Genomic DNA, 71010 nt, shown 5'->3' with positions numbered 1-71010 from the left:
CCCAATCTGGAAGCCTCAGCTGCATTATGGGGGTGAGAGTCGAGGCCAGACTCTGGCTGCACCTCATACAGTGCCTGACTGTGGCAGCTCAGAGAACTACAGGTGATTTGTCTCACATAACAAAAGGCCAGAGGCAGGCCACCCAGGACTGCTGGAACACAAGGATGGCTTTGATAATCCGTACTCTTTCTATCTTCCCACACCATCATCTGTGCATTCTAGTTTCTTGCACTCTGGTTACAACGTGGCTGCCATACCACCAAGCATCATGTTGTCAGTCAAGGAAGGGGAACGGGATCAGAGACAAGACAGAAACAGAATTCTCCAGCCAAGCCTATCTTTTATGATTTAGGAAGAAGAGCCCTCCCCAGCAGACTTCCCTTGGCATCTCATTAGCCAGAACTGGATCTCATATCCCCACCTCCTCCCCCGTCTAGTCCAATCACTCTCCAAGGGAACAGGTTGCCATGAGCCATTTAAACCAATCATGATTTAACTCCTGGGCCTAGAAGATGGCCCAGGGTCTCTGCTTCCTGAAGATTCTCCGGGTGCTGACTGCACAAGTCACAGTGTTAACAGGGAAGGAGAAGGGATGGCTCTTAGGAGTATAATGAACAGCGCCTGCCACGCCCAGTCCACACCCTTGGCTGCCTCTTACTCTCATGAAAGATACCTGGGTCCCACCTGGAAAAAGACTAATTTGCTGGGTATGTACACAGACAGCTTTGGAGGGTTTTGGAAATTTGGTTCCTTCCTAATCTTCTCTGGGTTTTGTCCACTCCAAGCTCCTTTGTGGCGGGAGTTTGTGTTCTGCCCTTTGGACCTGGGTCTGTTGATCTGTGTGTGCGTGGGGAGGGATAACACTGGGATCACTTGTATTGGGAGCTCCAGAGCCAGCTGCGGCCCCTGCTTGGTGCAGACAATGTACTGAGTAAAAGGAGAGTGTACCTCCCACAGGGAGGTGTAGACCAGAGTGCTAAAGACCAGGGGGAAGCAAAATAGGAGCCTTGTCACCTTATTCCTACATCTCACACTCGTGCTTTGTAAAATCTTTGACAGTCAGATTGATCTAGGCTATTATAACAGTGTTGTTCCCTTCCCACCCAACTTGCAACTATGGCAGAACGGGGCACATCAGTCCCCCCATATCAGTCTATGGCATTCATGGGACAGTTCTAATTGCTGTCTCCATTCTATTCAACTGAGGGCATATTCACTTGCTGGGAAGGGCAGCTGTCAGGGGCGGGTGGGAGGCAGGTGGCACTGGGATGGTTGCTGCAGAGCCACAGTACCCACCAGCTCACTGCCCCTGGGCACTCACAGGACCCCACTGGCCACCTCTGGGCTCCTGGCTGCTTCTCTCACTCCAGATTTCTAACACTTCCTAAGACTTTCTCCAGAGGCTCCTCCATGAGGACTGGAAGCATGCTGGGAGGTTTCTGAGTGCTGTGGTCCTACCTCAGGCTCTCCAGGGGCAAATCAGACCACATCTCCCTGTCCTTGAGACCACAGGGGCCTCTCATATCCTTGAGAATAAAACTTGAAGTAGGGTGACCTGTTATTCCAACATTATTATTAGTAGCACCCTTTTCGGTTTCAATTGTGTCCTAGTCTGGATGATAAATTATGTGGTCCTCTTATCAAGCAGTTGGCTCTGCAAGTCCCCAGCCCTGCCTCTGCCTCAGGGCTCCTCTGCTCACTCCAACTCATGCACCTCGCTGCAGCCAGGTGGAGCAATTCCCTAAAGGGGCCAAGCTATTGCCTGCCTCCTGAACTTTGTGCCTGCCTTATCTCATTTGGAACACTCTGCCCCGCTCCTTCCCCTACCTAGTTCTACTCAGCTCTTAGGTCTCATTTCATTGTTCCTTTTTCAGAGGGGTCTTCCTTTATCTCTCTGCCCTAAACCTTAATAAGACCATACAAAAACTGTTCTTTTTCATTATTGCCACAGTCATCAGTTTGATAACCATTCATTTGTTTCTCTATCTCTGTTTCCCCTATTAGATTTTAAGCAGAGACTCCTACACCTCTAAAACCTAGCAGAGGCAGTTGCCTAATAAGTGTTTCATAAATGAGTGAATGAAGCACACTGTTTCTCCTAAATTCATACCCCACCCCCAAGATACCAAGTTCACTGCAGGGAAATGTAATTCTGGCACAATCTGAGCTTCCCAGCAACATAACACATCCCTCTGAGCTTCCCATCACAGGAAGAGTTCAAACAAAGGCCATCGTGGATTAAGAGACACTATGCCATAAGGTCTTCCCTGCACCTGGTTCTCATCCTACCTCGGGTAGGAATCAGACAGATTGCCTCCAACCACACACCATCATATACAAAGTCACAGTGAACATGGACCTGCCCCCTTTTGGACATGTGAGGAAACTTCCCTGGAATATAGATTTCCAGGTAGCTGAACTTATTGGTCATTAGGAATATATACACTCAACAGACTTAATTGGATTAAATTTCCTCCCCTGCTTTTTTTTTTTTACTGCAGTAATTCTAAAATTCTTGGGTTGATTATCCATCTTGACAAGCGGGACCTTGAACCAAATTTAATTTGATTAAAGAAATGCACCTTCCTTCTATTCTAACTCATGGTAAATTTGGTCCCTATTCTATAGATAGCTTTATGTGCTATTGTCCACCCTTGGAAAAAAGAGCTCAGAATGAGCTGGATGCTATGGAGGGGGCCTGGACAATGTCAACCGTTGCCCATTCCCTGGAACAGATAAAAGGAACAAGAGAGGGAAAGGAGAAAGTTCTGGTAAAGTCTGGATCTCCTGAAAGTATTATTTTGGCATTGGCTCTCCTGGAGGCCCATGGAAAAATCCATTGTGCATTACTAGTTCATAGTATCCAAGACCTGGGCTGAGCTGATAGCAACAACCAAATCCCTCCTATGACCAAGGAGACCAGCGCTCAAACCAGGAATCACTGAAGGGTCAGCCTGGGGCCTATGGGATTGCTAAGGAAGGGAAAGGAGTGGCAGACCCCAGGGTCAGCTCCAGTCAACTCAAAATACACAAGACTGTCTGCTCCCACCTTGTTGTCCAAACCAGAACTACAAGAGGCAAATGTCTACTTGGCTCATCTGCAGCCCGTCCATGGGCCAGCTCAGGCCTAGTGGACTCTAGCATGGGACATCTAGAAATTTGGCAGTATGACTATATGAGCAGCCTGGACTTCCCCCTGAGCAGACAGAAGAATGGACCCTGTTCTTGGTGCAGCCACAGACAGCTTCCCAGACTTCAGTCGACTGCATTCAGACATGCAGACACATGTGCAGACAGACCTGCAAACAGACATTTGCAGATAGATGCGTACCCGGGGATATCAGATACGTAGCTATAGGCACAGAGAAGCACATCTTTTCATACAAACTGACCCGTCTTCTTCCAGAAAAGCCCATAAGGCACCTCAGTCTCCTCTAGAACTGCTGGCCTCACAGTTTAATGGCACTATGGCTGAAAATAAAATAGCACTGAGTGCCTTTCACTTCTAGAAAAGACATAATAACAGGGACTGGATTTACTCTCCCACCCAAAGCAACTAAAACACAGTACAAAGTATATGAGACACCTTTTGAGACACTGAACCTAAAGCAACAGAGACAGGAAATCAACGAGGTGAGCCATACAATTTTCCCCACTTGCTGCCCTGAAGTTTCCAGGATGCAGCAAAGGAAGAAGGAAACCCAGGCAGAGATTAGCTAAGGAGACAAGTTAAGGGGAAGGAACCAAGAGGGTCTCTGAGGAAACCATTCTACTTGGCATTTGCAGGGTAGAATCCTAGAGAGGAGTGTTGCACAGAGAGACAACTGCAGAGTGTTGTCCCCTCAAATACCTAGCAAAGTACAGACTTGTGCATGGTGTATGAGGATGCTACTCAAGGCCAGGGAAAGAATGACCAGAAAAGATTAGAGGGCCAAGAATATTTGCTGTTTCCACCAACCAAGCTGGAAACCTCCAGTTTTCACTTGGCTGGCACAATACTTAGAAGGGTCTCACTTCAATAGTGGGGCAAAGTCAGCCTTAGACTAACACCACCCTAGGGCTACCTAATAAGAAAGACCAAAAAAGATCAAACTGTTTCAAGTAACTTGATGGCATCCAGAACAAAACTCAAAAATATTTATAACAATACAGCATACCCAACTATGTAAAATTCAAAATGTCTAGCATCTGTTAAAAATTACCACCAATGCAAAGAAGTAAGAAAGTGCAACCCATATGGAGGAGAAAGATTAATAAGTAAAAACCTAGAACTCAGACAGATACTAGAATTAGCAGATAAGTACATTAAACCAGTTATTACAAGTGCGCTGATATTTTCAAAAGCTAGAGGAAGAGCAAATGTGATAGAGACATAAAAGACATTAAAAAATCCATATCAACTTCTAGAGAAACATAATTGAATATACCATTAGTGAACTATAGAACAACTCAAGCAGCCTAATATATAATACATAATACATGTAATATATACATATATATAAGATGTTGTCTAGAGACAGGTACACACACACACAAATATATGACTAGAATTCCCAAAAGAAAAGAGAAATAATAGCCAAAATTTTTCATCAAACTGCTAAAGCTCACTCAAGAAGAAATAAATATCCTGAATATTCCTATTACAGAAATTGAGTTTGTTGTTATAAACCTTCCCAGGCCCAGTTGACTTCACTGGTGAATTCTAGCAAACATTTAAGTAAGAAATAACACCAATTCCATATACTCTTCCTTGAAACTGACAGGCTAGACTAGCATCACTCTTACAAAATTAGACAAGACATTATAAAAGGAAGGAAGGAAGGAAGGAAGGAAGGAAGGAAGGAAGGAAGGAAGGAAGGAAAAGAGAAAGAAAGAAAGAAAGAAAGAAAGAAAGAAAGAAAGAAAGAAAGAAAGAAAGGAAGGAAGAAAGGAAGGAAGGAAGGAAGGAAGAAAACCATTGACCAATATCCATCATGAACTTTAACCAAAAATTTTTTGTAAATTTTAGAATTGAATCCAACAATATATTAAAAGACATATACATTATGACCAGGTAGGGTATTTCCCAAACATCCAAGGTTGATTTAACATCCAAAAATCAATTAATGAATGAAGGAGATGAAATCCAGTTGATTATCTCAATAGATGCAGAAAAAGAATTTGACAACATTAAGATGAAAATTCACAAGAAATTGGAAGTAGAAGAAAGTGTCCCTGACCTGATAAAAGGCACTACAGAGAGTTCACAGCTAACATCATATTTAATGGTGAGAGACTGAATGCTTTTCCGTTAAGATCAGGGACACAGTGATGATGTCTGCTCTTGACACTCCTTTTCAACGTTGTACTAGAGTTCCTAGACAATTCAATAAGGCAAGAAAAGATTTTTTTCAATTTTCTGAACACACGTTTACTCAACACAAAATAATGCCTCCAAACTTGACTGGGGTGTCTGACAATGTTCAGGACCAAACCCACCTTTAAATTGGAATTCGGTTGCTGGCCCAGCCCTGGCCTTGGCTTTCTTGGCAGCACCAGGGAGCACAGCCATCCTTCAGTGTGAGTCTTGCACTCTCCAGGCCTTTGGACATTGGCCTGCCAGTCTCAGGGCAGCTGGGGTGGAAAGTGGCAGGTATGATCTTAAGGAGCAGGTGGAGGTATCACAAAGATACTAGATGCCCTTTTGGTAAGTTACTAGTAGAAATGTCACCAGGCAAACTGTTCATTCATGTAGCCTCATGATTTGATAGACTGCATGGCTTCATGACATAGAGATTAGGCACATTCTCGTCAGCCAACTTGGGATGTTAGGCACGTACCTATCCTTCTTGGCCACTATCACTCCTTCCTTAAAAAAAAAAAAGTTCATAAATGGCAATCCAGCTCTTCCTGGACATCCACATCACCACAGCTATTGCATCAAAGGCCAGAGATGGAAAGCAATGCAAGAAAAGATTTTTAAGAAGTCATCCAGATTGGAAAAGAAGAACCATATCATCTTCATTGGCATTTGACATGATCAGCTATATAGAAAACCCACTGGCCTCTATAAAAACCTACTAAAATTATAAGCGAGTTTAGCGCAATTATTATAGGATGCAAGATCAATTTCCCAAAATCAATTGTATTTTGATATACTAGCAATGAACAATTAGAAATGTAAAAGAAAATTTAAATTTCATTCTAATAGAAATTAGAATGACTATCATCAAAAAGACAAGAGGTAAGTGTTGGCAAAGATGTGTAGAGAAGGGAACACTGTGCACTGTTGGTAGGAATGTAAATTGGTGCAGACACTATGGACAATAGTATAAAGGTTCCTCACAAAATTAATAATAGAACTAACATATTATCCAGCAATCTCACTTCTGGGTTTTTATCCAAAGGAAAACAGGATAAAAAAGAGATAGCTACACTCCCATATACACTGCAGCATTATTCATAACAGCCAAAATATGGAAACATCCTAGACGTCCATCAATAGATAAATGAATTAAGAAAGTGTGATATAGACATACAAACTCACACACAATGGAATATTATTTAGCCATGAGAAAGAAATCCTGCCATCTGCAACAACATAGAACTTGAGGGAATTCTGCTAAGTAGAATAAGCCAAACAGAGAAAGACAAACACTGTATGGTATCACTTATATGTGAATCTGAAAAAAAAGTCAAACTCATAACATGCAGAGTAGAAAAAGCGGCTGCCAGAGGCTGGGAAGTAGCAGAAATAGGGAGCAGTTGGTAAAAGGGTACAAACTTTCAACTATAAGGTGAATAAGGTCTGAGGATCTAATGTACAATAACATGGTGACTGTAGTTGATAATACTATATCGTATCATTGAAATTTGGTAAGAGAGTAGAACTTAAATATTCTCACCAAAAAAGAAAACCCAGATGTATATGTGAGTTGACATACGAATTAATTAACTACATGTGGGGAATCCTTTCACAATGTATATGTATATCGAGTCTCCACAGTCTATACTTGAGATATCTTATAATTGTATTTGTCAATTATGTCTCAGTTGAGCTTAATTTTTGTTAAAAAGTCCTTTACAATACCATCAAAAATATGAACTATTTAAGGATAAAGCTGACTAAAGATGTGTAAGATTAGTACACTGAGGACTATGAACCATTACTGAGAGAAACTAAAGAAAGCCTAAATACATGGAAAGACATACCATGTTCATAGACATACCAGGAGATGGCTAGGATGTCACTTCTCAAATTGATGCACAGCATAGACACAATCCTAATCAAAATCCTAGCAGGCTTTTGTCACAGCAATTGACAAGCTGATTCTAAAATTCTCATAGAAATATGAAAGACTTAGAATAAATACAACTTTGAAACACAACAGAGTTGGAGGTCTAGCACTACCTCATTTCAAGACCTCTATAAAGCTACAGTTAACAAGACAGTGTGGTACTGGCACTAAGATACACAAATAGATCAATGCAACAGAAAGAAACACACTCGATATGGATAATTAATTTTCAACAAAGATGCAAAGACAATTCAGTAGAGGAAGGGTAGCCTTTTCAAAAAATTATGCCAAAACAATTGAATATGTATATGTAATAAAGTTCAAGCCATACCTACCATACGCAAAAATTTACATCAAAATGGATCATAGACTTTACATGTAAAACCTAAATCTATAAAACTTATAGAAATCTTTGTGACCTTGAATTACGCAAAAATGTCTTGGATATGACATCAAAAGCTTGACAGATAAACTGATTCATTATACTTCATAAAATTAAAATTTTCTGCTCTTGAAAAAATTTTGTTAAGATAATGAAAAGATAAGCCATACATTGGAAGAAATATGTGTAAATCTCATGTCTGAGAAAGCACTTGTATTAAGAATACACAGGAGCATTTGAGATCTTGCTCCCCAGCAGATGTTGTCAGTTTGATTCAAATAAATGTTTTTGTACCATTTTTTAATTTAAATGTATATATTTATCTCTAAAAATCAATAATAAGAAAACAAACAATCCAATTAAAATAATCAGCAAAAGATGTGGGCACTTTCCTAAGGAAAATATACAAAGGCAAATAATAGTCGATAGGGAAATACAAATTTAAACCACAATGAGATATGACTATGCACCTATCAGAATAAATAATTCAAATTAAAAAGACTGTGCCAAGTATTGGTGAAAACATAAAGAAATGAGATACACTGCTGCTAAGAATGTAAAATGGCACAATTGCTTTGGACAACAGTTTGACAGTCTCTTTGGAAAAGTAAACATACACGTAATATATAATCCAGCCCACTCCCAGATATTTGCCCAAGAGAAATAGGCATATTTCACAGGTCCGTATGAAGACTTGCCAACGAATGTTTGTAGCAGCTTTATTTGCAATAGCTAAAAACTAGAAACAACCCAAATGTCCATCAACAAATGAATAGACAAACAAGTGCTATGTTAAAAAAAAGTGCCAAAGTGACGTTGCTTCACCCATATAGCAGCATTATCCAATAGTCAACAGCCAAAAGGTGGAAGCAGCCCAAGTGTCCATGGATGGATGAATGAATAAACAATATGTGGTATGTATATACACGCAATGGAATGTTATTCAGTCTTTAAAAGGAAAAAAATTCGGACACGTGCTCAAACATGTTGAACATTGAAGACACTATGTTAAGTGAAATAAGCCAGTCACAAAAATACCGTATGACTCCAGTTATATGTGACAGCTAAAGTAGTCAAATTCATAGGGGCAGAAGGTAAAAGGGTGGTCGCCCGGAACTGGGGGCGGGGAACAGGAAGTTATTGTTTAATGGGTACAGTGTTTCAAGTCTGCAACATAAGAGAGAGAGATCTGTGGATGCATGGTCATGGTAGATACACAGCAATGTGAAGGTACTCATTTAATGCTACTGAACTGTACACTTTAAAATGGTTAAGATGGTAAATTTTAAGTCATGTGTATTTTACCACAAAATTTAAAATTTTTTAAACTTTTTTTAAGTACCAAAGGAAAGAGATTCCTTACACTTTGAAAGAATCTGAGACAGCTTCCTGGAGGAGGTGTCATTGAGTGAGGTCCAAGGAGAGTAAGACCTACGTAGAGAACAGGACTGGCCATTCCAGGCAGAGCACAGCTCGGGCAAAGTCAGGGAGGCTGGAGTGGCTGGAGAGTGTGGGGTCAGAAAGCCAGCAGCAGGGCGCCCAGGGTTAGGGGTATTAGGCTGAAAAGTAAACTGGGCCCACCCTGCGAGGGCTCCCAGTCCCAGTCCCAGTTAGAGAAGAGAGACATTTGTAAACATCAGCCCTGAGGGAGCCAGACCCACAACACCACGGCTCCGTCGGGAGGGCCACTGGGGAAGGGAGAGAACTGGGGTCGGCTCTGGACAGTCGTTAAAAAATAAACACGTCCCTGGACATTCAGGAAATGCTTGGCGAGGCTGTGTTCAGGCGGGCTGTTTGCTTATTTGTGACTTCCCTGCTTTCCATCACTCTGTCAGGGGCCACCCTGCCCCCATCCTGACCCGGGCACCTGGCCAGGCCTGGCTGGCCTCAGTCATTGGTTTCAGAAGAAACCTGCCCCAGGGAGGGAAAGGGAGGTAGGAGGGGTAACTGGAGTGCACATGGAAGGTCAGTGAGTGAGTGTGTGTGACAGAGCACATTTGCACGCAAACAGGTCTGGCAGCATTGTGAGTGGCAGAACATGTGTATGCACAGGTATGTTTGCACATGCACTCATGGCTCTGTGTGTGCATGTGAATGTTCGTGCATGTGGGTGTGTGTGTGTGTATCACACCAGAGTAGATGTGGGCCTGGGTAAAGCGGTAGTCTCTGGGTCCAGATGGACAGGGTTGAAATCCAACTTGGGCAACTTAGCCTCTCTGTGCCTCAGTTTTTACTTCTGTTAATGGGGATTATATTACCTACCTCACAGGTTTGTGGTAAGGGTTGAAATAAATTCATGAATAAAAAGCACTTTATCAAATGGTACCAGTACACAGTAAGTGCCTAATAAGTGCTATCAGTCATTCATAAGTTTAGCCGTGTGCGTGCATGTATGGTCACACGTGAGTATGAATGAGTGTGTGTCTGTGGGCTGTGAATGTGAAAATGTGAGCAGCTTTGCAGTCGATAATCATGAGAGTTCTTCAGGGCACATGTGCGGGGATTTGGGGAAGCGCAGCCGTCAGCAGCCAGGTGCCAGTCCACAGGGCGCCTGCCCTGCCTGGCACCCAGCCCGCAAGAGCCCAGGCACGGCCTCCCCATGGAGGCTGGCAAGGCCTTTGGGCAGCTTCCTTCTCCGCAGCCCTCTGTCCTGGGCTGGCCTCTTCCTGTCTGCTGCGGGCTGCTCAAGCCTCTTGTTGTCTTTCCATTTCCTTCAGCTGCAGAAGCGTGGTTATTTTTTCCTATCGAAGGCCGTTGACCCCAAAAAGGAATCAAGCAAGGGTCAGATATAAAAATCAACTTAATCCAGGGACTATTTTTCCTTAAAAAAATAACAAAGGCACTCAATAACTCTGCTTTTTAAATCAAGAATGGTATGTGGTGCCAGTTCTTAAATTTCATATTATGTGAAATTGTTTCATAAGGGATAAAACACTTTACAGATGTGAGGAATTCTTCTCTTTTATAGGCACAGCACATCCCACCAGGATGTGGGAGGACCTAGTAAAGGGAGGAAAGAGAGACCAAGAAGAAAACCTGTGATCGTGATGCTGAGCAGTTCATGGGGGATGCAAACTTCAATCCAGCCTTCAGTGTTGATATGGACTAACCATGGCTCTCTGATCTTGCACTCCTGTAACTCTCAAAACTTTACAGCTTCAATTCTAAACAGAAACAGAGGCCTCTGAAATCAGACTGTCCTGGATTCAAGTTCCGGCTCTGCCGTCACCAGCAGTGCTGCTGGGCTAAGCACCCCGTCCCTGGAATTGTGCCTACTTACCAGCTACGTGAACTGATTTGTAGTGGATGAATGGTGACTCCAAAAGGATGTGTCTGTGTCCTAGTCTCAGAACCTGTGAGTATTAGCTTATATGGCAAAAGGTATAAGTAAAGGTTCTTAAGAGAAGCAGCTTATCCTGTATCATCCAGACAGACCCTATATCCAATGACAAATGTCCTTAGAAGAGAGAAGTGGAGAGAAATTTGAGACAAAGAAAAGAAGACATAGACACACAAAGGAGAAGTTGATATTAAGATGGAAGCCACGGTTGGAGAGGGCATAATAACAGTTCCTTCTTTCCTCCTAGATTTTTTTAAGGATTAAATGACAAAATGAATGTACAGTTAGTTGTGGAACTCAAGATCCTGCTTTAAGATATGGAGTGGCTATATTAACCTCTCAGCACTCAATACTGGGTACACATGACATGCAAAATACAGAACGAGCATCACAGTGAGAATTTGAGCTTTATACCTGCCTTCATAGGCCTCAAAGCCTGATTCTCTGCCTTCCTTACCTCCTCACTTCTAACAACATTCTAGAACAACTCAATTCCCTGTTTTTATTTCTCCACAAATGTCTACTCTCCTCTTCTTTCTTTCAGCAGCAGCAACTGCTGAGTGTCAGCTAGACACACTGCTCTCCAACTAGACACTTTATTTCCCAGACTCCCTTGCAGCTAGGTGTGGCCTTCTAAATTGTAACCAATACAATGTGATAGGAAGTAAAGCATGTCCTCAGAAGGAAGCTGTTTGCCCTTCCCCTTCTCTTCCTCTTCCTGAGATCCGCAAGGTGGGTTGGTGGAATCTATTTCAGCCAGGCAGATAAGGACAACACTCCAGAATTATAGAACTATTAGCCATGTGTGCCTACTTAAATTAATTAAAATTAAGTAAAATTAAAAATGCAGTCCCTCAGTCACTCTAGCCACATTTCAAGTGCTCAGTAGATACTGAACATAGAGAGCATATCCATCTTCACCAGCAGTTCCATTGGACAGCACTGTCCTGGAGGATGTGAAGCAACAGAACAGAAGGAACCTGGGTCCTTGACCAACTTTGAGAAGCAGAGTCATTTTACAGCCTCCCTGCCTTGAGTGCCTATCATCTTATATTTTTATAAGAGAAGAATAAGCCCTCTATCTTTATCCATTTGTTAACCCCTCTTTCATTTAAGTTACCAGGGTAATTTTTGTTGCTTGTAACTAAGAATGTTGACTTATAAAAAATTAATAATACAGAAAAGGTAATGAGGGGTTGCTAGTATGGTCTGATGGAGCAGGGAGGGCTTTCTTGAGGAAGTGTTATTTATGCTGAGACCTTTGCCACTCGCTCTGCCCATAGCAACAGGGCAGCGTTGACTTCTTCAGGCCTTGCAATGCGCAGGCCAAAGTGGTGTAAGAGAGGGATGTCCCTCCCCAAAACAGACATAGATTTATTCACCCACAGGAAATGGTCGGTCCTAGTTCTGAGGCAGGAAGCATACAAGGTGACCATGTCATAGCATCTAGCAAGGACTTCCAAAGACCACTAAGGGAGTGTCAGAAGGGCTCAGGAGCCAACTGGATTGTTCCCACTAGTCAAAGTGGTAACAAATTGGGCACCAATAAGGAAACTAACTGCATCCCTTCATGGCAGGCATAATTAATTAGAGCATCACCCAATATGCCAAGGTTGCAGATTCATCCCTGTCAGGGCACATACAAGAATCAACCAGTGAATGCATGAGTAGCCAGTGGAACAACAAACAACAAAGTGGTCCCTCTCTATCTCTCTCTCTCCTTCTCTCCTTGCTCCCCTTTCCTCTCACTCTCTCTAAAATCAATAAAAGAAATTTTAGAAAAGAAAACTAACTGCAAGGTATTAAAATATAATAAATGTGTTTAAATCTATGAGTTCATAATGATACTAAAAGCAAACAACGCAATACCCAGGAGGATGATAGGAAACTAACTTGTTCTTTTAAAGTTTGGTAAATAAAAAGATGAATCCAGTCTCATCCTGCCTTTCCTATATGAACCGTCACACTGGGTAACCAAATAGTAGATGAGGAGAAGTTTCTCTATGCTGGCAAATGAAGATCCAATGGTACTTTTTGCAGCCCGTTATGGATTTGTGGAGCTCGGCACTGAGTATTGATGTTCCCTAATAGCCCCAAAAGAGAGACAATCAAGACATTATGTGTCTCACAATGGAAGATACACCACCATCACTGTGGTAGCCTTGCCAAAAGCAGAAACAAAAAACCTGAACTTGGTCAAATACAACTTGAAATACAACTTTCAACTTATTGGAAACTCAGAGTCCAGAGGAGCTTGCTAAATGTACGATTAGAAAATTCAGGCTGTGAGAAGTTCTTCTGAACAACAATCCAGTTTCTTCAAAAAATAAACTTTAAGAAAAGAAATAAGGTAAAAGCTTATGAATTGAAAAAGGCTTAAAAAATGCTCAACATCACTAATCACCAGAGACATGCAAATTAAAACCACAATGAGATATCACATCATACCTGTCAGAATGGCTGTCATCAATAAATCAATGAGCAACAAGTATTGGTGAGGATGAGAAGAAAAGGGACCCCTGGTGTACTGGTCATGGAAATGCAGACCGGTGCTGCCAGTGTGGAAAGCAGTATGGAGTTACCTCAAAAAATTAAAAATGGAACTGCCTTATGACCCATCCATTCCACTCCTGGGAATTTATTCTAAGAAACCCAAAACATTAATTCAAAAGAATATATGCATCCCTATGTTCGTTGCACTGTTATTTACAATAGCCAAGATCTAGAATTAGCTCAAGTGCCCATCAGTAAATGAGTGGATAAAAATGGGGTACATTGGACCTGGAGATTATTATGCTCCATACAATAAGCCAGCCAGAGAAAGACAAATACTATATGGTCTTATATGTGGAATCTAATGAACAAAATAAACTGACAAACAAAATAGAAACAGAGGTATGGACACATGGAACAAACTGACAGCTGTCAGAGGGGAGGGAGACTGGATGATAGAAGATGAAGGGATTAAGCAAAAAATGTATATATAGTATATATATATATATAACATATATATACACACATATGTATGTGTATAAAAACACATAGACACAGACAACAGTATGGTGGTAACCAGAGGGGCAAGGGGTGGGGGTAGGCAGACGTGGGCAAAGGGGGTAAATAGGGACACAGAGAGACTTTGCTGGGGTTGATGGCACATGATGCAGTGTGCAGATGATGTTTTATTGAGTTGTAAACTTGAAGCCTCTATGGTTTTGTGAACCAATGTCACTCCAATAAATTCAATTTAAAAAAAAAGAAAAACACTTAGAGATATGTCAACTCATCACAGTGCGTGAGCCTTATTTTGATCCTGACACAGACAATTTTTCTAAGTATGGCATTAATGAAATATTTGGAAATTTGCATAATGACTGGATATATCATTATCTTAAGGAATTTTTATTCATTCTCTTAGGTGTAATGGTATTTTCAGATGAAATGATGAGATGTGGCTTTGCTTCAATCAACCACTCTGCCCCATACAATGTAACAGGTGCACCAAAACAAAGAAACATGTCCCAAATGAAAGAACAGATCAAAACCCCAGAAAAAGAACTAAGTGACAATGAAATAGCCAAACTACCAGGTGCAGAGTTCAAAACACTGGTAATCAGTATGCTCACAGAAATGATCAAGTACAGATGCAAAATAAAGAAAGAAATGAAGACTATACAAAGTGAAATTAAAAAAATATGCAGGGAACCAACAGTGAAGGGAAGGAAATCAGGACTCAACAATTCCTAAACCAAATGATATGGAACAGAAGGAAGAAATAAACATTCAACTGGAACAGAATAAACAAATAAGAATTCAAAAAAAGAATAAGGAAAGGCTTAGAAATCTCTGGGACAACTTTAAATGTTCCAACATCAGAATCATAGGGCCAGAGGGAGAAGAGGAAGACCAAGAAATTCAAAACTAATTTGAAATAGTAATGAAGGGAAACTTCCCCAATCTGGTGAAGGAAATATACATGCAAGTCCAGGAAGTTCAGAGAGTCCCAAAGAAGTTGGACCCAAGGAGGACCATACCAAGACACATTAAAATTAAAATGTCAAAGGTTAAAGATAAGGAGAGAATTTTAAAAGCAGTAAGAGAAAAGGAGACAGTTACCTACAAAGGAGTTCCCATAAGATTATCAGCTGATTTCTCAAAAGAAATCTTGCAGGCAAGAAGGGGAAGCAAAGGAGTATTCCAAGTCATGAAAGGCAAGGACCTACACCAAGGTTACTGTATCTGGCAAAGCTGTCATTTAGAATAGAAGGGCAGATAAAGTGCTTCCCAGATAAGGTCAAGTTAAAGGAGTTCATCGTTACCAAGCTCTTATTGTATGAAATGTTAAAGGGACTTATCTAAGAAAAAAAAGATAAAAAATATGAACAGTAAAATGACAACAAACTTGCAACTATCAACAACTGAACCTAAAAATAAAATAAAATAAAAACTAAAACAAACTAAGCAAACAATCAGAACAGAAAGAGAATCACTGAAATGGAGATCACATGGAAGGTTACCAGCAGGGAGGGGGAACATGAAGAATGGGGAGAAAAATACAAGGAATAAGAAGCATAAATGGTAGGTACAAAATAGACAGGGGAAGGTTAAGACTAGTATAGGAAATGGAGAAGCCAAAGAACTTATATGTATGATTCATGGACATAAACTAAGGGAGAGAAGTGTGCAGGACAGAGGAGGAGAAAAGGGAGGAAAAAATGGGACAACTGTAATAGTATAATCAATAAAATATACTAAAATAAATAAATAAATATTTGAAATTTTGTTTGAAAAATTTTAAAGATTTTTTAATTTATATTCAGAGAGAGTGGAAAGGAGAGAGAAACATCACGTGCAAGAGAAACAGACCAGTTGTCTCTGGCTACCCAGACATGTGCCCTGACCAGGAATCGAACCAGCAAACCTTCACTTTGTGGGATGTGCAACCAAGTGAGCCATGCCAGTGAGGCTGACACTTTCTTAAAGAATCCTTTGGTATTACCCTGGCCAGTGCGGGTCAGTTGGTACGGGTGTCATCCCATAACTGAAGGGTTGCAGGTTCCATTTCCAATCAGGACACACACCTAGGTTGCAGGTCCAGTTCCAGGAAAGTATCATCCCCGGTACAGACATGTACAGGGGACAGCCAAGTTTGTCTCACACATCAAGGTTTCTCTCTCTCCTTTCCTCTCTTCCTTTCTCTCTAAGAACAATGAAAAAAAATGTCCTCAGAAGAGGATAAAAAAAATTTTTTAAATAAAAAATGCTTTGGTATCTTTATCTGTTTGAAATTTTCTGAAAATATTTTTTTTGATTCATCACACAGGAAATCCCAAGGCACAAACCAAGATGACTGGACCAGGATTCCCTTCCCTGCCCTACCCAGAGCCACACCCCCTTCTACCAGCTGACACTCCTGCCCCATGCCTGTCCACCGACCTCGAGGGCCGTCCCTGCTACTGAGTCTTTTTGTTGTTTAATAACTACTTTATTGTGATGTAATTCACATATTACACAGTTCGCTCATTTAAAATGTACAATTCAATGGTCTTCGGTAGAAGCACCAATGTGTGCAACCATCACCACAGTCAATTTTAGAACCTTGTCACTGGTCCTTCTCACATACACACTCGAAATTTAATACCTTCAGCTCTTATACGAACGGAACTGGAATCTCTGTGGTCTTGCTCCTCTCTCTCCTAGAAGGCCTTTGCAAATTTTATAGCAGTTTTCCTGCAATGATAAAAGTTCCACGTATCATTTACTCTACACAAAGTGACACCTCACTGGCCACCTGCCACTGAATAAAGAATGACAGCCTCCCAGGCCCAGACCCAGCATGAGCAGAGCCTCCAAGGGGTCAAGCTGTGAGCGCACATGGGATCACCAGGAATCCTTCAGTGCATCAGAGGTGAAAGAGGAAGCTGGAGATGGAGAAACCCAGGAGGGGCTGAAGAGACTGGACTTGAGTGGTCCCCTACCACGTAGGGGCTGCAGGCGCCCAGGCCCAGAGGGAAGGGAGCCACTTCCCTCTGCCCAATTCCCAGGCAGGAAACCCCCAGGCCATCCCCACCCCTTTCCTGTCCCACTGCCCTACTTCTGAAGCCTGCAAATCATGCAAGTCGCCGAGCCCGGGCACTCACACTGTTCAGAAAAGTAGTTTTCTTTATTCGAAGACAAGAGATGTTTGCACTGCGGGCAGGCCCGCCAGGAGCCCTTTCCCCTTCCCGTCCTCCCTTCCCAGGGAATCAATCTTCTTAAACCTTATCCTCCCTGAGACCATCTGGATGAAAACCATTCAGGAAACTCAGCCGGGTACTAAGCCCAGAGCTTTCATCCATCTCGCCCTGTCAGAGCCCAGCACTCCAGCCTTAAAGCATCCTTACAGCTGGGGCCACCTCAGGCCTCCAGCCACAGCAGCCAGTCCTGCCTGCGCTCAGTGCTGCACATTCCAGACACCTCACCCTACCTCTGCACCCGTGGCCCCACTCCCCCGGGTCACCCAGCTGTAATATTCAGAGAAGTAGGATGGCAGAGTAAGAAGAATTCATAACACCCAGGGTTGGAACATTTCTCTGCTGTGTGACCTTGGCCAAGTGACTTGACATCTCCGAGCCTCAGTGCCCTCTTCAGTAAAATTGTGGCTGATAAAACTCACCTTGGGAACTGTAGTGAGGACTAAATGAGATAAGGTACTTCAAAATCACTTTCCTCCTCATTCATTCTGCTCCAGGCGTCTTGCTGTTCCTTGGACTCCTCAGCCCTCCTCCCACCTGAGAGCCTTTGTACCTGCTGTTCCCTGTACTGGAAACTCCTTCCCTGGATGCCCACATGTATAGCTCGCTTCTCTCAGGTCTCAGCTCAGGAGGTTACCTTGGCCTCAAGCTCAGAGAGGCCTTCCTTGACCAGCCCACCTAAAATAGACACCACCACCACCATTCCTCTCTAGCCTCTATGTGCTTTAATTTTCTTCGAAGCCCTTAATCCACCCAGCACATCAGAGAGTGACATGTTCATTGACTGTCTGTCTTCCCCACTGGAATGTAAGTTCAGTGAGGGCAGGGACCACGTCCCCTGCTGTGTCCCCAGTGCTGGGACACTCCCGGGCATTCGACAAATATTTAACTAGTGGAACCATCAACGGCTGACTGCACAAATGAGTCGCCTTGCACAGAACCTGACCTATCATTGGCGCTCAGTAAATCAGAGTTATTATTCTTACTACTTTGAACATGTTGGGAGAGGCATGAGAGGCCTGGATGCCTGAGAAAAGGTGGGGCCAAGGAGAAAATGTCAGAACACCCATAGCCTGTTCTGAGACCAAACCCCACAGGCCATGGCATTTGGCCATGGCAGGGATTTGCCATCAGAGAACTCTCCAGCCTAAGGAACTTGAGCTCCACCCGTTGCAAGCCCTGCCTCCACTGATCTCTCGGAGCTGGGTCAAGGCAGGAAGGAGATTGAGACGGGCCTGGTCCTGAGGCTGGGCAGAGCCTCCCACCCACACCTAGATGGACACCCAGCTTGCTTTAGTAGTGGGGTTAATGAGAGGCTCTCTGTCCCTATGCGGAGCCCGAGCATCAAAAGAGATGGTCACCAGGACAGAATTTGTGGGGCACCCTGCAGGTCATATATGGAATTAGGCCAGTCCCAGCCTAAAGAACCAGGGAACAGGGTCATGAGTCTAGCCTAAACGGTGCCTCCAGGAGCCTGGGGTTTCCCAATCCAGAACAGGCTGGGCCCCAGAGTTATGAAGGAAAGAACAAATCTGTGTGGAAACGCCAGCTCCATCTCTCTAGCTGTGTGACCTCAGGCAACTCACTTAACCTCTCTGAACCTCAGTGTTCCTTTTGTCAGGTGGAAATAATGATATCTACCTCAAGATGCAGACAGGATGATTATTGAGAATAGTAATGTTACCATTTATAAAAATTTTTCTACATTCTAGGGGTGTTATCTTATGTCCTTGAATCCTCAAAACTTCCCTAACATTGGGTATTTCTCTTCTTACTTTACAGAGGAAGTAACTGAGGTTCAGAGAGGGCAGAGACCAGCCCCAAACCACACAGCTAATTAGAATCAGAGCAAAATTCAGACTCAAGTCTGCTATTATTAAGTCCCACTTTAACCACCGTCTAGAGAATGCACTTAAACCCCCAGCACCTGTCCAGGTTCCCAAACAAAGTGAATTTTCTTCTCCTTCCTTCAGCTTCAGGTCTGCGGGCAGGCGAGCCCAGCTATGGAGCCCAGCAGGGACGGGGAGGCAGGTGGTCCTCAGGCCGGGTTGAGGCTGCAGCAACAGCCCCCAGGCCACCCCAGCAAGGGACAAGCATCCTGAGCTGGCTTCCTGCTTCCAGCAGGTTGTGAGAACTTTCCTCAATACCTCCTCCTCAGCCCGCACTGGCTGGGGTCATCCTCACAGAGGAAGTTCAGCCAGGTCAGGCCCGCTCTTTCCCACAGCCCTGGAGTGACCCTCCACAGCTTGTCCACTTACCCCTGGGCTAAGAACCCCCAAAGACCCCCCGCCTGGCAGGGTTATGCTGCCATTGGTGTTGCAGTCTCAATAGGGGACAGCCTAATTCATATATGACCCACACCCATAAATCAGGGAGGGTGGGGGGACATTCATAAATCCATATCAAACAGCCCCCAAATTATGACAGATGACATGGCAGTCATAAAATTGCACAAGCAAAACTCACCAAGTCATTAATTTCATGGCCGTAGAAAATAAACAGACACATTTTTTCGCGGCCCTAATAAATTTTTAAAAACTCAAAGAATGGTCCATCTGCTTCAAATAATTTTTAATTTCCTATTCTGTCTCATTCCCATTAGCTATTCCACTGAGATATTTGCTAAATTCTTTCATTTACCTCCTCCCATCTGTATTCAATTACCCTATTCCCAAATAGAGTGAGTTTTTGTTTCTCCTAAGCGCTGTACAAAATACCCCTGCCTGTACCTTAAAGCAAATGTTATGTGTGTTTTATTATCTGTTAGACCGTATGAGTCATTCTAACTCGATTGCCTGTGCGGAAAGGCTTGGAGAGCAATCTGATTTTGATGTTTTCTGGCTTGGGTGGAAAACACCTGCCCGATTCTCAAAGCTAATCTATTAGCGTGGTAAATGCTGTAGCAGATGTTCCTGAGTGAGCGAGGGGCCGTGCTGGGCTGTGACCGGCCCAGAGTGTCAGGCGCACAGTGGAAATGCTCAGAGATCAGAGGCCAGCGGTGCCGCTGGGGGCTGAGCTCTCACGAAGTCACATTTTCCATCTGCCCCCAGGCTCAGGCTGCCTGGTGACTCCTCGCTGCGTCTCTGGGCTCTCAGCAGTCACTCAAGATGGAAGGACATTTCGAGGTCACCTGGTCCACCCCACTGTACTCCTGTTTTTTACAGAAGAGAGACTGAGGCCCAGAGAAGAGGTATGTCTTGCCCACAGCCACACAGCAAACTCAAAAGGGAAAACATCCTTAGAAGCTACAGATCCTCCTACACAGTAGACCCTGCGATGAGCTGAGATTCCCTTTGGGGAGCTGAAGTGGGGAGAGGAGGCGGATTCTGTGAGCACACCTTTTCCTCCAGTGCCTTCTACAGGGAAAGCAAGCTCACTTAGAGGCTGTTCAATCTAAGATCCATCATAGGCCATCATTCCTCATCCTCCAGGAGCTGGGCCAGACCGGTGGAAAAATGGGGAACTGGAAAGTGGACTGAGGAGCCAAGGCCTGTTCCAGAGTGGGTTAGTTTCAACACTGTATACACATTGGAAGATGCAAAGCCCTGGGAACATGGACTTCCAGGCCAAGCTGCAGAGCTGGGAAAGAATTAGGGTCCCCAAAGCCACCCATGTTAGGGTCCACATAGCTGCCCTGTGTGTGCCCACATCCTCTCGGCCTTCATCATTTCCATGATGCTGATGGATTCTTACTATGCATACCTGCAACACCACCTGGGAGCTTTGTGTGGCCTGGAATCATAGTAGACCCTCAGGACAGGACAGGGGTACTAGGGATTTGATGCCCCCCAGAGCATCCGTGAAACAGTGTCTGATGGGAGTTGGTGAATAAATATACCAACATCCCCCCCTGTTGGATGGGACAATTCTGAGACATGCTGTACACTAGTTGTTCTCAACTAGGTACGATCTTTTTCCCCAGGGGACATTTGGCAACGTCCAGATATTTTGGTTGGATGGTTACTATTGGCATCTTATGGTTAGAGGCTAGGGTGCTGCTAACATCCTATAATGCTCAGGACAGCTCCAACAAACAGTAATTATCTAGTCCAAAGTGTCGGTGGGGCCAAGGTTCTATACCCTCTCCCTGAGGTCCCCAGATGCCCGCAGCAATGACCTGCTCACTTAGACACACTCTCCTGACTTCTTTCCCCTCCCTGGCCCACGTCCCCACACTCTTCCCAGCACTTCCCAGGACCATCTCCCACATAACTACTTTTACTCAAATCCTCATTCAAGGTGGGCTTCCTGGGAGACCCAACCAAAAATCACCCATTACTACAGTCACGGTGACAACCTTGGAAGGGTCTCAGAGACTTGGGTTCCTATTTTAGCCACCTACACTCTCACCACACACAGTCAGTCCCAGGGATGCCCATACTGATGTGGCCATATGAGGAAACACACATGAGGCCACATGAGGAAACACACATGAAGCCAAACCAGCTCACTCACCGAGAAATGTGATGTAAGACTTGAGTACAGATTCAGTGTAATCCCTAACAGAATCCCAGCTGACTTCTTTGTAGAAATTGACAAGTTGATTCTGAAATTCATATGGAATTACGAGGGACCAGAAGTACCCAAAACACTCTTGAAAAAGAAGAGAATAGGAGGACTCACACTTTCTGATTTCAAAACCTGCAACAAAGTGACAGTAACCAAGGTAGTGTGGTACTAGCACAGAAATAGATATATAGATCAATGGACTAGAATTGAGAGTCCAGAAATATCCATATATCTATGGTCAAGTGACTTTCAACAAGGACATCAAGACCATTCAATGGAGAAAGGATAGTCTTTTCAACAAATGATAGCAGGACAACTGGTCATCTATATGCAGAAGAAATTTGGACCCTTACCTCACACCGTATACAAAAATTAACTGAAAATGAATCAAAGACATAAATGTAAGGGCTAAAACTATAAAACTCTCAGAAGAAAACATAAGGGTGAATCTATATGATCTTGAACTTGGCAGAGTATTCTTACATATGATTCCAAAAATATGAGCAGTAAAAGAAAAAGTAGGTAAAATGGACTTCATCAAAATTGAAAACTGTTGTGCTTCTAAGGACACTATCAATAAATTGAAAATACACCCCACAGATTGGGGAAAAGTCATATATCTTGTAAGGGACTTATATTATTAAGTATCCATGAATTCAGAACTATTTTCTCTTAGTGAATTTAAATTTTATATATTGACTTTCTGTATCTCTAATGCCTATTTATCTTACAGTGTATTTTGTCTTCTATTAACATAACTATGCCAATTTTCTTTTTGTTAGTGTTGTTCTTGTATTCTTTCACTGTTTTCCTTACAATTTGTGTTTTAGATATGCCTCATGTCGGCAGCACTTGACTATTTTTTTATCCAATCTGATAGTCTATATATTTTAACTGGAGAGATCAGTCTTTACATTTATAGACATTAAAAATATATCTGGCTTTATTTCTATAATCTTATTTTGTATTGTAATTTGTCCTTCTTCTTAAGTGTTTCTGCTTGTCCTCTGTTGCATTGTTTTGAATTGATTGAGATTTTTTACTCACCACATTTTTTAACTCATCTATCAGTGTGGAGGATAGGCATTCTATTTCTTAGTCTTTTATTGGTGACTCAGCATTTTGAAATGATTACCTGACTTAACATAGTCTAAAGTTAGTCAATATCTTACCCTTATCCTGAACAATGCACAGTACTTTGAATTAAGGACCAGCCTTTTAGCTCCATCTCTCATTTAACCCTCATGGAACAGACATTGTTTTAGACAGTGAGCGTGTTTGTTTAGATTTACCTATCATTTCTTCTTATATCGTGGACTTTCATCCTGAGATCATTTTTCTTCTCAAGTTCATCCTTCAGAAATTCTTTTAAGAGGGGTCTGTTATTTCTAAAGTCTCTCTATTTTAGCACAAATAAAAATGCTTATTTCCACCCTTATTCTTTTTCTTGCAATTTTATTGAAATATAATTCACATACCATAAAGTTTACCCTTTGAAAGTATACAGTTCGGTCCTGGCTGGTGTGGCTCAGTGGATTGAGTGCTGGCCTGTGAACCAAAGGGTCGCCGGTTTGATTCCCAGTCAGGGCACATGCCTGGGGTGCAGGCCAGTTCCCCAGTCAGAGGCACATGAGAGGCAATGACACATCGATGTTTCTCTCCCTCTCTTTCTCCTTCCCTTCCCTTCTCTCTAAAAGTAAATAAATAAAATCTTAAAAAAAAAAAACAAAGAAAGTATACAGTTCAGTGGCTTTAGTATACTCAGGATTTTACAAACATCACCACTAATTCCAGAACATCTCATCACCCCCAAAAAGAAATCCCATGCCCATTAGCTATCACTTCACATTCTCCCCACCCTCAACCCAGCCTCTGACAGCCACGAATCTACCTTCCATCTCTATGGATTTGCCTATTCGGGACATTTCATGTGAGAGAAATCGTACATTTTGTGGCCTTTTTGTCTGGCTTCTTTTCTTAGCATGTTTTCACTGTGCATCCATGTTGAAATATGTGTCACAACTTCATCCCTTTTCATGGCAAGTAAAACTCTATTGTATGGATATACCACTTTTTAAATTCATTTATAAACTAATTGACATTTATATTTTAAGAAATTATTTCAGTATTATTAGGGACTGGTTCAAAAACCCTTTAAAATTGTTCTTCTGTCTTTCATTGTTACTATTGATACTATTATAACTGATAAGTCATTAGTCTAATTTATTCTAATTAGAGGAGTTGAGAACAACAAAAGTATTTTTTCTAATACTTCTTAGATCTTTTACTTATCTTTGGTGTTCTTCAATTTGGATATGATGTATCTATTCAATATGCATAGACTTCTCTTTATTTATCCTGTTTGGGATTCATTGACATTCCTTTTTTAATTTTTTTTAACTTTTAAATTACAGTTGACATTCAATATTATATTAGTTTCAGTGTGTAGCATGGACATTTATATCACTTACAAAGTGATCCCCCCAGAAATCTCGTACCAGCCTGGCACCATATATAGTTATCATAATATGATTGACTGCATTCCCTATGCTGTACTTTATATCCCTGTGATGAAACTCTTAAATCTGAGAACTCATGTCTTTTAATGATCATGGGAAGTTGTCAGCTACTTATCTCTTTCAATATTGACTCTTTCCCATCAATCCTATAATCACTTTCCCAAAATCTGATTAGAAATATATTAGAGCTTTTCATTCCATTGTCTGTAGCTTATTTCCATGTTTCCCATTTTTCTTTCTGTGCTGGATTATGTGTAATTCCTTCAAATGTACCTTCTGGTTTACAAATTCCCTCTCCAGCTGTGTCTGTTCTATTTAACTATTCCATTGAGTTTTTCATCTCATATGTGATACACTTAAATTTCTAGAACCTCTGTTTGGTTCTTTTTCAAATCTGCCTGGTCATTTTTGCAATGCCTTGCTTTTTTCTTGTGCCGCAGAAGCTCGAATTATGGCCGATGTAGCCGCCTGGCGCGAGGGGGATGTCCTCAGTCGTGCAGTAGTTTCACTAGTCGTCTACTTTCTTGGACTGATGTTTCCAATTTGTTCCTGGCCTCTCGTAATTCTCGTGTGTTTTTATAGGCTCTTCTAGTAACTGCAGAGAATTTCAAAAATATTTTTCAGCATCATTATATGTCTTTTAGCTGATTTCTTTGTAAACCTTCAGCCATATGGATTTCAAATTCTTTATCCAACATCCATGCTTTCAGAAAACAACTGCCAACTACCTACTACACACCAATAACTGTCCTGGGGTCTTGTGGGAGAACAAATCAGAGCCTGTGTCTGCCCTCGGGGGCTGCTTATAGTTTCTGGAGAAGCCAGAAAGCCCACAGTTAACCAGTATGCGCTGAAGGGGTAAGAGCTGGGAAGCAAGTCCATGCTGAGATGTATGAAGACCAGAAACACCAACAATCAAGTTGATTCTCTTTATGAGATATTTTATGAGATATGAACTAACTATTCAACATTTAGTGAAGGAGGGGATACCTTACAAAGCAAAACACAAGCTCTTCTCTTGCATTAGAAGGCATTAGGGAAGTTGTCTGTTATTCGAGCACATGTTGTAATTGCAACATATATCTTTTGCACAGAGGATCTAGCCCCCACCCCAAACCCAAGCTACTTAAAAAAGCAGTTATTCCAACCACATACAGTAGCCTCTTGAAGGGCTGTTCTGGTAAATTTTTCCATTTCCTTACATTTTCACTGATGTCTCAGTTGCTTGCCTGGCCATCCCTTAACTTTAGTGTCCTGAGCAACTTATTGCTGCATAACAAATCACTCCAAAACAGTGGCTTAAAATGAACTACATGTTATGGCTTGAATCGTGTCCCCTCAAAAGAGATGTTGAAATCCTAACCTTCACCACTCAAACTGTGGCCTTACTTGAGAAACAGGGTCATTGCAGATGTAATTAGTTAGGATAAGATCATTCTGGGATAGGGCGGGCCCCTGATCAAATGTGACTGGTGCCCTTATAAGACAGAGAGACCCAGGAAGAACACAGTGCAAAGAGGGAGTCCGAGACTGGAGTGATGCATCTATGGGCCGAGGAATACAAAGCATTGCTACAAAAACGCCAGGAGAGAGGCATCGAACAGGTTCTCTCTCCAGGGCCTTCAGAAGCAACCAACCCCACCAGCACCTTGACTGTAGGCTCTAGCCTCCAGAACTGCGAGAGAATAGATTTGTTGTTTTACCCACTTTGTGGCCATTTGTCACCTAGGCAGTCCTAGGGAACTCATACGTGATCATTTATTTTGCTCACGAGTCTGGAGGTTGTCTGGAATCCAGGCCGTTCTCACTCTGGGTGTGTCGTGCCTGCCTTGTAGGCGTTAGGTGGCTGGGGCTGGGTTCATCTCAAAGGCCCCCTCCTGCACTTGCCTGACATCTGGGCTGAGAAGCCTGAATGAGCTGCAGCTGGAGGGCCCTCTGGGCATCTGTCTCCCTCCACGTGGTCTCTGCACCTGGCAACCTCAGGGGAGATGGACCTCTTACAGGGCAGCTGGCTGCTCCCAGAGCAAGGGTCCAAGAGAGAATCTGGGAGAAACCATTTGGCCCTTTTCTAACTAGCCTCGGAACATCACTTTCACTACATTCTGTTCCCAGAGCCTACCCAGGTTCAAGGTGAGGAGCCATACAGGTTCCACCTCCTGATGAGAGGAGTGCCGGAGAATTCACGGACATGTTTTAAAACCTCCAGCCAGCTCCGTTAGTGGGGACATCTGGCCTGGAGGATGAGGGGAGGCTCCCTGGAGACAGCAGTGTCTGCCTGCCTGAACCCTGGAGCAGGGGGGTTAGCCGTGAACAGGGTCTGTGGCGGGGAGAAGAGCCACGCCCCTCCCGCCCTCCCACCGGAGGCTGGAATACACCCTCGTCAGTCCCAGTCCTCAGGACATCCTCCAGGACTGCTGGTCCCCAGACTCACTCCGCTGAGACAGGCCCCGGAGATCCAGACTCCGCCCAGAGACCACCCAAGCCAAAGGTCATCCCTAGGGGCTGCTTCCTGGCCACCACCCAAAAGGGTAGAGAAGATCAGGTGTCTTGTGTGCCTGACAGAGACCCATCTTTCTGCCCTTAGTTCTTTCTCCCCATCTTTCTGAGGCCATTTCTGTCCCTGCCTCCCCCACGAATGTAGGGCAGAAGAAGTCCCCTCAGAGAGGGCTCCCATGTACAGAATAACCACCCCTGAGGTTTGGGGGCTCAGTCCCAGGGTCTGGAGCAGTTACTCTTCCCCAGCTAACAATTCTCTGCCTTCTGATGAATATTTAAAAACAGTATGGTGATTGCCAGAGGGAAAAAGGGCTGGGGAAGGTAGGGGAAGGGACGGGGAGATAAATGGTGATGGAAGGAGACCTGACTTGGGTAGTGAACACACAATACGATATACGGATGATGTGTTATAGAATTGTACACCTGAGACCCATACAATTTTATTAACCAATGTCACCCCAATGAATTTAATTAATTAATAAATAAATAAATCTTCTCCCCGCCCCTCTCTGTTGATGAGGAGACTTGCATTTCTCGTTATGCTCTTAGCCTGTGGAGGCCACTTTTCTGCCCAGGGAAACATCCAGTTGTCCGATCACCTGGAAGTACCTAGGCAGGGACACTGTGGGGCGCGCACACACACATACGCACCTACGGCGCTCAACTTCTCCGACAGGCCTCTGATCTCCAGAGGGGACCCACGGTCACCTCAGCCTTTCCTACAGCCCTGCCTCCGCCCTCAGAGCAGCAACCAAGGCCATCTGACGGGGTGCCTGTTCGCCAAGCCCCTGCTGCGGCTCAGCGCGGAGCCCCCTGTCCTTGGAGGGGGCGCTCCAGTGCATGCCACCGCCGCTGAGCAAGCCCAAGCTGGGGGGGCGGGAGGTACTAGTTTGTGTCTGAGATTCAGTGTCAGTTTGTCTCAACATTGCTCTCCAGAGCCTGAGGTCCTTCTCCACTCCCTTCCTCTCACCCTTACTCTATCTCTACCGCGTTGTTCCTCTCCTTCCCTCCGTCTGTCTACTTTGTGTCTCAGATCTTTTGCTGTCACACTCCCCACCCCCGCCAACACACACGCACAAGGGTCAAGGGCTGGGTAGAGGGTCCGGCCTCCCCCTCAGTCTTCAGTACCAGGATCTGGCTGAATTCATTGGAAAACTCCATGAAGGAATGAACTGTAGCTCCTGGCAGCCTCCTGCCCTCCTCCCCCCAGTAACAGACCTTTCCCAGGTCTCTAAGCTGAGACCTAAGGTGAGGCGGATGGGCGAGAGAATGACCAAAGACCGCAATGGCTAAGGAGGGGGACTATTCCCAGTGGCCAGACTGAAATAGAGCACATGCAGCAGAGGAGACAGGACTTAAATTCTTACCCATAATCAAAATCCCTCCCAACCTGAAAGCTCCACACCAAAAAGGTGCTGCCATGTGCCAGCTGTGTGACGTGAGATGTGTCACTGAACTTCTCTGAGCCTATAATAATCCCTATTTTAAAAGATTGTTAAGATTCAACAAGATAGAGACTGTTGATTTCTTTTTAATGCTTTGGGCTGCAAATAACAGAAAAGGCAACCAAGATTTGCTTGAGCAATAAAGATAATTATTTCAAACACTAAGATTCTAGCAGCAGCATTTTCAGGTTTCGTGCAATGATTCAGAAATGCCATTGAAAACCAGTTTCCTTCCATATAACTACTTCACCCTCCTTAGTTTGTTATTTACATCTCATGCTGTTTCATCATGGTTGAGTGACAGCTGGCACAACTCTGGATGTCGTGGACCACATTCCAAAGAAGCAGAAGGGATATATTAATAATAAACACACCGTCGGGTGATGAACTTCACTGTAGGTGATTCAAGGATCCCACCTTGAGAGCGTCTGCCCTGCAGCATGATTACCTAACAGGAAACTTACCCTCACCTCAGATGCCTTTACATTAAAAAAAAAAAAAAAAAAAAACCCTTCAGAGAAAACCCATTGGTAGGATTCCATGCACATGAGGGGCTGGGCATGGGCAGGAGAAGGCTTCCTGGCACCTGAGGTCCTACCGCAGACCTTCAGAGCTGGAAGGGACCTGAGAGAACCTCCCCTTAACCCTACCACATGTTGGGGAAACGGAGGCCCAGTGAAGAGAAGTGGTTTCTTCACAGTCACACAGCAGAGCCAGGGCTAAGTATTCCTGGCTCTGAGACCCTCTTGCTGTTCTGAGGTGAGTCCTCAGATAAAAGGTCTTGGCCCAGGAAATGCAGGTTTCTTCGGTGGGTCCCCAGGAGCAGAGCCTGCGCCAGGGACTCCTGTTCAGATGATGGACGGCGGAGGCTTTGAGGAAAAGGGAAGTGAGGGGCGCAGGACAGGAAAAAGGTAAAAGCTACATCAGAATGTGGCCTCCTCTGGGCTCCAGCTGCAGCCTGGTCCCGCAGGAGGCTCCAAAGCACAAACAGCATCACAGAGTTAGTCCTTCCTGGAGGCCTGGGGTCACCTTTCGTGCCACCACATCAGTGAGTGGTCGGCCACGGTCCCCCAGGTATGTGTGTGGGTGCTGTGAGGCCTGCTGGGTGGGGGCAGCTCTTGCTTGGCTGATGCTGCTGCTCCAGAAAAGGGGCAGCTAAGGGTCCATGGCAGCTGCGGGTCCTCCAGCAGCTGGGGCTGGAAAACAAGCAGGTCAGAAGGCAAACAAGCCATCTCCTTCCCAGAAGCTCCAGTCCCCTGGCATTTTCAGCCACAGAACAGTGTCCAGGCAGATAGGCCTGTGCTCTCTGCACCCGCAGTTTCCTTGTTCGTAAAATGGGCACGCAGGCCCAAAGGACCGCCGAGTTCCCTCCCAGCTCTGCATTGCAGAGCTTCTGTGAATCCACTTCCACCCCCTCCCGACGTTCCAACCAGGCAGGCCCCCACCCGCCAACTCCCCACTTGTCCCAGCGGCTGGAGAGCCATCGGGAACAGCAGATTTGACTTGGGGTGGGAAACACACAACACAGTACTCAGGTGATGTGTTATAGAATTGTACATCTGGGCTCTGTATAGTTTTATTAACCAGGGTCTCCCCAATAAATTCAATTAAAAACTACATCTTGAAATTTGAAGAAAAAAAAAAAGAACCATTGAGAACAAAGTGGGGTCTCTACTCAGGAGGCCTGAGATGGGCAGAAGCAGGTTTCTGGGTTTGCGGACGTCCCCGGCCTGCTGAGCAGACCTGGGGAGTCAGTATTTCTTGAAATGTAAGTACTGAGACCACACTGGGTTGCCACTAAATTCATTATCCCATTACACAGGCCTGAATTATTCAGCGCTCTGGAGGCTGCCTCAGGAACACACCCAGCACAGTTGATGCCAGAATTAGCGGGATGGATGGATCAGGCCCGGGGCATGGCTGGTGCCCAGATGATGGATCTCGGCCCAGAGTGGCTGCCAGGGCTTGAAGGCATGAGAGGGTCCAGCACCTGGGCCCTGGGCATTCCCGGGACCTGGGGAAAGGCTTGTGTATATATGCACAGACTCCCTAAGTGCCCCCCCCCAAGAAATTGGCAAAGTGTATTTTTGGAGGCCCACCTGCTCCAAACAAACCCAGGGACGGAAGATCGAGGCTCTACCTCTACCTGGCTATGTGACCTCCAGCAAGTCATTCACCTTTCTGAGCCTGTGTCTTTATCCGTAAAATGCAGCAATGATGCTGAACATTCCTGGTATCCATTCTCCCTCTAAGCATATAATGATAGAACTGAGTTTTCATTGAGTACATAATCCTCCAGAATAATGACTATTTCTAGGTTGAAGTGTGCCCATGTGACTAAGTGCTACTCAAAATGATGCAGGTAGAAGTACCCCATAAAACTTTGAAGATATGTCCTTAAAGGATGAGGCTGAGTCCTATCTTTTCCTTTCCTTTTTCTGAAAACTGGGTTAAAGGTGTGATGGCTGGAGCTCAAGCAGCCATCTTGCTCAGTGAGGAGAAGCCACATGTTGGGGATGGTGGCACAACAGAGTAGAAGCCTGTTGACTCTGGAGCCTCCTTACCACCTCCAGGTTGTATCTGTATAAAATAGAGGCCCTGTCCTGTGTGGCTCAGTTGGTTGGGCCTTGTCCCACAAGCTGAAAAGTTACCCCACAAGCCAAAATGTCACAGTTTGATTCCCTATCAGGGCACATGCCTGGGTTGCAGGTTCAGTCACCAGGTGATGTATCATAGGAGAGGCAATGGATCGATGCTTCTCTCTCACTTCCAGGTTCCTCACCCTCTCTTCCCCTCCCCTAAAAATAAATAAATAAAATCTTTAAAAACTAAAATAGAAATTAACTTCTCTCTTGATTAAGTCATTGTCTTTTGGGTTTTTCTGTCATAGCCAACCCCCTCCCCCTACTTTGTTGGGCAAGCCTGAAGGTGAAATAAGGCATTACAGGAAAACACTCATCTCAACAGGTATTTCCTCTAGTATACTTCAGTGGTTAAGAACTGCAAGCCCTGAAACCAGAGCATTTGAGTTCAAATCCCAACACTCCCATTTAATAAACTGTGCAACTTCGGGCAAGTTGCTTGACCTCTCTGTGCTTTCAGTTTCCTCATCTGTAACATGGGGATAAATATGAGAATTAACTGAGTCACTATGAAGCTACAAGAAGTGTTATATAAGTATCAGCAGTTAGTACCCCATTTTTACACATTTAGTGGGAGTCCCAGTGGATCTCAGGGTCCCGGGTCTCCATACATCTTCCGAAAGCTTCATCTCTGCCTGGATTTTTCCCTCAGGGTGGCTGTGCTCTCCTCCAGGCAGCTCGGTCATGACATGAACAGCTTTGCCTCAGCGGGGAAGCCCCCAACCTGAACCAAAGAGGGATGGGCAGCAGAGACTGGGCTCCTGGTTTGGGGTCAGGAGGGGGACTGCTCTCTGGGTTCCCCGGGAAGTTCTTCCTCAGAAAGAGAAAGAGAAATAAAAGCACCTGACTGTGTGCCCCAGGCAGGTATCACTGGGCCTGTGGGGAGTGGATTAAATCAGAGGTCGCAGTTCATGTGCCAGCAGCACAAAGACCAATATGGGATATGAGTGGAATGTGTTGTGCTGGAGGCAGCAGGGAGTGGTGGGGACTTCGGCAAAGCACAGGACCCATGTGGGGACGGACACAGGCACATGCAGTGTCAGCAGCCTTGCCACGCAGCCAAATGGGTCGGGCTTGGTGAAATCTTCTGCTTTCTCAACAGAAATGAAAATCAAGTCTAAATTCTTTGTGAAATTTTCCAGTTGTTTAGTATTGGCCCCATTCAAACAAACAAAACACCGATCAAGAAAAACAAAGTATGCCCTCAGGCCAGCCCAAGGGCTGCAGACATAAACAAGCGCTGAGAGGTCTCTCGTGCAAGCAGTCTGAATCCCGAGTCCCAGGCTGCATTTCCTGCTGTCTCTGGGGGAAAGGGGCGTGTGCTGAGACTGAGTGCGGCTTGGAGGAAAGAAAGGGCTGGGGGTTTCTCCTTTGCTCGCAGGCAGGTGCTCTAGGCTGGAAGAGGGAAGGTGAGCCGGACCCCTCAACTCCCTCTCCTGTCCGTTTTCAGGATGGCAGTGAGGGTGGGCGGAGGCAGGGGGCTGCCGTGCAACCTCAGGCAACACTCCAACTCCCAGAGCTTCAGGTTCTTCCTCTGAGGCTGAACTGATTGGAAAATCTTCAGCCTCTGCCTGTGGCGGCCTGTGCTCGCCGCGATGGTGCCCAATGGAGTCTCTGCGCCCATACCTTTGGAGACAGCCTGGGGCCCTGGGGACCTGCGTGTAGATTGGACTGCTGCTCCTGACTCTGCACTCTGCCACCAGTAATAGGATTACGCATCCATACCCTTGGTCATGTGACCTCGCGGGGCCACCCCATGGAGGGGATAAAGCACAGGCCTTTACTCGGGACTTGGGGCTTGGCCAAGTGATGCTGTGGCACTGGAACATCAGCAGACCTGACTGAGACAGAGGCTTTGAAAGCACTTACAGGGTGGGCTTCTTGCTCCAGTGTTATCCACTGGGAAAGGACATGCCCAGGAGGAAAGATCTGAACCCACCACTGAAGCAGAAGAGCCCCAGCTGACCCTCTGGACCAGGAGCAAGAAAATGAATTGATTATTCTAGAAGCCAGTGAAATCTGGGGCTGTTTCATAGCATTGCCACAGCACAAACCGACGACTGTGCCAGGAGGACGTGGGCTTCCCTGACCCTGTCCCCAGCAGGATGCACAGGAACCCCCGACCCATCTGGTCATCCACTGTCCCAGAGGCCTCTGTGCCCCTGGCTCTGAGGCAAATAGAGGGACCCCCTGGAGTGGGGAGATGCCCCAGGCTGTGGCCACACAGAATCGGAGCCAATCCCGAGTCACGGCTGTGACTTTGAATGAGTCCTTCCTCTGTCTGAAAGCCATCTGTGGAGCGATCGTGCCTGCTTCGTCGACGAGAGGCCACAGGTCTGCAGCAGCACAAAGGTGGGTCCCCAGTGCTGGCATTTGGGCTCATCTAGTAGGGGAGGTATGGGCCTGCCAGGAGTCTTTGGGATGGAGGCATCTCTTGCAAGAAAGCTCACTCTTGATGAAAATGAAGCCTCATCTCTGGAGGGCACGATTTCAAGTTCACTGTGGAATCTGTCACTGTGTCCTGAAGGAAAAAAGCAAACAGGTTTATCTCAGCACCAACTCTAAGCCTATGGGCCCAGGCCATACTGCCTGGGGGCTGGTATCAGGAATGCTTTGAGCTTTAAGTAAAAGAATATATAGCAAATCATTGCTTAAACAGAAAGGGCTCCTTTTTCTCATGTAACGAGTAGTCTGGAGCCAGACAGTTGCTGGTGGTGGCTCAATGGCTAGATAATGCCTTCAAGCAGCAGCACTGCATCCCAGCATCCCCAGTGTTTGGTTTGTTAAACCATAACTTCATTGCCCAATGGCCATAAGACGGCAGCTATGGTTCCAACTGCTTCATCTTTATGTAACCCCATACAAGCTTAAAAGAGGCTAAGCAATAACAGAGGAGTTTCTTAGTATCAGGGAGGAAAATTTCCTGAGAAGCCAGAAATGAGCTGCAGAGAGGATGAGAGCACCTTGAAAAAATATGCCCGAGATGGCTGCGACAGCCTGAGATGGATCACAGTTCACCCCCAGGGCTGGGCACACTTTCTCGGATAGCATCAGGCTCCCAGTGCCAAGGCAGAAGGAGGAGGAGGAGCGCTTCAGAGGCAGACAGTAGGGCAGACCCGTCCCACAGGGGAGCTGCACCAGGCAGGACCCTTAACTGCAAACCATAGAAGCTGCTCAGTAGCAAACAGCAGATTTTACTTTGTTGCAAACAATACCCCACTCTGTTGTAAACAGCAGCCTCTGGGAGGACCAGAGCATCAGGTTTGGATGCTCCACAAGCAGGAACTTCACAACCAGAAGCCTGCCCAGTCCCACCACGGGACTGTTCTCGTTGGAACACAGCCGCCACACAGCCCACCTCTGGCTGGAGGCTTCAATACAACCATCCCGGCAGCAACGGGCACCGCCACCTCGTCACACTTACTCGCTGCGCACCTTTCTCCTTCACGCAGCCGCTAACTCACACTGCCTACATTTGCATTCCCGAGTCTTCTACATCCGATGGGTGGAAGCTAGGTCCCGTGTCTTCCGCAGGGTATACATGTTTGCTGTCTTTGAGAAAAGGAAGGACTCACAACATAGGCCAGTGTCTTAAAAGTGAAGAACATTTTAAGCTGCAGGGGGACTTTCTCTACCAGGTCTCAGAAGGGCCCCATGAAGTCCTGACCATTTGAAGGCTTCTGAGGGTCAGCCAGGGTATCTGGAAGAAGCGTTCCCGTCCACCCTGACAAGAAATAAGGAGGGAAACAGGGGACACCATGAAAAACACACCTAAGTTACTCACTGGGGAGTCTCAGAAACACCTGGACTGAGCCAGATAAGGTGAATTACAGGTGAATTGTTGGTACGTGGAAGATGCTTCCCCAGAGAACTAAACGAATTTCCAGAGGACCTTGGGGCTCTGGACTAGAGCCCAGCGGTGAGATGACACACTCGTATGGAAGCTGAGTTAGAGACAAGTTCACCTCCTGGCTCGGCCACTTATGCATCACTCGACCTCTGGGAGCCTTGGTTTGCCCACCTGGGAAACGGAGACGATGCCGGTTACTAGACATGGGTGCTCTGAGGAACCTTCCACCTCCCCTTCAGTTCAGGCGCAGCAGGGAATCCTGTGCGTTTAGGTATCTGACCCCACGGTGCTTGTCAGGGAGCGGGAATGGGACCCAGGCAGGGGTATTTTAACCCATGTAACCACTCTGAGAGCTTGGAGGCTGTGGCAGGCAGACTTTTGCCTCTTCCCATGATCTCTACCACCCAGGTCACTCCCAAGGGAGGACTTCACAGGTGTAACTAACCAGCCCACCTTAAAATAGGGACATTATCCCATATTATCCGGGTGGGCCTAGCATAATCACATGAGCCCTTAAAGGCAGGAGAGGAAGGCATCAAAAAGATTCAAGGGGCCTTTGCTGGCCTTGAGCACGAAGGGGCTTCGTGAGAAGTAGCTGAACTTGCTGACAGCTAGAGAGCTTGGAGGAAGGCCTGAAGCACCAGGGCAGAACTGCGCTCCAGGCAGCACCTGGACTTTATCCTGGGGAGACCCTAAGCAGAGTCTGGCCACGTCTTCATGCCAGACTTTTGACCTACAGATGCATGAGATAATAAATGGGTGACAAGCCACAGCGGTAGAACATTAACACAGAAGGATCATCCCCATTTTCTGGTTGAGGAACTCTGAGCCCACACAGCCACAGAGTGAGTGGTGGGGCCACTGTGTGAATCCAAGTCCGTGCGGTCCCTGAGCCCATGCTGTCGCCTCCCGTTTGGCCCGCCCAGGGGAGGAAACTGAGGCACTAAGCCTGGGTATGGCCTGCCAGCTCTGCGGCTTCTCGGCAGAGGTGGGAGCAGGTGTGGACCCTCTGTCCTCCTGAACTCCTCTCAGGAGTCCCAGGAGCCCTGATTCATGGTCTGTCTGCCTCCATCCACTCAGCTCGAAATGCCTCCCTAGAGCCCTGGAATCAGGGAATTGCCTCCCAGAGTCACAGGTGAAAAGACGCCATCCTCCCCGGAGAGCTCGGCAGACCTCTCCCAGAAGTGGTCAAACTCAGGCTACAGCTTCTCTGTGGGGGGAAGGGGCCTTAAAGAAGGCAAGTCCTGGAGAGGGACCCGAAGGTGCCTCAGCCCACAGCTGCTGGGGCAGAGCCCACTGGGTGAGAAGGGAACCGAAGGGCGCAAAGGTAGAAAGAGGATTCCTGGGGCAGAGATGAGGTGGGTGGGGGCAATCGGCCAACCACGGAGACCCTTCTGACCCTACCAGTCTTTACTTCCATGTCCTAACTTCTCTGATCCATGCCCTGTATCAGAGAAAACGGTTGTTTCACTGGCCAGATCAGATTCAGTTCAACTGACACAGTACTTTAAAAAATTTTCTCATTAAAAGCCAGATTTCCAACCTCTCTTGAAAAAAATCATAAATTCTGGCCACACTACACCCGTCTTCTCACATGGCAGCATGAATTGGAGTCAGATGGCTGCCATGCCTTCTGATGGTGCATGAGCTTTGGAGCACCATAGTCCCCACTGCTCCCTATTGCCCTCCACTCACCGACCTGCCCAGTCCCTGAAGACACCCAAGTTTCCATCCCTTAGGCCCAACTTGACTCTATGACATTTCCCCTCTGCCCCTGACTCGGCCAGTCCTGAGGGAGCTTGGGGGAGGCGCCTAGCCTCTGTGATGTCAGCAGGTCGGGGGTAAGTAGAAGTTGAGGGCATTAGGATAGACACTCAGGTGTCTCTTCCAGACTCATTTGTTTGTGGACAACTGCTCCCAGTGACCTGGTGTGGCTAAGGATTGGTCGGGGGTCATATTCCTGACTTTCTGGTGTGAACCTAAGGGAATGTACAGGCACCCATTCATTTCCTCATGATCCTGCAGGGTCCCCGATGCCTAATGGAGCAGCTGTATTTGGCCAAAAGAACAACTGAGAGAGGCAGAAATGGTCCTCCCTCCTCCCCTGAGGCAGCTACCCACATCCGCACGGCCCTCTGGGGAGGCCCAGTTCCCCTCACCTCTGGAGGCCCCTCTGAGGAAAAGAACCAAAACCTATTTTGTCTTCAGACCCCTGGTCTTCTAGGAAAAGGCCCCATAACGGATTCGGAGGCAACACTTTGCTGCCTTCATTGTGAGCTGAGACGCTGGCACTGCAGTGGAAGAGACAAGAAATCAGGAGTAAATGGGGGAGGGAGGTGGAAAAATTAAATTTTGCGTGATCAGCAAGGTTTCAAACAATCGCTCGCCAACTGAAGTGGGTGCCACGTCTATAAGTCATTCTGTTTTATAGACCATTAGGATCTCCAGAGAGAACCTGCATGGAGACCACTGCTTTTTGTTGAAATTAAAATGTCAGAGAAAAAGAAATAGAACAAAACAGGGAATCTGCAATTAATTACCAGGCCATAAAAATTCAATAATCAGGAGGCAGAGCGGCCTCGGGCCCAGAGGTATCGGAGCCAGCGTAACAAGAATGGAATACATTAATCTTTTCAAATTAGTTTTTTAATCTGACAGGGATATATGGTGACATGCCTCCCCTCCCGCCGGTCTCCCCACCTCCGCCTGCTCCGGACTGCAGCCAGGCTGGAGAGGGAGGTTCTGCCGGTGAGAAGGGGGCCTGCCCACACCTGGACCCCCAGACAGGGGAGGGAATGAGGTCTGCAGCCTCAGCTGAGCCCAGGGCGCGCCTGCGGGCTGGCCTGCTGGAGGGGCGCAGCAGTGTGGTGCCAGGAAAACACTGCTTGAGTATGGTTCCAGCTGGGGCCCATTGAGTCAGAACAGCTCTCTGGTGTGTCCCAACTTTGGACAGGGGGGTCAGAGGGTTTAAGAAAACAGGAACAGGGTCTGGGCAGTGAGCATGGAGAAGTGGTCTCTCTGAGCTTTGGTTTCCTCCTCTGGAAAATGAGGATAATATCACAGTCTCACAGAGACGCCTGGTGTTCAATAAAAGGCCCCCTACTGCTACCATTTTTACTATCTAGACAGGCTGTTCAGACAGCAAGGAGCCGGAGGCACCGCCAGCACATAACTCAGAGAGCATTTATTTAGCACCTACTGTGTGCTGAGCTGTGGGGGAGGAGAGACCAGCAGCTTCGGTCCTAATCCTGGGGAATTAGACTCACAGTCAGGTCACAGAAACTTTTACAGAGCCAAGTAGGATGCAGAACAGCAGTGGGGAAGGGGCTTCTCTTCTGAGCAGGATGCTCGCCGGGTGACAGAGAACTGGGAGGAGCTGGACAGCAGGCTCCGCCCCTGTTCCTCTCGTCTGGGGAACGACCGCTGATTGGACAGAGAACCAGCTCCAACCCTGTGTCAACGTGGAGGCTGTGCCCTCAGCTCCTGGAGCAGGGTCCTGGAACCGGGCCTACTACAGCGTTGCCTCCCCCAGACTCAGGAGTCCGGCCTGGCCATGCAGGTCAGTCCCGAGTTCCAAGTTTCTCTCCAGCTCAACCTGGTCTTCAGCCTCAGCCTCGCCGCTCTCACTTACCACCTCTCCCTCCGACAAGCCTGCCTCTGGGCCTTGGTAGCGCCGAACCCTGCCTAGGGAGACCCCAGGGGAGCTCTAGCCAGTGTGGTTACTAAATGGGCTCTGTCCCCTGGGGACAGCAGTGGAGCAGTAGCCAGGTGACCTTCTGCCCTTACCACCTGGACTCCTTTCTAAATGTGATCGTTGTGATCCACTAAGTGCTGGGCCTTGTGTAAATCCTTCACCTGGATTTTCTCATTTCCTCCCCTGGGTGGTGGGGACTATTAACCCATTTTACAGAAGGCAAAATTGTGAAGCTGGGGCAGCTCACAGGTTCTTGTGTGTCCTGTGGTCTCCAAACACAGCTTCCCTAAGAATACAAGCAGGACAGTTTCTTCCACCGCTCCCTGAGGCACACAGTAGGTGTTCAACCAGTGCTAACTCAACAGTGTCCCTAGAGAACATTCTGCAAGTGACCTCACCTGCCCTCCAATCTTTTTCCTCCCCGAGATGTCATCATTCCAACCTATAATCTTAACAGCAGCTGGCATTTATGAAGCACCTACTCTGTGCCAAGCTGTGGGATCTGGTGCCATTTGCAGTTAAGACTGTGGTCCCTGTTCCCACAAAGGAAACTGAGGCTGAGAGACATGATGAGCCTAAGATCTCACGGTTGTCTGTTTGGCACCCTGGATTTTAACTAAGGACATCTCAGCACCCCGTCAACCTGACCTGCCTCAGAGCTCCCTAGCTGTGTACGCCCAAACAAGTTTCTTCACTCTTTCAACCTGATACCCTTGTTCACTTCCCCCAAAGGCCTCCTCTGATTCTCAGTCCCTCAGGAACTTCCACTCCTATCACTTTGTACTCGGTACCGTTCTGTTACACTTTCGGCCCTCTCACCCTCCCACATATGCCCCGGGGGGTCTCAGCAGAAATGGTAGTGATGAGAAAGAAGCTTATTAAATTTTTCTCCCTGACCCAGGTCCCCAGACCCTAGATGCAAGTCTTGGTCCCTGCCGGGCGAAGTTCCGAGTGCAGCCACCAGATGGCACCCTGCTGGCCCCGGCAGGACTTGCAGTAAGGCCGTGCGGCCGCCAGATGATGCTCCATACCGCATCCTGTGGGCAGTGCCGGGACCAGGTGGAACAAGAAAGGCCTGAGGGTCCGAGTGCAGTCCCGGTAGCCCCAGCGCTAGTGATCTTTGCACCGCCGCCTTCTGCCAACGCCATGATCCAGCCCCTGCCCCGGCTCTCTGCGCCCGCGGCGCTGGCCCTGGGATCAGCCGCTCTGGGCGCCGCCTTCGCTACCGGCCTTTTCCTGGGTGAGTAGGGACCCGCCTGCAGCTCCCTCGCAGAGGCCCCGCAGGCAGGGCTGGCGTGGGAGCACAGCCCTTGGAATACCCGAGGCTGGCGGCAGCTAAGGCTCACCCATGGCTCCCGCGAGTCCCAGGCCCTGACTCATTATCCCTCCCGGCAGGGAGATGGTGCCCTCCATGGCAATCTCGGCGAGAGAAGCGCCTGCTGCCCCCCGAAGACAGCCCCCTGTGGCAGTATCTGCTGAGCCGCTCCTTGCGGGAGCATCCGGCGTTACGGAGCCTGCGGCTGGTCAGCAGGGCCGAGGGCGGGACCAGGAACCCAGCTCCGGCCCTGCAGACCCCACGTGTTCGCATGACCTTGGGTTGGGCTGGGACCTCGGTTTCCGCGCTCTTCAGCCTGGGCGCGGTGGGCGTTCCCTGGGAGGGCGTTTCTCTGGGCCACGCCCACCGAGGAGGTCCTGAACTTGGGGGCTGGCTAGCTTACTGGCAGTGCTGCAGCAACTTTCTCCCTTCCCACACACACAGCTGACTCTGGAGCAGCCGCAGGGGGATTCAATGATGACCTGTGAGCAGGCCCAGCTTTTGGCCAACCTGGCGCGACTCATTAAGGCCAAGAAGGCGCTGGACCTGGGTAAGGCACGTGGCCGTGATCAGTGGATGTCTGTCACCAGCCATCTCCCCACTGTGGCCTGAGTCTATCCGTGTCCGTCCCCAGGCACTTTCACAGGCTACTCAGCCTTAGCGTTGGCCCTGGCACTGCCCCCCACTGGGCACGTGGTGACCTGTGAGGTGAACCCGGAGCCCCCGGAGCTGGGTCGGCCCCTGTGGCGGCAGGTGAGTGTCCCTCATCAGGGTCTCGGAACCCAGCCACTCCGCTCCCAGCTCTGGGAGAAGGGACGTGCTGGTTCTGACCCCAGTCCTTCCTCAGGCTGAAGAGGAGCACAAGATCGACCTTCGGTTGAAGCCTGCCCTGGATACCCTGGGTGAGCACAGTGTGGAAGGGGCCTTGGCACCATATCCCAAATGGGGCCATCGGGTGTAAGCTAGTAACCAGGTCTTACGGATGGGCTTGGGGCGATGACAGCCCCCCACTGCCCAGCCTCAGGGTATGCAGCCACATGCAAGGTGGCAGGGCTGGCGTCCTCGAGGCCGGAGTCCCTGAGTGGTCACAGCACCTAGACTGGCCTGGGCAGGGGCTTCCAGCCACCAGGCCTGCGGACTCAGCCACATCTGCCCATCCCTCCCCCGCAAGATGAGCTCCTTGATGCAGGCGAGGCTGGCACCTTTGACATGGCTGTGGTGGACGCCGACAAGGAGAACTGCACCGCCTACTACGAGCGGTGTCTGCAGCTGCTGCGGCCCGGAGGCGTCCTTGCTGTCCTCAGTGTAAGGGATAGCCTAGGGGGAGAGAAGATGCTCTCGGGCTGGGAATCCTCCCCCCTTGGCTCCTCCCCATGCCCCACCCTGGTACCCCAAAGCCCCAAGCAGTATTCATGTCAGCTCCTCCCTCGAGGTATTCAAGCAGAGTTCTCACGCCCCTGCCCCTGGAGGGCCCACCCCCGTGATGCCCTGCCCCTCCTCCACAGGTCCTGTGGCGAGGAAAAGTGTTGCAACCCCAACCAGGAGATCTGGAAACCGAGTGCGTGCGAAACCTGAACGAGCGCATCCTGCGGGATGCCCGAGTCCACATCAGCCTCTTGCCCCTGGGCGACGGCCTCACCTTAGCTTTCAAAATCTAAGACTGGCCCCTAGTGACTGTTTCGATGGAGAGGGGACCTGGGAACGCCAGCAATCTCTCCGGAGTTTTAAACCTGTCAATAAAGTGGGTCCTGGACAATCTTATGAGCTTCCATACAGCACTGAAGTGGGGCAGGGAGGGGAGGCCCGGCACAGGCAACTTCTTGAGCGAAAGTGAGCCTTAAGGTTACATGTTCATCTCCTCCCTGGCAGTCTTGATGGCCACCTGGCACCAGGGCTGTGGCCCAACCCCAGGAGCCACCAGCTGGAGGCAGGATTTAGTTTTAATTGGCCTGGCCACATGCAATTGGACAGAAAACCCAACTCCGCAGGTTTGCCCCTACTCCAGTCTCTAAGGGCCAGACGCTGGGTAGAGCCCAGCCTGGTCTCCCTCCTGCATCTCTTCCTAGGAGGCACAAGTGGATGAAGTTCAGTCTCCGTGCAGCTGGCACTAGTGAGGAAGCCGTATCTGGGATCTGACAACCGGCTTTGTAGGGGAGTAAAGTTATGCCAGTTCAGCGGCCACTTAACCGTGTTTTCTCGTAACTGCCAGCTCAGCCATTTGACTTCGACACGAGGACCTCAAGGTCCACCTAAGTATACTTCCTGTCTACCCCCTTAAGTCCTGAAGGTGAGGGGCTGGATGGCAAGGAGGGACTGGGTGGGAGCACAGGCCAGACGTGTGAAGCAGACCAGCCTGTGAGTAGGAATTGGTACGGCAATTTTTAACAAGTGCTCCAGACGGAAGTTAGACCTTCCAACACCAACATCTATGAGTGGAGGTGGGGAGGCAGCCAGGTGCTCTTATTTTAAACCTCCACAAATCCTCCACGATTTCCATGTCTCAGGCAGAAACACCATCAGCCTATAATATACAACCAGGTTTGGCTACTACCTGGTTAGTGGTGACGTACCTGGAGGCTGCCAGAAGCAGAGCCACATGAACCCACAGGTGGCAACTGACACACGTCACCCTACAGGTCCTGGGTATACCTTGTATTGGGTTGGCCAAAGTTCACTTTGTTGTTTTCCCACACAACGGCTCTCGTAGTGTTTAGTCATCTTTAACTTCATTCAGAACGATTTTGTTAGGACTATGACAGCTGTCATCAGCATGCATTCAAAAAAATCAGAATTTTTGTGCAGCCATTTTAACATTGAAGATGGAAGAAAATATACATTTTTAGCATATTACGCTTTATTTCAAGAAAGGTAAAAACACAACTGAAGCACAAAAACGATCTGTGCACTATACGGAGAAGATGCTGTGACTTATCAAACATGTCAAATGTGGTTTGCAGTTTCTTGTTACTGACATTCTGGCCAAATACAGTAATTCTTTGCTTGTTGGGCTGTCGTGTGCATTGAAAAACATTTAGCAGCAACCCTGGCCTCTGCCCACTAGAAGCCAATGGCAGGAGATAGCTGGTATACTCAATATTCAAATCAATAAAAGTTATTGGTGTAAATGAAAAATGTATGTTTTAGGCCCTGGCTGGTGTAGCTCAGTGTACTGAGCACTGACCTGCGAACCAAAGGGACCAAAGGGCCGCTGCTTCGATTCCCAGGCAGGGCACATGCCTGGGTGGTGGTCCAGGTACCCCCCACTTGGTGGGAACATGAGAGGCAACCAACACATTGTTTCTCTTCCTCCCTTCCTCTCTAGAAATAATAAAATCCTTAAAAACAAAAAAAGAAAAATGTGTCTTTTTATGAAAACAACTAAGTGGACTTTTTGGCCAAACCAGTATTTTATACAACACTTGGACACCTGGCTGTAAACCTACCCTTCTCTCCCACTCATAAAAAGCACACTGGGACGCGTAGCAGTGGACAGGTACAATTCTCTCGGGGTGGATTCTTGACACTGACCGACAGTTAACTCACGTGTGCCACATTTCACAACATATGCGTCTACCCCAGTCCGGAGCCAGGGTACCAGACTAGGTGCACTCCTGCCACAGCAGGAGCGCCACCTGCTAACTTGGGGGCGGCAGGCCATCCCTGGGACTGCAGCTGTTTGGAGGCTCAGTAACCAGGATTCCCCCACCAGAGCACCACCAGTTTGAGTTTGCTGGTTCACTTCATACTTCTCGTGTCCCCAATGCACAGGAAGCACTTTCACAGGCATCTTTTCCTTTTTTTTCCTATTGGTTCACATTCCACGTTCTGCCATGAAGTCATGTGTGTCTGAGTCACAGGGACCGTTCCAGCCAGTCCCTCAGGGCAAAAAGTGAGACCAGGAGCCCCTGTGCCCCCCAGGGCACCTGTGTGGAGAACTTACTTAGGCTTCTAACTTCTCATCACATTCTTCCTGACCAGGACATTTTCAACAAGATACCACTTTCTGGGTAAGGAGTCTCATCGTACTACATTTTAATCTGTTCTCCATCAGGCTTCGAAATGTACTTCAGGCCCACATTACGAATTTGTTGAACACATTTCCCTCTCCTCTAACCTCTGTTCCCATCCTTCAAACTGATTCTTCCATCAAAGCAGCTTGTTCTTTTCTACTTTTCCAACCAAAATTACCTATTAATTTCTATCAATAAGCCCAAGTCCAGATGAAGGTCAATGGCTACAGACTGGAGGCACCGCCTCTGGTCCCAAACTCAGGCCCAGCTCTTCAGTCAGGACAACTAACGACCTCTCACTGGGCCCAAATGCTCCTCTCACAGTCCCTGTGGGTCCGGGACTGTCCAGCCCCTATTTCACTTCCCCACACGGGGTCTCACCCCCCCTAACTCGTTCCTTCCCCACAGCCTCCGCTCGCAGGGGTGTGGCATGTGCACGTAAGTGTTCAGCACCATCCTTCACTTGTTCTCCAACCCTTCCTGGGGTGCACAGCGACCCAACGTCAATTTTGCACAAACTTACAAGCTGAAGATGTAAAGCCATATATCCTCTTATTTTATTGTAGTCTAAAAGGCTCACAAAGTTACTCTAAGAACACAGAGGAGTTTGTGGCACAGGTTTTGGTAAAGAGCAAAATGCTCACTGGAAAAAAATTATTAGCTACATATCCAGAGAGATTTGACCCCAGCTAGCAAATTTTTAATTGTGCAAATACTTGGAGTCATTAATTATGTATACTTGTTTTATTCATAATTTGTCATGTTTTAGGGTACCAAAAGTGATTCTAATGGTTGCTATTTAACAAAAGAAATTTTAACCTCATCTTAAATCCACTGATCCATTTCATTCAATGGCAGTGCTCAGTGTGAAAAGGAACATAAAAACAAACATGCACACGACTGCACAGTTTTCATAAAGGTCTATTTCATTATTGGTGGGTAGCTCATTGAACAGTTAAATACATTTAAATAATGTATAGGAGGCTGCACGACAGCAGCCCTGGTAACTAGACAGACAACCAATTCAACTAGAAACCAGCTAACAAGTAACTGTAAATATTTAAAACACAGCTCTTGTTTAGCTCATCCTTTTTGATCACCTTCTTGGAGGGAAAAAAGCCTGCTGGTCACACTGGAAATATATTAAGGCCAAATCTTCTGATATCCATTCCCAGAGGTTTCTTTCAGCTGGATTAAGCCTCCAACTCCAGGGCAAGCCCGAGTTTGTGGCCTCCAGCATTGATACTCTTCCCATCTACCAGCGCAGACAGTGTGAGCTTCACACCTGTAAATGAAAGCAGACAGCCATGACGTGCATGCAACACCACGGAGGCTCCGCCGTCGTCTTTAGCAACTCCAGAGCTTGCCTGTCACTGTTCCTCGGCCTGTCAGATGACCTACTGGTGCCAGCCACCAGAGGGCACTTGGGAGTATCTGAGATACCAGAGAGAATTCTGTTGGCATCAGTAACAGCACAAAAATGGAAGTTGAAAGAGCTCTAGAAAATACAATAGTGTTCAACATACTATCAGACTAAAAGACAATCATAACCAAATTCTGGAAAGGAAAAACTGAAACCTTTTTGGGACGAGTGGGGAAATCTGAACACACTACAGTACAAACTAGGCATTATCAATGTGTATTTTCCTAGCTGTGACAATGCTTACTGTACTTATGAAGAAAAATGTCTTACTCTTAGCATATCCATGCTAAGGCTGATGTGTTCATATGTCTGTAAAACTTACATTTAAATAATTCCTCATGGCATGTGAAAACAAAGGATTATATACGGAGACATGAAAAGGTAAAATAAATTTGGTGTTATAATTGGTGAATGTGAGGAAGGGCATACAGATGTTCATGGTACCATTCTTTTCTTTAGGTTTCAAAATGGTCAAAATGTCTGGGTGAAAATCCCTATTCGGAGGCGGCAAAAGTTCCAAATGCCTTGGAACCTTACTATCCAAATGGTGGTTCAAACACCAGGGACACTGCCATCACCTAAGAGCTTGTTAGAAAGATAGAATTCCCCATCCCAGACATAAAAACAGAATTTGCATTTAGTAAGATTTCCCAGGTGATTCAGGCACACACTGAAGTCTGATAATCTGGTAGGTACTGCTCTAGAAAACACAGTAAGGCTCGCAAGGCTCAAAATAATATGAAGTAAATGAGATTACAGACGCCAAAACAACAAAGCCATGAGTGAACTCTGAAGAAGTACAAATTACTGTAAGACATTTCAGGGACTAGTGAGGACACCGAACAGAGAATGAATAATACTAAACGCCACGGCCTCACTGTCCGTGTCCTCAGGTGAGGACAGCACTGAGCTGCACAGAACAGGAGACTGTTCTCAGCAGAGACATGCGCAAGCATGTGGGGAAGCGTCATGACAGCTGCAACTTCCAAACAGCCCAGCAAATAAAAAAGGGGGAAAAAAAGAAATATAAAATTTTGGTCAAAAGTAAACGTGTTCATTGTACTTACTTCATCAATCAGCAGAACTGTTCATTGTTCATCAATTTTGTATGCTTAAAAGGTGTGCAAAACAAGAAAACTGATTTTTAAAACACCATTAAAAAAAATCCTACTTTATCAAGAATACTTACCAGGCCTCAGAGTCTGAGTGTAGCCCACTCCAATTAAACTAGAGTTGTTGACTTTTGCCTAAAACAAAATGCAAAAACTATTAAGAAAATTTTTGACAGGAGACAAAGCCCCTACATGTTTCCCTATCATGCAATTATGAAGTGTTCAGCCTTTTTATTCACACAATAAAAACATAATATTGTTATTAAGCCAAACAAAAACCAGGTGCCACTTAATTCTTTGTTTTTAATTGGCTGATTTTAGAGAGGGAAGGAAAGAGCGATTTGTTATTCCACTTATTTATGCATTCAGTGGTTGATTCTCGCGTGGGCCCTGACCGGGGATCAAACCCACAACCCTGGCATCAGGATGATGCTCTAACAAACTGTTAGAGCTACCCAACCAGGGCTTAACTCTTATCCATTAAACTCAAAATCAAATTGTCAGTACAACAAAATACTCGTGACATCTACCGGAATGTGCCTAAAAGACCGCCATGTAGTCCACGTGGCACGAGAGCCTAAGCACTCTAAGAAACCATCCACGTTGAGTCTGATAAAGCACAACAAAAACACACCAGAATGCTGCTAATGGAAGTCCACCGGGCTCACCAGCTATATGACATATGCAGCCGCAAAGTGTACGATGTGAAGTTTAAGTTCATGACTCGGACACATACTACTTTCAGGGGTCATCCTAAATAATCAAAACCATCAATGTTCAAAATCTCCAACTGGCAAGTACTTCCTCTAAGAATAAGACTGACTAAATCCCTTCTCTATCATTCATGCCTCTGGGTTTTGGCTGTATACAACCAGACTATGCTTGAGAAGACGTTCCAGTGGAGCATCATTGCCAATCCATTACCTTGCATGATTCTATTCTTTTTAGTCACAGACCTTCAGGGGCAGAAAGGAGAAAAAGACACAGTAAGGAGTAGCTCCACTCTCTCCCACTACTAACGTGCCATCTCCAGGGCCTAGGCTGCTCTTCACTCTTCAGCGTTCTGAGTACTGCTATGGTAAAAGGTAACAAAACAGCCTTTGACTTCAAAACAGACTTGGAAAGCATCTGATGTCTACGCTCTTTTTTTAAAAAGATTTTATTTATTTATCTTTAGAGGGGAAAGGAAGGAGAGAAGGAGAGAAATATCAATGTATGGTTGCCTCTCATGAGTCCCCTGCTGGGAACTGGCCTGCAACCCAGGCATGTGCCCTGACTGGGAATCTAACCATGGTTGTTTGGTTCACAGGCCCGTGATCAATCCACTGAGCTACACCAGCCAGGGCTGATGTCTACACTCTTGTACAAAGTGTAACATCAAAATAGCCCAATCCAGAGAAAAAAATGATGTAACTATATAGGCAAAAGTTACATAAACTGCACTTATATTCAGTTGGCACCACAGCCAAGCCTTCATGAGTCACCAATGACCGTGTGACTTATTTGTCTCAGAAATGCACCACCAGTGACCACCTTGTGCCCAACAAATCTAAGAGCCTCGGGTAAACACAAGTTCCTACTACTTTAGAGGTAAAGCATGAAATTGTGATGCGGCATTAAGCACTACTTAGGTGATGCCTGAATCAGGCATCAGCAGCATCTTAAGTGGGAAATGACAGACAAATTCCCAAATAATCCCCAGGAATCACTCGATGGCACAGAGGTCCCAAGTTCCCTTCTCATTTTAGAATATAAGAGCTGCATCTTCTACTGGCTTTAAATCTGGGATGGTGCCATAAACATCCACCGGAAGAGAGTAACAATGTAGCAGGGTGAATCCTGCGGTTTTTTATTGCTTTGGTGCGATTAGAAACAAAGAAGGGAAAAATAAATGAATCACTGCCTTCCCAATGGGAATAGCATTCTGGGTGCTTCTCATTCTCTCATTACAACTCTGGTAAGTTAAAACAAAAATAGGAACTAAAACTTAACTGCCTAAATAATCAAAACATTGTCCTCGGGAATGAAGATTACTTCATGTAACAAATAATTCTCATGAAGGTTTAACTTTCTTCCATCCCCATACACTGGGCACAGGCAGTCCGTGACCTGTAAACAACTGACACACAGAAACAGATGCTGGCTCATCTGCCTGAAACTGGAGCCAGCCCCTCTACACCCTGAGATACCACACACTCCCTCCTACCCAGCCCACTGTGACCGAAGGGAGAAAGAGCCTAAGGACAGGGTGGCCACCCCACCCAGCTAACCCAGCGGGGGTGTTCCCTGGGATGCAAGACTTCCAAGGCTAGAGCTAAATAGGCCCAGGCAAAACAAGATGAGCCGTGAGCTAGCTGCTCACCCTAGACAGGAAGGAAATCAAAAGGCATGCAGTCCAGTCCTGGCTCTACTCCTCCCTACCCTCCCTGCCTCCTTAGTAGTGGTGAGGTCCTTTCTCCAAGTTTTTGGTTTCTTCAACTGCAGAATGGCACATATACCACTGAGCACAGAGCTCAAATCTGAAGATATTTTATAAACCACAAAAATACAAAGTCAAGTATCAGCTGAATTACTCCTCAGCAGGAATGAGAACTGCCCAGGACCCAAATCACTGTCTTCCTTAAGCTTAGACAGGCTTAGGGCTCAGGGTTACTATCTACACACTCTTGGGGCTAAAATCCTATGGCCTGGACACCAAACTTCTAACTCTGTCTCCATTTTTTAAAAAAGCAGTATTCAGAATTCTAACCCACTCTGTGTATAAACCAGAGACAGTATGAACTACAGTTCACATTCTCAACATAATGTACCCAAAGAGTAATTATAATTACCACAACCAAAAAACCCATTTATTCTAAGCCCACAGTTGTACTCACAGAAATGGAAGCAGTGGGATCCAACTGATACTTAGCAGCAATGCCAAAGCGAGTGCAGTTGGTACCTGATGTCCAAGCAAGGTTTACTGAAGTGTCAAGATCTTCACATACTTTCTGATAAATTGAGCCTCCAAATTCTGTCCCATCGTTGCTACATTTTAAATAAATCAAGAACAATGTAATATGTCTAAGGCAGTAGACTGACATTGTAGTAGCATCACATTTAACCAAAAGCTACTGCTCACATGGGTCTCTAATGTTCCACTGAATATTCTCATTTTAAAAGGTCTTTTCCCAACCATTGTCCAAACACAAGGACTGGTCCGACCATGCTACATCCATCCAGTGGAATTACGAGCCACTAACAATCATGCTGTAGAATGAACATATAACACTAGAGGAAAATGATCAAAATGAATGGAGAAAAGTGCTATAAAAACAGCCTTTTCAGTATGTATTTTATGTATATACATATATAAAAAGGTAAAACACCAAAACATTAACAATTAACAAAGATTATACACCTATGTGGTAGGATTATCAAAAAATTTTTATTTTTTCTTTGTTCTTCTATTATTTACCAATGCATTTTTTCTTTTATAAGAGGAAAAATTCTTTTTCAGTCCTTTTGACATATATTTTGGGTTAAAAGCATCATATATTCTAGGAAACCCTTTCAAACAAGGACCTCAAACACAACACACCAGTAAGTCAAATAAATACACTGGTGGGAATCTGACCAAGTCTTAGCCTATTCTAAAACACAAAGCACACCAAGCCTCGTATGAAATGAACACTTATTCTCTCGGTACAAAAAGTCCGACGACCATTTTTAACTATTCACTTTTGATGGGCACCGCGGAAATGCTCAAGGATGATCTTTTTCTGTTAAGAGAAATCCTTTAGGTTTACCCTACATTAGGAAATGACAGGAGACATCAGTATCAGCCTGAGGTGCTCCATCATAACACCCCACAAAGGAAACACTCACACATTAGTGTGTAGCTGGAAGTCCCCAGTCCTGTAGCCCACTGCAAAGTTATTCCTTGTCAGCTTTGACTTGGCACTGTCAAAGGTCATCTGGTATCCAGCAAGCCAGCCCTCATAACCAAAGACGGCCGAGCCATGGATCGCAGGTCCAGCAAAATCAAAGTCAACATCGCAACCAAGGTTTATACATTCCCTCTTGTAAGAAGACTTGATTTTACCACTTTTCTTTCTGGAAAAAGAACAAACTGACTTACAACTGATATGAGTGGGAAAAGATTTACATAACTTCTGCACAGAGGGCACACAACAGACTTAGATGAACCGCAGTATAGCTAGAATAAAAAGTAGCAGATGGGGATAAATGGTAATAAAAAAATACAATAAAAAATAAATAATAATAAGTTTTTTAAAGTACCAGTCATTAAGAGGTGAAAAACAAATATATATTTACATTTATGCATATAAATAAATATATTTACTTAGTTTCTGAAATCTGTACTTCTCCCAAACTAAAAGACAAGGGCACACGAGTAACTAGACTGCCACAGGAAGGCTGCTTGCATAACAGGCAGTGTCACAAAAGCGTATTGGAAACATGTGAATTACCCAAGTTAGTGCCACCACGAAGAGAGGCAAGTATCTGAAGGCAAGCCAATGACAAACAGCAACCATAGTGCTCATACTTCAAAGGCACAAACAGAGGTTTGCCACTAGGTATCTGGGTGAGCTAGGAACAGTCAAGATGCATCTTTCCTTTGGGGAGGTGAGCACACAACACAGTGCAGATGATGTGCCACGGACTGTGCCCCTGAAGTCTGTATAATTTGGTTAACCAGTGTCACCCCAATACATCAATAACAAGGAAAATAAGTGTAAATAAGTAAATAAATAAATAAGCATGCTTTCCTAAATATACAGAAGAGAAATGCTTTTAAATTTAAAGCAGATACAAATATCCATGCTTACCCAGTGTTTGGTGAAAAAGTGGTATCAAATGTTAGTTTCAAACCCTGACAAATCTGTTAAAAGAAAAAGAATGTTTTCAGCTTTATTTCCTTTTTGAAAGACAAAAATAAGGTAATTAATACTAAAGCACATTTTCAAAACGCTACCTGGTCTTCGATTGCGATTTCTGTTCCCAGAGTGTTATCAGTGTTCCATTTCTCTGTGAAAGTCAGCCCATACTCACACCATTTATATTTGGTCTCCAAGGTCCCAGTAACTTTACCAGTGTCTGTATTAGATGAACCAGATGTTGAGAATTCCTATTAAGACAATAAATAACTTCATGAACTTTCTCACAGACACTTAGGACTCTAACTTACACACACACACACAAAAAAACCAAAGCACACAACCCACTGAAACACTTGGTTACCTTCACTTAATCCTCTTTCTCTCCAGCTTGCCGAATATTCCTGCCCTCTACTACTCAGTGTATACAAGAGTGAAAAATTAGCCTGTAAATTATTAGCTGCCACCTTACAGCTGACATTTCCAACTAATCACAAGTTAATCTGTATGTAATTCTCAAGTGAACAACAAACTGTACACCTTTCAAGGAAACTTATGAGGTGATATATTTGGGATTCAAAAAGCACCGGAAGTTAGGGAAAGAGTGAATGCCTGGCTCTGCATCCAGTCCATCAGTGTATCTGATATTGAATAAAACACTAAATAATAAATAAGTCACTATGGTTATCAGATATAAGATCATTACAATCAAAGTTTGTAACACATCCTCTATTTATTATGAAATGTTTCCTGAAAGTCCTTAAAGGGAAAGTATCCCACTGCAGGAATCCATGCCAAGAACAAATAATTGCTTTTCTAAATTCTTAGGTAGTCCCAACATTCTGTTTCTGTGAGACAAAAAGGATCTTCACCAGGTTTCATGCCTTTCCAACCATCTTCCAGTCTCATCAAAAAAAAAAGGGGGGGAAAAGTAGGGGGAGGAAATTATAGGAGATTTACTCTACAACTGGTTTATCATGCATAATATAAACTATAGTATATGTAACAGATATCAGTAGAAAAATAATCTACATATGGGGATAATTTTAATATATAATCTTATGTTTGTAGCAAACATAAAGAACTTACAAATCCATTAATTGCTCACCAACTACGGAAAGCATAATGTGGAGGGGGAGTTATCTGAAATTTAAGTTCTGCTACAGATAATCCAGAAATCTAATAATCTTTCAGAGCTCAGTATATAGGCAGGCAACTGAAAGCTTCCAAGATAAAATATTAAAAAGCCTTCTGAGGATTCCAATTCACAATCTGTCTGCTAATAATGCTTTGATGTTTTGGCCACTGGAAAGGAAGTCTACAGATAGCTTATCTGAACTAAGAGAATTTCTACCTAAAATTGTGATACCTGCAAAAGTGAGGAAATATCAAAAACTGAGCTAGTAACAGAAAAGGCCAATCTCCCTTCACTTAGAAAATAGAACATTTGCCTAACTATTGCTCTGCAGTGAAGCAGACTCAAAAGCCTTAGGTCTGGTACACAATCACCTGAAATTAAATGTTTTCATTAACAGGAATTTCAAGTCAAAGCTTAGTACCCAAAGTCCATACTAAAAAACATTGGTATAAGGTTAGGAAAACACACTGGATGTAAAATTAGGAGTCCTGACATCCACTTGTCATTTACTAAATGAGTAACACTGAGGAAGAAACTGTTAAACTTTTGTGGAACTCAGTTTCCTCAATTATAACAACAAAATCTAACTCTAGAGGATTAAACTGGACTGACACTATGAAGGCTTTCCACATTTTCATGTGCTCTACACAAAAGGAAAGCAGAATTAAAACTATACGGAGCATGTTCTTCTCGCAGACACTTGGAATGGGGAATGTATACAAGTAGCTAGTTATTTTTATTCCTGAGTGACACTGATCCATGGTTCTTAAGGCCCCACCCACTACCACCCATGAATCCATAAGCTAAAAGCTAGCCTATATACATGCCAACGAGTCCTCAAGGCACACAACCAAGACCACACTGTGGGCCAAAACGGGGCCAGACGACACCACCGGTGGAGCTTAGACCCTTCACTCCATCACCAGACCTCCAGACTTCTACCTTCCAGGGCAGCCTGAACATCTCTGCAGCTCAGGTGAAAAAACAGAACCGGCCGTTAATGGGATTTATCTAGGGCCAGGTACACATCACAAGATCAGTACCACACTTGTTGAGTTATATGCATTAAATAGAAACAAAAACATACTCTATGTAATCCAGCTTCTAGACATTCTTCATGATCTTAAACCTCAATTCATAAAACTTCCCTTAACCATGTCCACAATAAGCCCTTCTTTTCCAACAAAGACTTTAACATGTCAAACTATCTAATACTAATATACTTTTCTAATCGTTCCCCACTCAAATTGTTGTGTCAGGGCACATGCCTGGGACTGGCCAGATACCCAGTTAGGGGTGTGGGAGAGGCAACTGATCAATGTATCTCCCTCCTTCCCTCCCTTCCCCTCTCTCTAAAAGTAAATAAAATCTTTAAAAATAAGTAAATAAATAAAATGAACCTTAAGATGCTGCTCTGAAACCTGTTACAATAAATGAGTCGCCCAACCACACTGCATATTCAGGCTTCTCAGATTACAGAAACCAGATGACATGCCTGACTAATATAAAAACCCGAAACCCAAGTCTAGGCATTAAACTACAACAAAATCTTAATAAGAAGTTTCACGTACTAAGGGAATTAAGAGCCACACAAGAATTTATCAAAATGTCCAAAAATATTCAACACGTACACACTATACCCATCCCCCAAACAATCTCAAAACAAAAATTTTAGAGGGAGAAAAAGAAAATCAAACAATTAAGTTTAAGTCTGATAAGCAGAATCAAAACATCAAATACCAAAAACACTAATCTCTTTTAAAATACTCAAATCAAGATTCTCCAAATTCACAAAATATGTATGGAAATCTTCCCCAAGGAGGGCTGCTAGATTATATACTGCCATTATATAAACAGTACACTCCAATTAAGAGTTACTGAACGCCAGCCCTGGACGGGTGGCTCGGTATCAGCATCATCCCATGCACCAAAGGGCTGCAGGTTCGATCACTCAGGGCATGTACAGGACACAACCAATCCATGGTTCTCACATCTACTGTTTTCCTCCTTCGCCTTCTCTCTCCCTCCACCCTCTCCCTTCCTCCTTCCTCTCTACCTAAAATCAATAAACATGTCCTTGGGTGAGGATTTAAAAAAGAAGTTACTGAATACTTTTATGCCCGGAAGTCTTAATGTGTTTAACAGGCACTGAAAGAAAGGGTTATGACCTGGCTGGTGTGGCTCAGCGGGCTGAGCAATGGGATTGCAAAGCAGAGTCACCAGTTCAATTCCCAGTCAGGTCACATGCCTGGGTTGCAGCCCAGGTTCCCAGATGGGGGTATACCAAAGGCAACCACACATGGATGTTTCTCTCCCACTCTTTCTCTCTCCCTTCTCCTCTCTCTAAAAATTAAAAAAAATATATATATATTTTTAAAAGTACTACAAATCTAGGAATAAGATTTGGTAAAAGAATCAAGTAAAGCATGTTTTTAAAAAAAGGGTTATGAAAAAGTATTACAGGTTTCCTGTCTTCAAGTAATCTTACTGAGTCCCACACGACCAGTCTTTACTGAGCTCCTTGTGCATACACAGTAATATGGAAAAAGACATGAAAAAAGACCAAAGCGAAAATAAATCAAGTTACATCCCTTAAAATTGACTCCTGCTTTTTTCTTTACAGTAGAATGGGCCGACATTTTGTTTTGAACATTTCTGGGTACGCAATTATAGAAGGTTCATCAGAACTTATTAGATATTTAACACTCACCACGCCACTGCATGACTTTGTTTTCACGTCCAGTTTCACCAACCCAAAACCTTAGAAAGCAAATTATAACAAAATGACTCTTGTATAAAAAATGCATTCCAACAGTTGACTATACATTTTTTAAAAAGTCAAGAATTCACACGTTGCTCAAAGACATAAAAATGTATGTTGAAATACAATACTTGAGAAAAAATTTAAAATTATTCTATGTTAACTTGACATACAAAGGACAAATCAATCCCGCAGCTTTGCCTAGTGTTTTGGTGCATCCTTCAGCACCAAAAACAAAACAAAACAACTTTCAAACCTGAAAGTAGAGTTAATTCAACTTAAATCTCAGAATGGCCAACAGTTTATGGTAGACATTCGGAATATTTATCCCAAAGGAGTTCTCTCCCTTTGGGATTAATAATCTAAATAACTGGGAGAAAAATCTATAATAGAAAATGGGGAGGGTTGTGTGTGTGCATGGACCAAAATCTTTAAAAAAATCAAATTCACTGGAGAAAGCCCAAATCTGATACGAGTCACCTCCACAAAGTAAAAACAATAAAACACAGTAACAATAACAATAATTATCCTAGTCAACCTAGGCCTAAACTACATCTGAAGGAAATGAAAGCACAGATTTTTTTAAAGGTAAAATCCTTGAACTATAGTTTGAAAATACTGGAAGAAACTGGGATGGAGGGTGACATGGACTGTTACAGAATTATAACAGAAATTTTATCTAAAATGTATCTAACAGAAGAATTAATGCAGTAAGATATTTAAAATTTAAACAAATTAATAATTCCACTAAGCGATCCAAAGACATATTTTCACATCTGATCCAAAAATTTTTTAAAGAAGTTCTTACCAAATCCTTTGTTGAAAATATCTCTGGCAGCTTTGCCAAGGTCAGCATATGATGGAGGGATACACATTGCTGGTAGGAGGAAACATTCCAACGTTAGTGTTCCTGTTCTCCACTTTCTGTCCCAAGACTAGATGACGACCCTCTGCTATCTTTGCTATCTTTAAATTCAAGCAGTCCAACAAAAAAGGAATAAATGAATTAAACAAGAAAAACATAAATTCAAGCACTCCAATTTGTTGATGTATTTTTGATTCCACCAAAAGTTACATTAAAACTGTACTGTAAGGATCCATGAAAGAGAGATAACCAACAAAGGCTTATTTATTTCTAAATGGGTAACTCCAGCATATTACCATACAAAGTCGGGAAATGACTTCCAAAACAGAAAAACAGACTTTCTTTTCCCTCACCTCCTCAGACCGGCCTAGAACAAAGAATCAAACACATACACATACACACCTATCCTTATAGATGTATAAGCCACAATTCACTGGAATGGGCTGATTTAACCAAATGACAAAATCAAAACCTAAAACAAGGTCCTCTCCCCTAATATCCCATAGTATCCTCACTGCAGTCAAAACTAACGTTCTGAAGTCGGAAGAAAGATATGTAATACTCTGAGAACTTAAAAACTGGAACTTAATGACCATCTATGTTCCACTCAAGTGTCTACATCAAATAAATATCAAACGACACTTTAAACATATTAATATGATACTGAAGTCCTCGGTCAACGCTATGCGGGTTAAGGGCAAGCAAACTGAGTTTGTAACACCAGCTCATTCATTCTACAAAGTGAGTCCACGCCCTTAGGAGCACGTGTAATGAATGACCTTGCTCTCCCACAAGGGAGTTACTACTTCCTCTAGAAAGTGACTGATCCAATCGTCCAAAAACCGAATTCAACTACTAACAACTTTTTGCTTTTGAGTTCGTCAAAGGTACGTCCAAAAGCTGAAGCCACAGACCAAACCCCCTGGTCTAGTCCCTTTTTCCAAAATCCAGCAGCCCAGCTTCTGCAGAGCCAGGGAAGCAAGACGGGTGCAGTTACTACGGAAGAGGGCGAATTTCCAAGTCCTTGGAGGGATCGGGGTGGGGGGTGGGGGTTGCAGTAAGAAGTAGCTGCAGTTATCTAGTGGAAAGGTTCAGACTCCTGGGACACCACCGCCCCATCCCGCAGAGATCCCTACTCTACTTACGCCGCGCGCAGGTCTGTCCGTAGGTTGCCATGGCGAGGCTGCGGGAAAAGGTGATCTGCGGGGAGGACAAGAAGTGCGGTCAGCATGAGTAAGAAGGGGTTTAAGAAGCCAAAAGAGGTTTTCAGACAGAGAGGGACTAGGGGCGGCGGGGCAGCGCGGCCATCTTAGGGAACCAGAGCCGACCCCGAGTCCCGCTCAGGCCTTCTCCTTGACCGCCGGGGTCTAGGCCCCCTAGGTGGCAGTAAGACAGGCGCGGCGGTACCTAGTGGTCTCCAGAGGGGGGCCGTCGCTGCCGTTCGGCACGCTCGGGGTTGGGCTGCGGCTGCCGCGACTGGAGGGCGAAGTGAAGGAGACACCGATCCGCCCGCCGCAACCCTGACCTCCCCCCTCCCGGACCCCGCCTCTGTTGCCCGGGCTCTCCACGGCGCCTGTCCCCGCAAGTGTCTCCTGTTGCCCTCTCCAACCTGCTCCGGAACGGCCACCGGGATCAATGACACCCCCGCTCCCTGGGTGGGCTGCCTCAGTCCGTCAGCAGAGACCAGCAAAAGGTAGAAGCTGCAGGACCTCCGGTCAGGCAGTGACGAGGCCAGCCCCGGAGGCGCGGGGGCGGGGAACGGCGACCGTAACGCGGTGGGTGCCGCGCGGGCGGGGGATGGGACGGAGGCCCCCGCGCACGCTCGTCACGGACGGGGCGGGGCGCCAGGGGCGAGTCCGCGTGGGTCTCCGCGCGACTGGCTCTGCAGCACGCCCTGAGGGTCACGTACATCTCTCTAATTCGTTTTCGGAACTGTGGTTCCCAAACCCTGCAGACAGTTGCTGGTTGGGGCGTCTGCAAAGAGTCAGCTGAGCGCTATCCCATCTGGCGTGAGCAAGTGCAACATGCCCTTCTGAAATACGGTGTCTCTCTTAAGATCTGGGGAGAAACGAAAGAGCACGAGAGTACCACCTTTAGCCCCTCGCTTCCGCTTTCTCCACCTGCCTCCTGAGGCAGCGTGATTGCCATTCTGGGCGGGACTCCGCCTAAGAGGATCTCTTCGGCCGCCCCTCCCTGGACGAACTGAGCACGTCTCAGGGTGCCCCGCCCCTTTTTCTAGTTCCCGCTTCGGGGTTCCTATTCTGCTGTCTGCTCTGGCTTTTTCGTTGGGACTGCTTTACACACCGACGAAGCCGGAGGCAAGCCTGCTATGAAATTTGGGGATCATGCTGATCAGGGATAAGAACACTGCACTCAAGCTCCTCGGGAGTGCAGAAGAGTGAAGGAGTCAAGGAAACAACAATAAAATAAGCCTCCTAGTGAGATGGAAATAGGGTCAATAGAGGCTCCTGAATCAATCGCCAGTCTCAGCAATTTATCCCTTCTGGACTCCAGTTTCCTCATCTGTAAAATGACAAGTTTAAATGAGATGAAGTGGTTTTAATAGTCTTTCAGCCGTAGTCTGACAGCATTTTCCCTCCATTTCCTCTGGCCTGGAAGGCCACCGCTGCTCAAACGCTGCCAAGGTTCCACCCTCCTGAACCAGGAAAAAGAGCTAGATACACTTCCACAATCCAAACTCGGATTACAGCTGCGATGGAGAATTTCCCTCCCGTGAGCAAACCCAGCCTGCAATCGTGCCTAGTCATGGTAGGGATTACTCATGTAAAGTGTTAGAAGAAGAAGAGTAGAGTCTTTGCTCTTAAGAGTTCAGGACCAGATCAACTGAAGCTCAGACAGGTTGGTCTGAATCAGCCTGGCTGGGCTGGGAGCAGGTCTCCTCTGGCTATGTTTGATGCTATTGTGAGGCCAACAGCAGAGATTAACATCCCATCCCAGCTGCAGCAAAACACCACCTCCCAGCAAAACCTAGGCTTGCCTTAGTCATTTCCATTACCTGTAGTAAGGGTTTATTCACATTGCGAACTACAGTATTCCCTCCATACCCCTGGTGTGGCTTTCCATGGTTTCAGTTACCTGTTATCAAATGTAGTCTGAAATATTAAATGGTAAATCCTAGGAATAAACAATTTCTGTTTTAAACTGTATGCTATTCTAGGGAACATAATGAAATCTCTCTCCCCTCTCGCTCCTTTCTCACTCCCTCCTGCCCTGGATATGAACCACCTCTTTGTCTTGCCTGTCCGTGCTAGTAGCCATCTTGCTTGTCAGGCAGACTGTCACAGTATAGCAGCACTAGTATTCAAGTGACCCTTGTTTTCCTTAATAATGGCCCCAAAGCACAAGAGTAGTGATGCTGGCAACTCCATTATGCCAAAGAGAAGCTGCAAAGTGTATGTATGTATAGGAAAAAATGTAGTATACACGGGGTTCAGTGCTTTCCGTGTTTTTGTTGCTGGTGGAAATGAGGCCCTTGTGCAGAGCTACAGGGAAAGCATTTCAGGGACCCATGTATGGGAAGATAAGTTTCAGTGGTACGACCGACATATTGTGGTTGAAATGGAAGGCTGTGCCCAGGTTCCCAGTGTCTCATCGTCACCTGTCCCACTGTCAAGAGGTCCAGCCTTGTTTTCAACAAGCACAGGAGAAAGGCCAGTGTCCATAAATTCTGGGCCACTGATTCAGTCCAGTTCAGTTGCTGTCCAGCAGGCTTAGCCTGTGTTCCTGGCTGTCCTCCAGCTGGCGGCTGTGCCCAGGCCTGCACTTGGAGTGCACGTGTGGCTGCTGGACCCCAGGCAACCTATTAGGGCCACTTGGCTGCTTTGGAGAGAGAACGAGTGAACAAACCGAGCGTGTGTTACTGAGACTGAGAGAATGAAAGTGTGTGTGTGTGTGTGTGTGTGTGTGTGTGTGTGTGTGTGTGTGTGTGAGAGTGTGTGAGAGTGAGAGAGAGGGAGAGAGAAAAATCTTTGTTAGGCTAATTGTATTGCCCCAGGCTTAGGAAGGACCAGGCACCCTTTCAAACTAACCAATCAACTTTCCAATCTTTGGTGGGCGTCTGCTGGTTCCTCCCTCTAACAAATCCATTTCTTAGATCTTCTGGGTTCCTGTGTCCTTTATCGAATCCGATCTTTCTCCCAGGCTAGGCTCCACCCCTTATGGTTACCCTCTTCCTACTGGGCATGACTCAGTAGAAGCACCTCCCCCTGTGCCATCTTGGCTTCTATTGAGCATGCACCCAGCAGAGGAATTTCTCCTGCTGTTTTATCTTTCTCTCCATAATCCTGGCTGATGGTCGGTAACAGTCCCTTCTGTCCATTAAGGGATTAGGTCCTGATGCAGCAGTCCCCTGGGGAGCCTATGAATACTGCAACTTCCCAGTGAAGCAGGCCGTGTCCAATTCAGCTCCCTAGTTTATTATGCTTATTAACATCTGATTCCCTTTGCTCCCTTTATTATTTACTTACCTATGCCAACAGTTTCAGGCATCCACTAGGGGCCTTGGAACATATCCCTGGTAGATAAGGGGTGTGGATGAAAAAGGGGTTCTATGCAAAGTGACCTCACAGGGTGGTGATCTGATCATAAATTACTAACCAAGCAGATCATGGTGGGTAGTCACGTACCAGGCATATAACTTCCCTAGCAAGCCTTGTCCATTGTTTTTGTGATTCTAGGTTAACATATCTTTGAAGTGCCAAAAGTAATAACCACCCTCAAGAGAGCACATGATCTCGTTAACTATCCTATAGTCCAACACTTGCCTTGCTTTCTCCCACCTTCACATAACCTTCCTTAAATTACATCCTTAATTTATTTTTTTAAATTTCATTTCTTTATTTTCAGAGAGGGGGAGGGAGGAAGAGAAGGAGAGAAGTATCAATGTGCAAGAGAAACATCGATCAGTTGTCTCACACACCTTCAACTGGGGACCTGGCCTGTAACTGAAGCATGTGCCCTGACTGGGAATTGAACCAGTGACCTTTCAGTTCACAGGCCAGCACTCAATCCACTGAGCCACACCAGCCAGGGCCCATTCTTAATTTCAAATGTCTAAAAGAAATTGCAAAACACTTATTCTCCAGAGCATTTGAGATCTTGCTTTCTGACAATTGTCATGAGGTTTTTCTCAAATAAAGTCATAAAAATTCTCTACAAGTTTGGATGTTCTTAGGTTGATGGGGTGACTACTGTGTCTGTAGCATTTTTAATCCCCAGAGGATATCATTTTGCCACAGAATACTGATGTGAGGCTTCACACTCTACAAACTCAAGGAATGTATATAATTCCTAAAACCAGGAGAAGAGTCCTGGCAAATTATTTCAAAGCTGGATTCAGTAAATACACATATATGAGTAGTTACATCCAAAGCCCTTTACCAGGGGTGTCAAACTCGTTTTCACCAGGGGCCACATCAGCCTTACAGTTGCCTTCAAAGGGCCGAATGTAATTTTAGGACCGTATAAGTGTAACTATTTCTTAACAGTTAAGAGAGAGCTCGGCACTGCTGTCAGGTGGAAACAAGGTGGAGGGCCAGGTTCAGCCTGCAGGCCTTGTGTTTGCCACCTGTGCTCTAGGCCAAGCAGTATCACCTGTGTCACCCACAGGGAAAGCTAAGTCCATTCAGATGCAGTGCCTGCTCTCGAGGCACTGACAGTCAAGTGTGTGTGGTGTCAAGACCTGGGCAGGGACCAAGCTTTTACCCTACTTGCATGCTAGCCAGTTAGTCTGCCATGGTTTCACAGGTTCATAAACTCTAGCAGAAGATGTGAGTCTGAAAGTTCAGACACAAAGAACTTTATCACTTGTGGCACAGCAGAGAGCACATGCTTTACGTTCAAATCAGCTCCTCTTGCCCTCTGTGTACCACAGTGGTGATGCAGACCACCCGAGGAGAAAGCTACACACACCATGTATGTGAGTCACAGCTGAGGGATCCTGACTTTAGGAAACTCTCTGCCTTGTAAGGAGCTGCTAACAAACCTGCCCAACCTTTGACTCACAAAGAGATAACAGTATACTTCTCAGGGAATAAAATCTGCTCTCTATCCTATAGGGAGACGCTACCTCTAGCTCCTAAGACAATTTGAGATCAAAACTCTCACAAGACCTGCAGAAACACTGTGGAGAATTGTCCCACAACAAAGGATGGAGAATTTAGGAGTTGCAAGTACAATGTGTAAGCACACAGAACTGTGGTCACAGTCAGAATGAGGAAACGCACTAAAGTTTGAAAGTAGGACTTGTCCAAATTAAAAAGCCAACAATAGGTCAAGGCTGAAAGGGCAAAATTCTAGAAAAAGACGTGTGCAAAGCCATACCAGAACTTAAGTGGCAAGAATCATTTGGAAACCACAAGTAGTCGGAAAAACCTATAGAAAAGGTTGAGAGATTAATCTAAAGATGTTGGCTGGAATCAAATCCTAAAGGTCTTGAAAGTAACAATTGAATCTAGGGTGGCTGGGAGCAACATGTTTTTTTCTTTTGTGGGTTTTTTTTTTTTTGCTTAGTTTTTTTTTTTTTTTTCTTTGAGCACCATTTTTAACTTGAACAACTGGGAGGACAAATGTTCCGCTCGTGGTGGGAAGAGACACAGGAGGAGGCACAGGTGTGAGGGTGAAGAGGACGACTCAGCCCTGGCCAGCGTGGCTCGCTTGGTTGCACCACTGTCCTGCAACTGAAAAGTTGCAAGTTTGATTTTCAGTCAGAGCATGTACCTAGGTTTCAGGTTCATTCCCTGGTCTGGCACATGTGGGAGGCAACCAGTCGACGCGTCTCTCTTGCATCAATATTTCTCTCTTTCTCCCCCCACCCAAACGCAATGAAAAAAAAAAATGTCCAGAGGTGAGGATAAAAAAATGTTTTCAAAAAAGGAGGATGATTTAATTTCAGATAAGTATGAGGAGGAGCCAGAGGCCACATCTAAATGGGTTGTCCAATAGGCAGTTATGAAGCAAAAGAGAAAGGTCTGGGTAAGAGACACTGGCATGAAAATTTTAGTTTTAATTATTAGTAATGGGTGTGATTAAACTCAATGAGAGATGGTGTAAAAAGAAAATAGTAGAAATTGCCCACGCTGGTGTAGCTCAGTGGATTAAGTGCGGGCTGTGAACCAAAGTGTCACCAGTTTGAGTCCCAGTCAGGGCACGTGCCTGGGTTACAGGCCAGGTCCCCAGTGGGGAACCACGTGAGAGGCAACCACACATGGATGTTTCTCTCTCTCTCTTAAAAAATAAAATAAAATAATTCTTAAAAAAAGAAGCCCTGGATGGTGTAGCTCAGTGAATTGAGCACGGGCCTGCGAACCAGACAATCGCGGTTCGATTCCCAGTCAGGGCACATGCCAGGGTTGCAGGCAGGTTCCCTGCAGGCCAGTTCCCAGCAGGGGACACACGAAAGGCAACCACACATTGATGTTTCTCTCCCTCTCTCCTTCCCTTCCCCTCTAAAGATAAATAAATAAAATCTTTAAAAAAAAAAAAGAAGAAAGGTGTTTCAGGGGCAAGCAGCAGAGGAGCCAACGCAGAAAACTGACCAAGACTGGTCTGGAGGCAAAACAAAAACTCAAGAGGACGTACTTTCCTTGAAGCCGAAAGGGGAGAGCGGTGGGCGAAGGAGGAAGTGCTCGCACTGTCACTTCCTGAGGAGCGGTCAAGTAAGCTAAGACAGAGTATTAGTTACTATAGCTTAATAGCTTAAAAATACCAATATTTTATTATCTAAAAATTTCTGGGGGGCAAAACTTAGGGGTGGCTTAGCCGGGTGGTGCTGGGTTGCATCAAGATGCTGGCTTGGGCTGTCGTCTTCCGAAGGGTCGGCTGCACCGAAGGATCCAGGTCCAGGACTGCTCCCTCGTCTGGCTCTGGTCAGGAAGCCTCAGCGCCTCCCCACGTGGATCCCTCCGTGCTGTGCTCCAGCGTCCTCGTGCCGTGGCAGCTGGCCTCTCCCAGACCAGGTGCTCCGAGACAGACTGAAGCCCTCACGTGTGACGTGTTCCAGCCTCGGAAAACATTTCTGCCTTATTCTCCTTGTTAGAAGTGAGTTGCTAAAACCAGCCCACACCGAGGAGAGGAATTAGGCTCTACCTTTTGAAAGATGTGTCAAAGAATTTGTGAATTTATTTTAAATCACCACAGTTGGTATTCTGGTCAGACTATTTACATCTCCCTTACATGGAAAATACACCAACTCCGTCCCCCCAAACCTCCAGCCTTCATAGCATCAGCTCGAGGCTTCCCAGGCACAGCTCCGTAAGTGCAGCAACCACAGTACAACTCCTCTTGATCTGAAGACCTACAAACCGAAGAGACGAGCTCTCTGTCCCCCACACACATACACACATGTGACACACAGGGGATAAGAGGCACCGGATAACTTGTTAAAGATACCCCTGGTGAGAAAAGATGGAAACAGGACTTACACAGGAGTCCACAGCAGTTCTGAAATGTAGCCAGGAAAAATGTGAAGGCCCCTGGATGAGTCCTATACCTGTCTGTGCAAGATGAGGTCCCGTGCGGGGAGCCAGCCCTAGGTATACATTCCTTCTCATCCTTCCCCAGACTCTGTCCCATGATGCCAGGTGTGCAGGCCAGTTCACACGTTCAACCTGCTTGCTCCCCTCGCATACACATGCTCCTTGGATACCCCACGGGCTTAGGCGTGTGTCACTGGATATTCAACCCATGCTCAGGAGAAGGGCTCCAGAGAATAAGCCCCTGCAGGCCCTCGAAGCGGGCTCATAACTGCTCCAAAAGGGAAGACTGAGGTGTTCTGCATCCGAAGTGTGGTCCAGATACAGAGAGGGCGGCATGGGCTTTGGGGGGTGTGTTCCCTTGTCCCCGCAGACCTCGCCCGGGGGAATAGACTCAATCTGAGAAGAGTTAGAGTGGAGCCCCGTAACTCTCTGGCCTAGGTCTAAGAGCAATACTGAGACTGGGGCCTGGGAATCTTCATGCAAATAAAAAAAACACATTGAGATGAGATGGGGGGACTGTAGGCTGTGGTTATGATTAGAATGTGGGATGCCAGAATGTAAGATCTGGCAGTGGAGCCTTCTGGGTGATGAGGAGCCATGGAAGGGTGGAATAGAAGTCAAGTTTCCCGGAGCAGGGGCGGTCGAACACCACAGGGGAGGCGAGGCGGCTGGAGCCGCCTCCCATGCATCCAACACACAATGGCGGGACAGGCACCAGTTGTTCCCAGGGATACTGAAGTCACTAGGACAGTGGGTAGGCAGAAAACTGAGTCAGGTGCCAAAGTAAGTCCTCAGGAAGCGCAGGAGAGTGCCTGGGAAACTGGTCATAAAGGAGGGCTAGTAGCAGATGGCAGAACCGAGGGCATGAATCTCAAAGGAGGCGATTTTATGGGCAGGTGGAGTAGGGAGGGAAGTAGCCACACTTCCCGTCCCCAGGTCCAGCCTTAAGGTTGAGGAGGGAGTGGGAGAGTGAGCAGTCTTCCCTGGATCCAATATTCATAGAAAAAAGTAGTTTTTGGCTAAGGGGAGGAGAGTGAACGAGCATTCAGTGGTGAAACTGAGGACTCACGGTGGTTTGTTTTCAACAGAACAAGGTTCTAGAGGCACCGCACAGGAGGGGGCAGGGAGTGGGAGGACCAACCGCGAAGGAGGAAGCTCAGGCAGCAGTGGGAGGAAACTAAGGGAAGCACAGATGCATAAAGGGACTTAAAAGTATTTTGGGGAGTTAGGACGCATGTCCAGGGGTGAGGAACATCCTAGGATTAACCGGATTCGGAGGTCAAGCCAGCAGCAGTGAAAAGTCCCTGAAACTATGCATAAAGGACAATGTCCTTTTGCACATGCAGTGCCGGGCTGTCATTCTTGGGCACACTAGCGGATGGACTGTCCACCCCCAGCAGTGGGCAGGGACAAGGAGGAGACCATGAGGCTCTCCAAGTCACACGCAGAGTGGGCTTCATTCTCCGTTAGTATTTACCTGAAATTTTCGGACTGTAAGACGCACCGGACCATAAGATGCACCTAGGTTTTAGAGGAGGAAAATAGAAAAAAAAAATTGAAGCAAAAAATGTGGTAAAATATTTAATAACATAAATAACATAGGCTGCTGCCTGCCACCCACAGCAAGCCAGGTACCCTGCATTCGGACTATAAGACGCACCCGCTTTCCTCGCAAATTCGGGGGAAAGTGGGTCTTAGAGTCTGAAAATAGGTACTATGTGATGGTTAAAGTATATAGTGAAGTGACAGCTTTTCAGGACACAAATGAAGGGCAAGTTCGTGCAGTTCTTGTCAGTGGACATTCCAGCGCAGCGATTCCGCCTGTCACCTACCAGCAGGCTGGGATCTTCCTCGGAGCTGCAGTGAGATCACCGGGGAACCACTGGTTTGTTCCTTGAAAAAGCTCACACACACCTTCCTCCGTGGGAAAGCTTAGCCCAACGCGACGGGGAAAATGCAGAGAAGCTCCTGCTCACGAAACAAGGTCCCCGATGTAGGAGAGATGATGGCCCGCGACCCTCCCCCGCCCTCCCGCAGGGCCACCTTTCCCACCTCCGCCTGTGCTCAGGCAGGTCCCCAGCTCACAGGCGGTGATGTAGCGTCACCGCTCTCGGTCTGCCTCGCATCCCACCTCGGGGGCTTCCCCGGCCCCACGGTTTTGAGCTGAGCCCTCCGGACCCTTTCAAAGCCCATCTCTAACGTACGCTCAGCCAGTTGTTTCTGGCTTACCAGCTGCATGTCCATTTTCCTTCCTCTGATCTCCTACGGCATTTGTTACTTTATGACATTTATTTCATATTTCCTTAAGATTTTATGAAAATTTTCAGACCTATAGGAAAGTTGAAAGAATTGTATAATGGACACTCATGTAATCTATTTCTACCTAGATTCTACAATTACCATGTTGCTACATTTGCTTTACCGATGTTCATCTCTCTATCCACTCATCGATCCATCTTACTTCTTCGATGCATTTCTAAGTCACTTGCAGATATCAGTACACTCCCACCCTAAATACTTCAGCACGCACTTTATGAACTGGAGTTTAATATTTACTTCTGGTTTTTTAAAACAAATTTACCTACATATCATGTGTTTAAAAAAGGCCTTCACAAAAGGAGATTGCTAAGGGGGAGGAAGGTATAAGGGGACTAAATGGTCATGGGAAAATACACGACAAAGATTATATATTTAAAAAGTAAATAAATAAAAAGGCCTTCCACTTTCCCTATCAAACTCTGACAGTGAGAAGAACCATTTCTTACTCAACTCCTACCCCTCCCCACTCACCCGCCCATATGTAATAACGAGGACACCGGTAACAATAAGCACAATCAAAATAATCGTGGCTAAACAAGCCGGCCGCTTCCTTTGTGCCAGGCACTGCACTATGGACTTCAAGTGCCTATGTAATTCTTGTGACAGCCCTACAAACAGGTACTATAAAGATGCCTGTTATACCTGTTACAGTTAATAGAGAACACGAGCCTGCAGAGATTAGGTGACTGGCCCGGGTTGAACAGCTGGTGTTCGAAGTGGTGGAGAAACAGTGCAAACCCAGCTCTGTCCGAGTCTGGGGCGCCTGCTCTGCCTCAGCTCCCAGGGCCGGCCCCTTGGCTAACGAAGCCTTCCCAATTGCGGGTGACTAATCTTATTTATGGGACATTCAAAGAGTCTACTGCTTTGAACCATTCTTGTCATGGCCTGTTAACAGAGATTTTCAAAAATTTCCCCAGTAAATTTGTGGAGAGGGCATAAGGCTCCACAATGAAGAAAAAGAGGAAGAGGAGAGGGGGCTTCTCCAGACTTGTCGCTGGATCGCTGCCCAGAACATCTCCTGACTCACACCCCACGGCTGCCTGCATCCGCTGTGTGGCTGCCCTGTGTCTGCCGGCGGCGTGGGAGTCAGTGGCGGAGGGCGAGGGAGAGTTCTGAGCCGGGGACAGTCACGAGGGCAGCTTGGCTGGCAGCTGCCTGGACACTCGGTACAGAGGGAAGCTGATGAGGAAGCCAGAGAGACAATGGGCCATTATTTCTTGCCGTAGGAGGTGGGTCAATGTGATACTTGGGTGACCTACCATCCCTCCCAGCAATTTAAGTTCTCCTAGACCTTGGTTTAAACTACAGCAGATGGATTTCAAATGATTCACATGCAAATATCTGGAGACTGGGGGCAATCCTGGGGCTGATTATGGCTGTAAGTAATAGGTGGTTAAATCTGACGGACAGCCTCTTGCTCCAGCTCCACAGTGCATCCCTGCCAAACAGTGCAGCTCCAAGTGCGTGACTCCCCTCTTCAGAGCCCCTCCATAAAGTATCCTGTGCACCAGGGTGAATGCAGGTCACAGCCCCCGCAACCAGGCCGAAACCTAACTTTCTAAGCACAGAATTTTATATCTAGTACTAATTACACAGGGCATTAATACAATTAACATGTACAGAAGGAGCTCTATAATCAAATAGGTTTGGGAACTACTGGATTAAACCAAGGTTAACACGTTTTCTCAAGTGGAGCTTCTCAGAGCTTTGAATTATTGTGCATGATTAATCTCTGAAAGGAGAATGCAATGTGTTCTCAATTTTTTCAAAAATTTTTTCAGGATGGAACTTGGGGCTAGTGCTCCATAGAAACTGTGCCATCTCAAATGTCATTCTCAATATAGCTACCCCTGAAATTCATCCAGTTCTTCTAAACCTGTCATGGCAGCCATGATAGGCAGCACTGTTTGTATCTGCTCCTGTGAGAAGCAAGCCAGACTCGCGGTGCTGGCTGCTGCGCCCCTGGATCCAGCAAAACCACACCGGTGTCTCCAGTGGATGGCTGAGTATGGCGGGGTACTCATGCAGGTCCATCCCTATAAAACCTGGGACTCTAACAGATGACTTCAGCTTGAGCAAGTCCCTTGCCTGGCCACAACTGTCTTAGAACTTCATTACCATTTGAGGATCTTTGTACCCTATTCTGCCTCCTTCCTGTATCAAAATCTGAGGCTTCTCCTGCTTTTTCTCTTTCGTCCAATATGGGCATATCCCTCAATAAACCTCTTGCACATTTAATCCCATCTGGCATCAGCTGCTCAGAGGATGTAAACTAGCACACCCATCTCAAATGTGTTTCTTAAGCCTCCTCAGAGCCAGCTCCTTCTGGGAGCCTTGCATCACTTTTACAGGTCTGACTTCTCCAGTCTGAGAAGTCTCCTGGTACAGTAGGGAAGCTCATGAATTCTGGAGGACAGTGGCCCAGGTTTGAGTCCCAACTCTGTCACTCACCAGCAGTACAACCTCAAGGCAGTTTCTTAATAAGCTATAGTATGGGAGATGATGCCACTGTCTTGTGAGGCTTGCAGGAATAGAATAAAATAGTACATTTAAAGCACAGAGCGTACAGCAGGTGCTCGATAAACAGAATGACAATGATCATTTACGGTCACTTGTGTTTTCCTATTTTCCCCTGTTAGATGTGAACTCTTGAGGGGGGGCATGTAACAGCTATTTGCAGAAGGAAAAGAGCATCTCAGAGAAGAGGGGCAGAACAGCCAATCAGGAGAGTCAGCCGGTGGTACTGGAAATATAAATATTTATATTATATATACATATGGGCATGTATACATAATATTTAAATATGAGGGGGACCCCAGAAAAAAACTGGAATTATCTTCTGGCGGGTGGGCCCCTTGTAGTACAGGCTCCCCCACTGGGTGAGTGTGCTAGGAACCCGTCTGTATCTGCACCAGCCCGCGTTGTGAGAGGCTGTGTTCAGCTTCAGTGACTGTTTTTTTAAGTCCTTTCAATGCGTTTGCCTGTTTCATGGTGGATGATTAATGAGCGCGCCTGCCCACAGCTCACTGCGTGTTCAGTGGTTTTTGACCAAGAATAGTATGACCCCTGTGCCCCACCTTCCCTATTCACCCAGTCTTGCCCCAAGTGACTTTTTTTGTTTTCCTGATGAAAAAAGTCCTCAAAGGGAAACATTTTGCAGAGGTGGAAGAAGTGAAACAAAAGACAGCAGAAGCACCGACAGGCACCAAAATCCATGAGTTCAAACCTGTTTGGAGCCGTGGGAAAAACGTGTCAATAGGTGCATTGCACCAAGGGGAGGGCACTTGGAAGATGACTGAAGTTTAAACATGTAAGAATACACAATTTTTTTGTGAATGAATTCTGGGGATTTTTTTGCAACCCCCCTCATCTGTAAAAGAACCATTATTCCTAAAATAACTGCCTAGAGAAGGGCCAGCAATACCAAAGATGTGTCCCCAGGCCCCTCTGCAGAGGTTGGCACTCTGTGCCCTCTTTTAGTAGGAAGGGCTATTTTAGTAGTGAAAGCCTCATACCTAAGTTCAGTGCAACTAGAAAAAAAAATGAGGGGATGCAATTAGAACGTCCAGAACAGGGCTCTCTGCTTTGTTCAGAGCATTTACTGCCTTCTCTTTCAGCCCAGGAGTCTGACCTGGTGGGAGAAACCACAGCCCAGCAGTGGCGGCCCCCGCAGTAAACTGGTATAAGTCTTTGCAGGAGGAAGCTGCTGGAATTCCTAGATCTTCTGCCTACAGGCCACTCCTGCAGCCCTGCCTGCAGGAGGCTCAGGAAAGGACTCCACCTGTCCCAGGAGCCTGATGTCGCCCTCCGAAGGGAGGACAGGCCTTCACACTCACCTCAGACCTTCCCAAAGCCACATTAGTTCCTTGAAATCCCTGCTCCAGGAAATTCTAGCACAGAGCAGAAGAGTCGTAGCTGAAACAGATGCCAAAGGCCCTGGCTGGTGGGCACGGACCAGCAGCACACTGACGACCCCTTCGCTCTCCCAGTAGGCCAGCGTGTTCATGTGTAGCAAGGTGTCCTCCCGAGGTAAAACCTCGTTTTTAAAAAATGTATTGATTTTTAGAGAAAGAGAAGGAAGGGGGGAGGGGGGAGAGAGAGATTGAGATTTGTTTGTTCTACATATTTATGCATTCATTGTTTAATTCTTGTATGTGCCCTGACTGTGGACCGAACCTGCAATCTTGGTGTATCATGACGACGCTCTAACCAACTGAGCTATGAGGCCAGGGCTTAACACTCTTTTTTCTAATAGGATCACCCTCTGTGACCTGTTGTCTTCGTTTAAGGCTCTTCTACCACAGGAAA

The 71010-nt window shown here is 46.0% G+C and overlaps 2 protein-coding genes, 1 long non-coding RNA gene and 1 pseudogene across 5 annotated transcripts; 1 reads left to right on the top strand and 3 right to left on the bottom strand.

The window, feature by feature from the left end:
• Positions 1-5410: 5410 nt before the first annotated feature.
• Positions 5411-5903, bottom strand: LOC119038182 (40S ribosomal protein S10-like; annotated as a pseudogene).
• Positions 5904-31992: 26089 nt separating this feature from the next.
• LOC119038159 (uncharacterized) lies at positions 31993-36976 on the bottom strand. Its single transcript, XR_008391358.1, has 3 exons — positions 36850-36976; positions 34265-34861; positions 31993-33361 (listed from the first exon to the last, which is right to left on the bottom strand). It is a non-coding gene; the product is annotated as an uncharacterized LOC119038159 (long non-coding RNA).
• Positions 36977-39381: 2405 nt separating this feature from the next.
• Positions 39382-42086, top strand: COMTD1 (catechol-O-methyltransferase domain containing 1). Of its 3 annotated transcripts, none has more exons than XM_037130661.2 (7): positions 39393-39624; positions 39780-39907; positions 40144-40249; positions 40334-40452; positions 40547-40601; positions 40889-41004; positions 41205-41460. In XM_037130661.2, exons 1-7 carry the CDS (start codon positions 39402-39404, stop codon positions 41355-41357), a joined length of 900 nt encoding a protein of 299 aa, XP_036986556.2. In that variant the 5' UTR covers positions 39393-39401; the 3' UTR covers positions 41358-41460. The 3 variants fall into 3 exon arrangements, with proteins under 3 accessions (XP_036986554.2, XP_036986556.2, XP_036986555.2); XM_037130660.2 differs by having other exon boundaries at positions 39395-39624; positions 40871-41004; XM_037130659.2 differs by lacking the exon at positions 40889-41004 and having other exon boundaries at positions 39382-39624; positions 41205-42086.
• A 2526-nt stretch (positions 42087-44612) lies between these two features.
• Positions 44613-57420, bottom strand: VDAC2 (voltage dependent anion channel 2). The gene is made up of 10 exons (XM_037130605.2): positions 57296-57420; positions 57034-57088; positions 55832-55900; positions 54973-55022; positions 51223-51375; positions 51077-51129; positions 50112-50339; positions 49121-49271; positions 46322-46379; positions 44613-44994 (listed from the first exon to the last, which is right to left on the bottom strand). The coding sequence occupies exons 2-10, from the start codon at positions 57062-57064 to the stop codon at positions 44903-44905; spliced, it is 885 nt and encodes a 294-aa protein (XP_036986500.1). The 5' UTR covers positions 57065-57088; positions 57296-57420; the 3' UTR covers positions 44613-44902.
• Between the last annotated feature and the right edge of the window lie 13590 nt (positions 57421-71010).

The sequence above is a fragment of the Artibeus jamaicensis genome, unplaced genomic scaffold (assembly GCF_021234435.1).
Source record: "Artibeus jamaicensis isolate MK-2021 breed Jamaican fruit bat unplaced genomic scaffold, CSHL_Jam_final contig_332, whole genome shotgun sequence".
Classification (NCBI taxonomy): Eukaryota; Metazoa; Chordata; class Mammalia; order Chiroptera; family Phyllostomidae; genus Artibeus; species Artibeus jamaicensis.
Note: the sequence above shows the minus strand (reverse complement) of the source record. Positions and strands in the feature narration are given on the sequence as shown.

What these genes read in the sequence shown, in the direction of transcription:
- COMTD1 (XM_037130659.2), top strand. Translation starts at nt 39,402, where the DNA reads ATGATGCTCCATACCGCATCCTGTGGGCAGTGCCGGGACCAGGTGGAA. An exon ending in GTCGGCCCCTGTGGCGGCAG is followed by an intron (nt 40,453 to 40,546) that starts GTGAGTGTCCCT and finishes GTCCTTCCTCAG; the next exon opens with GCTGAAGAGGAGCACAAGAT. An exon ending in GCCTGCCCTGGATACCCTGG is followed by an intron (nt 40,602 to 41,204) that starts GTGAGCACAGTG and finishes CCTCCTCCACAG; the next exon opens with GTCCTGTGGCGAGGAAAAGT.
- VDAC2 (XM_037130605.2), bottom strand. Translation starts at nt 57,064, where the DNA reads ATGGCAACCTACGGACAGACCTGCGCGCGGC. An exon ending in CAAAGTCATGCAGTGGCGTG is followed by an intron (nt 51,376 to 54,972) that starts GTGAGTGTTAAA and finishes TTGTCTTAATAG; the next exon opens with GAATTCTCAACATCTGGTTC. An exon ending in AAATCGCAATCGAAGACCAG is followed by an intron (nt 51,130 to 51,222) that starts GTAGCGTTTTGA and finishes TTCTTTTAACAG; the next exon opens with ATTTGTCAGGGTTTGAAACT.